General features: G+C 36.5%; 3 protein-coding genes across 3 annotated transcripts; 1 reads left to right on the top strand and 2 right to left on the bottom strand.

The window, feature by feature from the left end:
* The first annotated feature begins 7,389 nt into the window (after window positions 1-7,389).
* Window positions 7,390-8,214, top strand: LOC117318861. The gene is made up of 2 exons (XM_033873790.1): window positions 7,390-7,584; window positions 7,645-8,214. Exons 1-2 carry the CDS (start codon window positions 7,390-7,392, stop codon window positions 8,212-8,214), a joined length of 765 nt encoding a protein of 254 aa, XP_033729681.1.
* Window positions 8,215-35,865: 27,651 nt separating this feature from the next.
* LOC117318860 lies at window positions 35,866-39,731 on the bottom strand. The gene is made up of 4 exons (XM_033873789.1): window positions 38,684-39,731; window positions 38,269-38,416; window positions 35,932-36,443; window positions 35,866-35,887 (listed from the first exon to the last, which is right to left on the bottom strand). Exons 1-4 carry the CDS (start codon window positions 38,752-38,754, stop codon window positions 35,866-35,868), a joined length of 753 nt encoding a protein of 250 aa, XP_033729680.1. The 5' UTR covers window positions 38,755-39,731.
* Window positions 39,732-63,637: 23,906 nt separating this feature from the next.
* On the bottom strand, window positions 63,638-68,456 carry LOC117318872. The gene is made up of 4 exons (XM_033873802.1): window positions 68,104-68,456; window positions 66,535-66,768; window positions 65,903-66,047; window positions 63,638-64,718 (listed from the first exon to the last, which is right to left on the bottom strand). The coding sequence occupies exons 1-4, from the start codon at window positions 68,388-68,390 to the stop codon at window positions 63,951-63,953; spliced, it is 1,434 nt and encodes a 477-aa protein (XP_033729693.1). The 5' UTR covers window positions 68,391-68,456; the 3' UTR covers window positions 63,638-63,950.
* Window positions 68,457-72,089: the final 3,633 nt, after the last annotated feature.

Below are 72,089 nucleotides of genomic sequence, written 5' to 3'. Positions count from 1 at the left end.
CGGCAGTAGATGTAATGTGCCTAGGGCCCACGTGAGACAGGTACGTGTTAGTAACAGTGGACACTGTTTGTGTAACCGGCATGACTGGAGGAGGCAGTCTTGGGCCAGACAACCTAGTCGGAGCAACAAATGTACCCCCAAAAGTATTAGACATAATGAATTCAAAATATCCAAATGCTATATAGAAACGGATTACTCAGGTTGTTATCACGGCACCATTTTGTAATAGGACTGTATAACCACCTATAAGGTACAGTTATAGTTTTTCAACCCAGGTTCGGTATTTTACCTAAGGTTCCGTTGGAATATAGGCCTAGTGAGAATATAAGAACAAACACAAGGAATTTGGTACAGGGTGGTTTATTGCACCCGCAGATGCAGATATATAAATTGTAACGACGTCAGAACAATGGAAGGTACAATAATACTGAAATATATACAAAATGACAACGCTACCGCTGGTTAACGCTATATCCACATGGACAACTAAAGTTTGGGAATACAGACCCCTCAACCTCACAGACGAAGTAACATAGAAAGTAGTAGAGAGAAGGATGAGCCTACCAGCAGGTCAGTGCTATGCAGACTGCCGAACAATCGAAACCCCGGGACTTAAATACCAGTTACACAATAGAGAAGGAACAGCCAATCAGAATCCCCGTTACAGTTACTAAAATGAAAGTAAAGGAAGTGAGTCTAGAGAAATGCCCGGATGACGATGAAAACCAGCGGTAGTAAACAAAGCTTATTACAAGGTAACATTTGATGAATTAACTACATTTTAACTTAACAATGACATGAAACTATACACTCACACTCTCAGACTTATACACGACCGGTCATTCATTCAGAAACATCACTCCTTCCACAGTAGTGCACTAGACTAAACATCGTAGTTCACTACGATGTTAACTCCAGTGCACAATGTTAACTCCAGTGCACTACGATGTTAACTCCAGTGCACTATGATGTGCACTTCAGTTCTTGGGTAAATGTTGTTATGAGCTATATGATTTGATGTGTCAATGTATATTATTTGTGCAAGTCAAGTTTTGAAGGTATAGCTACCCATGTTCGTGTATGTAGCACAATTAAACCTTCTGACTCAGTACTAATTTAGACTTGCTGACAGAGAGATTTCTTATTTAGACTTAAATATAATATATTCTGTCAAAATGTCAGTCTTAACGTATAAAGGCCAGAGGAATTTAATCCATGCCAGATGCAGGAAATGTGTATTTTTAATACTATGCTAAAACAATATGAAATATTTAAGTTCCATCTTCAGACATTCTAGTGGTTTGATTTTATATTTATTTCATGTTTGTAAATGATGTATTAATGAAACCTGACTACAGGTACATTCATCTTGTGAATTATTAACTTACATATTATGAGAGGATACCTATAGTTAGATAAGGTATCGGTATAATGCCTGCTATAAATGGACCCCTTGGAGTTAATTGGGGAAACCGCCTGATCAGGTGTGACCCACACCACACAGGGTAATTAATATGTAACAGGTATGAATGGCAGTGGTCTAGGGGCCCCAAGGGCACTGGACTGGTATCAGTCTCTTGCAGTTAAGATTTTATTAGGATTTAGTGGCACTATTATATTGTGTGTAAAAGTATGTAGCTTCCCCTCAACTTATGTTGATTATTTGTTTTATATTGAATAACAGAACTGTATTAAGTTGAGTCGCATAATTATGAAAACAGTTCAAACTGAGGAACAAATTAATCTCCCTGCGGCTTCTCGGTTGTACCTTGTCGTGCCCATCTCCCCCACCAAAAAAGAAAGTCAACGTGAATAATCCAATTTTAAATGTAAGTATTAATAAATTTGTGTTCTTATTGATCAATATATGACACCCAGCGTTTACCAGGTAAGACATTCTGAACTACGATACAGGTAAAGTATTTTCTTGGTCAGGTGAGACTACAGGTGTGAGAGTAGAACAAGGGATAATTACAGATAAGGTCTAACCAACAGATCAATTTTCACACCTTGGTCTTGTATGGTCATACCTGAGTAACCACCAGGTAAATTCCGTGTAAAAGTGGTCAGTCAAATGCAACATTTTGTAATCAATCATTTCAGCAAAATAATAATAAGTAATTAACCTCCCTATAGACATTTGAAAAAAAGATAATTTGTTTATAATCTTATAAATATAATAATGTAATAAGTGATGAAAAAAGTAATCAAATTATAAACATATTTGTTTTACCTATTATTTTAAAGATCTAGTCGATGCAGACATTTGGTCTAGCATGACTGTAACTATAATTTTTGACACTTGGATTTGACCCATACTCTAATACACACAGCTTGGTGACACTTATCAAAACGACAGTTAAACTCACAAGTTTTTGTTTGGATTTTAAAAACCTTTATAATATTATCTCGAAAGTCCTATTATAAAATTATATAAACTTGCAAACCAGTATTTTTACTCTCAATAATAATCAATAATTTTAACGGGGAAACTAATTTATACACTTATTAGGTACAGACGGTAAAAATTAGATTAGGGACTGATTATATATAATTACATGAGTGTTTAGGGGAGGGGTAGCCATGCATGACTAGTACAGTACCTGTACAGGTAAACCCTTAATTAAGCTTAATGCGCTTTGGCCATGCCCAGAACAGCTGGACTCCTTGTGCCAGATTCCTTGACTGTGTTTTCACACCTTTCAACAAAATAACAATCATAATCCCATTTTGTGTGATTTACCTGGTCTGGAAAGACTACATATACCTGACGGTATACAAACTATAAAATTTATGTTGCATGTACAATATATGTTTCAATGAAGGCAGAATCAATATTGCTTGATGTTGATCGATTTAATTTTAATTTCAAAAATAGTATTTTCCATGCTTCCTTAATTATAATTAATCTTAATTTAGTGTAAATGCATGGATGTAATGGGTGGAATTAATGTAATATGATACCTGTATTTTGTCAGTTTGTGTGTATATTCTATTCACCAATACGTGACATGTATTATACTTATATGCATGTAATAAAACATATCTGAAATAAAAGTAAAATGTACACACCATCATGAACACACACAATATACACGGACTAGTCCCTGTATATATATATATATTTGAAATTTTGTTTTAATGAAACATATGTTCAAGAGATTATGCATTGTATATCAAATACTTTGTATGTATTGACTCTAGTGCACTACGATGTGAACTCTAGTGCACTACGATGTCCACTCCAGTGCACTACAGTGTTAACTCTAGTGCACGACGATGTTAACTCCAGTGCACTATGAACTCAAGTGCACTACGATGTTAACTCAGGTGCACTACGATGTTAACTAGAGTTAACTTTTGTAGTGCACTGAAGTGCACTAGACTACCAAGTTTAGTGTGCTCCCCTGCAGGTAAGGCGTAGGAATTGTACCTGCTGCCCCATTGCATGATCGTAAGAGGCGACTAAACTTGGGATCTTATCTTTTCTCTTCTTGCTGAACAACTTTCTTCTTCCTAATGTCTCCCTTGACAATGCCTCACTTTTGGCCTTTAGTTGAGCAAAATAAACCAAACCAAATTGCTCCCAACTGTACATCAAACGTTATTACTGGAATAACCAATCTGTTTTTAAATTAATTCAGCTATTCAGTTTGGTTTGGTTTATTTTTTTAACGTCCTATTAACAGCTAAGGTCATTTAAGGACGGCCTCCCGTGCGTGCGACATGTATGCGTGTGGTGAGTGCGTATGTGTGTTTTGGGAGGCTGCGGTATGTTCGTGTTAAGTCTCCTTGTGATAGGCCGGAACTTTTGCCGATTTATAGTGCTACCTCAATGAAGCATACTGCCGAAGACACCCAGCAGGACACCCCACCCGGTCACATTATACTGACAACGCGCGAACCAGTCGTCCCACTCCAAATATGCTGAGCGCTAAGCAGGAGTAGCAACTACCATTTTTAGCTCGTCTCTTCGAAGAAGAGTGAGAGCTTATGTCGTCACTCCGGCGTCGGCGTCGGCGTTGGTTTTCCAAATGTCAAAATTTTTGGTGGAAGTGTTGAAAGGCATAGTATTTTATGGTAATATGGTCCCTGTGGGGGTCAAACTATCCCCTGCCGGAGTTAAACTAAAAGATTTTTTGGGGGAAAAAAAACAGATTTTTGAACATTTTTGGACTCAGAAATTGTTTGCGTTAAGTTTTTGGTGCAAGTGTTGAAAGGTATTAATACACCACTTCATAATTGTACTAGTGTGCTGATAATTGGCAATAGAGTCCCTCTGGGGTTAGACTATCCCCTGCCAGAGTTAAACTAAAAAAAAATTTTGGGAAAAAACCAGAATTTTCAAATTATTGGACTTAGAATATTTCTGCGTTAAGTTTTTGGTGTAAGTGTTGAAAGGTATTAATACATCACTTTATAATTGTACTGGGGTGCTGATAGTTGGTAAAAGACTCCCTCTTGGGTTAAACTATTCCCTGCCGGAGTTAAACTTAAAAAATGTTTTGGGAAAAAAACAGAATTTTCAAATTTTTGGACTTAGAATATTTCTGCGTTAACTTTTTGGAACAAGTGTTAAGAGGTTTTAATACATCACTTTATAATTGTACTAGGATGCTGATATTTGGCAATAGAGTCCCTATGAAGTAAGGCAATCCCTTCCTGGAGTAAAACTTTAGAAAAAAAAAATGGATTTTTTCTTTTTAAATCTGTTTTTTTTGTTTTTAAATCTTTGGACTTTGTGTTAAGTTTATATTGTGAGTGTTGAAAGGCATAGTAATACATGGTATTAGGTTCCCTGTGGGGGTTAAAGTATCCCTTGCCGGAGTTAAACTGAAATATTTTTTGGGGGAAAAAACACATTTAAAAAAAAAAAAGGTGCAAATGTTGAAAGCTATTTAACACATCACTTTATGATTGTACTAGGGTGCTGATATTTGGTAAAAGAGTCCCTATGGAGTTAAACTATCCCTTCTTGGGGTGAAACTGAAAATAAAACAATGTGAAAATGCTCACAATAGACAATTTATACCGATCCACATTTTTCAAGGGAGACAACTCTCATCAGGATAATATTTTGTCAAAAAATTGAAGAAATATGTCAAAAAGCAATTACATTTGTATTTAATATATTCATTTAATCTACAATAGCATAGCTTGTCTCCCGAATGTTTGTCAATAAAATTTATATATATATATAAATTCGTATGGTTTTGAAAATTGCATGAATTCACAAAGCATAATCTGATCAAGTAAACAATATAAATATTATTAATGCAATTTGCGAAACCATTCCAATTAATATATTTTAATTATTTATTGACAAACATTTGCGGGACGAGCTATGCTGTTTTCCAACAACTATTGTTAAAGACTCTGGTATGTCTCGGCTAGGGGACAGAACCCAAAACCTTCCTCACAGCGGCGAACGCTCAACTAAAGGCCAAAAGTGAGGCATTGTCAAGGGAGACAATAGGAAGAAGAAAGATGTTAAGAAGGAAGAGAAAATATAAGATCCCAAATTTAGTCGCCTCTTACGATCATGCAATTGGGGCAGCAGGTACAATTCTTACGCCCTACCTGCAGGGCAGAACTATAATTTGCCCATGAACTGCAAATATTTTTTGTAAAGAATATGTATTTCTTCAAATTACCACATGGAAAATTTATTTGAAACGTACCGTCTAAGTCGTGGTGGTCAGGATTGTCCGCAGAAGATGCTACTGCGTGCGTTGGGATTATCCTTTCAACTAGCTGAAGCAATTCGTCCAACGACTGTTGTATGCTGGCCGCATGGTTTCCCGACAAAAATGATGAGATATGCCCAAAATTTGCTTTAGATCCTTGTAGTAGGTTACGGAGTTGAAGTCTGTCTGGATTTTCCTGTGTCAATTGTCTTGATACCGTGACAATATCGCGCGAAATCGCTTGCAAAACATCATCTACCTGATCTGCCGCCATTTTGTCAACATCAATGAGGCTGCACATGCGCAGACAAGGGACAACATGTGTGGTGTTTAGTGCAAAAGAGTTCCAGTATTACTGGAACAATCCATTTTGAAGAGAGGGATACGAAGAAATTTTTCGTACTTATGTGCGAAGGTACATAATGTAAAAAGATTACTACATAATGGCAAAAGACGTTTTAATATGGGGAGACTTACAAGAATATATAGAGGATACTGAATGGTGTCTCGTTTAATATATAACATTTATTTCACCAGTAGGGCAAAATGTCATACGAGTGAAATATATATGTAATACATGTATTAAACGGGAAACCATTCAATGTTCTTTTTATTGCATTTCATTTAGACAGAATTAAAAATATCGAAAAATAAATAATGTAAAAAAAAGTGCGCGAATCAGTAACATTATTCATGACGTCATTACTTTGTGACGTTACTCCACGTCAACTTGACGGCGCCATTTTGAAAGGACTGATCAACGCAATTTATGCGTTTTCTGCTGTTATCGGAGAATCTGTGCATGAATAGCAAATGTCAAGTGAGTATTAAGTCAAAAACTAGTCTGAATATTTCATGAATACAGCAAAATAGCCTATTTATCTATCTTCGCTTCGATACGAAATATAACGTTAGGCAAGTTTGAATAAGGTTAATACAAAGATTCGCTCTGATTGGTCAGAAACCCTTCCGGGAGGATTACTACCTTGCCGTGGTCCGGAAGCTTGAGCGTTTCAATGAAACTTTGGGCTTGGCTGGCCAGAGCTTCAGTAGCTCTTGTTAGGTCAAACCATGCCAGAGAGGTCAAAGTTGAGGAACCAGACCAAAAGTAATCTAATGCAGTAGCTCAATTTTGAGCCAAACCGTTTGCCATGGTTTGCGTCCCGTAAATCCGGAGAAGAAGGTCCTGGTCGTTGAGTAGTTTGGATGTTGATTCTAAATCATGCCAGTCTGCAACACACGACTTTGGCTTCAGACTCGGACTAGACGGGTGGCAATACGGTCCCTGTATTTTCAATCGGCTGGTCACGTCTCCAGACGACAGTGGCTTAGGGGCAATCGTGGGAGAACCAAACTACTGCTTTGGAGAACCAAACTGTTTCACTCTCTTGCGAGTATACTATTTGATGTAACCCTGACACTTTTGACACAGGAAACCCGTGCCAACAAAAGTGTCCCCTTGTTGGGCTCCGAGGTGGGTGGGGACAAAAGTAGTGAACATTATTTCTAAATACATATGGGTACAAACAATCAAAATGACACAAAACGCAAAGGCGAGTCATCAAGCACAACAGACACAAAGCAAACAAAAACAATACTTAACCAAACCCCTCAAACAAAAACAATACCAAACCAAATCCAAACTGCAACCAAAACTACATCTGGAACGGGAGCCTCTCCGTTGTTCCCTCATTTCCTGACCATGTCCTCCAGAGATAAGGGTAAGAAAACCTCCGAGTTATCGCCTATCCTGTTGAGGAAGGGAATTCAGGGAATAGCGGGCGAGGTAAAATCCGTCAAGCCAATGAGATCTGGTGTTCTCCTCGTTGAGGTTTACCGCCGTCAACAGGCGGTGAATCTCATGGGTACTTCCAGTTTTGCCGGTCTCAATGTCGAAGTGAAGCCTCACGCTTCACTGAATTCTTCAAAGGGATAAATCAGGTGCCCCGCATTGAAGAACGACTCCGAGGCCGACATACTGGAGTACTTCCAACATGTTGAGAACATCCATGTTTCGGAGGTTAGGCGGATCCGTTCCAGACGCAATGGCCAAACAATAAACACAAACACATTCATTCTCACGTTCGGAGGGCCACAGCTACCTCAGACGGTAACTATAGGTTACCAGAGGTACGGTGTCTCCGCCTACATCCCCAACCCTCTGCGGTGCCGGAACTGTCAAAAGTACGGACATCACGAGGACAGATGTGGACGGAACACTGTCTGCGAACACTGCGGACGTGAAGGCCACACAGACAACGACCAATGCAACATTGTTGGCAAGCGTTGCATAAACTGCCAGGGTAACCATGCGGCCTCATCTCGAGACTGTCCTGCCTGGAAGAAGGAAAGGGAAGTCCTCCGGGTGAAATATACCGAGAATATTTCCTTTCCTGAAGCCAGGAGGATTGTCGAGAGCAAGGACAGCACAAACCCAACGTTTGCCACAATTGTTAAAAAGTCGTCAGCAGGTACCGTCTCGGTGAAGGATGCTACTATCCAAGCATTTGAGGACCAGTCTGCCTGAGGTCCAGATGCTCCCGAGATGGCAAACCTACCTAAATACAAACAATTAATTAATTGGGAGAGCCTCTCGCTGGAGTGCCACCCCCAAACCTCCAGAGCCTTCAAAACCCATTAAACACACACCACCACCAATCGAACCATCACCATCGACTACAAAAACCAACACAAACGAACGTAAATCTAAGGTAGGTGCCGACCACCATAGACGACGAACTCTGTCACATCCGTCGGTCGACACCTCCCGAATTACCAAACGACCTGCCACTACACCCCCTCAAGACCAAAGAACACCAAAATCTAGGGTTCGGATCAATAGGCATCCCTCCCTAAACAACAAACCGGCCAAGGGTCCAGATGACCCTATCCTTGGCTACAACAGGTATGGCGTTCTTATGGACGACAGTGAACAGCATATCACCAACGTTGCTGTTACTAGACAGCCTACACCAGGCAGCCCTGTCAGTCCGAAGAACGACCAGCATGAACCAGGATAATGGCCAACAATAACAACAGGATCATACAATGGAATATACGCGGACTACGAGCAAATATATAAGAGTTTCAAAATATATCGAAAGAGTTTAGACCTGCCTTATTTTGCCTACAGGAGGTCATGTTAAAAAACCCAATTACCCTTAGAAATTTCTCGCTGTATAATAGCACCACAGCTATAGGAATCAAAGCAGCAGGAGGCGCAGCTGTAGTTGTCAATAAAAATATTCCTCACAGAATGATCACGTTAAACACAAATTTACAGTAGCATCTTCTGCGGACAATCCTGACCACCACGACTTAGACGGTACGTTTCAAATAAATTTTCCATGTGGTAATTTGAAGAAATACATATTCTTTACAAAGAATATTTGCAGTTCATGGGCAAATTATAGTTCTGCCCTGCAGGTAGGGCGTAAGAATTGTACCTGCTGCCCCTTTTATCAAGTCTTCACACCCAAAGACAACAGGTTCGGATATCCTGTTGCTTTAGCATCCTCCCAATGCTTTAAACAAGGATTTGCAGGCTTGCAAAATATGTAACAGGAGAAAGATAGTAGCCAGACCAGGGTTCAAACTCGAGACCCTGCAAACTCTAGACGTACAGTACTACACTCGACCACTGAGCTATGTACCTGGTCATTGATCGATGATTTATTCATTTTCATGAAATAATCCCAAATTGGCTGAGAGGATGATAAAATGTATTTCCATCAATGCCTCCACATACGGATCGAACATGCAAACTCTGGATAACTACTCTTCTGCTCAACCAACACACATATACTCAATATCAAAATAAATGTGGTTATGTATTGGTTATTGAAGATCAGAGAAATGTCAACAACAAATTTAAAAAGAATAGCATGGTTTTTTTCAGTCAGTTCTGAATGATGGCCTGTGTAAGCACGGTATGAAGATGTAAAATTAAGTTCATTTTACACAATTACCAGCTTTGATTGTCTAAATTAAGTTCATCTGTGTAAAGTTGTTGTTTTTTTTTGGTTTTTTTTTGTGGGGATTTGTTTTGTTTTTGTTTGATAAATCTTTGCAACAACTGTTTAAGTCATGTAAATATATAAAAGAATATGATTCTTCATCTTGACAACTTGACTACAGTGAGAATTTAGCTTTCAAAATACATTGCGCTCCACACCATATTGTTTGTTGACATGTTTCTGTGACATTTTCACAATTAATTAATTTCTTCATTAGAATACTACTGTGTTATATATTTCTTGAATCCACTCGAACATACAAATATTTCTTTCATTTCCCAAATCTGTAATTGAAATAATTGTATAATATACATGTATGTGTTTGCAGTAATAAGAAAATATTTTTTTTAAACATTCATATTAACATCTTTGCTGTATCAATCCAAAAATACTTGTTGACATATACTGGATTACTTTTGTTCTGATTTCAATACACAGAATGTCAGATTTTATTAATCAATAGATCTGGCAACCTCACCTTCTAACAGTTCAAAGACCTTTGGTGAGACTAATTGATGAGTATTCAGAGTTTCCTCTTGCCCTACCACCGGAAGTTAGACACTGACAAGCTCTCATACAGTTGTTGACTTTGGTTTAGGAACACATTCTCTAATGACATATGATCATAATGCTAAATTAAGGGTTGGATTTTCACTAACTTGAAGAGTTGTGTCCCTTTGTTTTCTTTCATATACATGTACATCTTATTCTAGCAGATTGCCATTCTGATTTTGTTTCCAATTGTTCATCATTATATACATCTGATGATATTTGAAAGTGGGCGTAAAATGGAATAGGTTATTTTATTGAGTCACAAGAAATCTGGAAGTTACAAAAGAGGTGTAAGAAACTTTACAAATCCATTTTAGTTTTCATGTAGGTAAGATTTCAACATTTTATTGTTATGGTTGTTTTACTTTCCATTGTTTGGGGCAGAGGACATATTCATATAAATCAGATATATAACTCCTATATAACAAAGTTTACACTTGGTTATTTGTATACTTCAAATTAATTTCTTTCTATTGATAATATCTCTGTTGTTATAGTCTCTCACATAAGTCTTTACATTTCCTTCTATTAAATATCTTCAAAAGTTTCTTCTCATTTCTTTCCAGTACTAGTATCCTTTTGGTTAACAAATTGTCATATTTAGTGGATTTTGAGAATTGGTTGATTTGCAAAATTTGCTTTTTGTTTGGCAATAGATGTACATCAATATTTTCATGTCTCTATAACATATATATAGAATCTTTGGTTTGGTTAAAACTTCCTATAATGTTGTTGGGCATTTTAAAATGATGGATCTGTCAGATCAGCACATATTCAGCACAGTAGTCCAAAATAACATCGCTGTTCAATTGTTTTTCTTCTGTATAGCTAGCTTGATGATCTTTTCAAACTTGGTCTTGCATTCTGTAGTGATGGTCCCAAATCTTGAATGCTACAAGGTTTGTTTTGATAAATGACCTTTACCTTCATTAAAGACCACTGGAGCTAGACGTGCAAAAACCTTGAAAAACTTCAACTGAATAACCTTGAGGCCAAGATACTTGGGCCTGTACTATGCTGGTGAAGTGATACAAAATTTGTTTAAAAACGAGCAACAGTGATGTACATTCAAGGTCACAGCAGCCAAACATGTTTAAATGTTTAAACCTTTTTTTTTATCAATATCAGAAAGAGGTCCAGAGAAGAAGATGACTAATGCAGGCCCATATGGCCTCTTGTTTGGTTGCTGCACAATGCCTTAAGTACTCTTTCAGACCCGGATGTCAAAGGTCAATGTCACTATTTCTGTCAAATGAAAACCAGTTGGTTGGAATACTACATGTACATGTGTTTGAAAGACAAATGTTAAGGATAATGTAACTATAGATAGAACAATACTGCACATATCAATCAAAGACCACGCTTTTCCTAGGTGAAAAACTATTAGAACCCAATGTAACTGGTCTTTTTTATATATATATATTCATTAGGTGGATGGATACGGCAATATTTTAAATACTTTAATATATAAATACTTATTACCGGTTAGCTTGTAATAATAATAATAAACATAACAGAAACAATAGGTCTTTTTACCACTTAGGTGAAAAGCCCTAATAAGAAACATAACAGAAACAATAGGTCTTTTCACCACTTGGGTGAAAAGCCCTAATAAGAGGCCATGGGCCTTAAACATCCTTTGAGTTTTGACTTATTTTGGCAGATTGGATTCCCATGACTTTGACCATGAGACCTTGAATGATGGACAAGGTCATTGATTTGAACAGTCTTAATAGCATGCTACAGTTCCAATATCAGGTCTCTGGACCCTCTTGCTTAATGAGGAAAAATTGTTTAAAGGCCTAGCATGCTTTAGTTCCAATATCACTAGGCCTTGTGGTTATTAGGAAGTATCATGAAAATGTAACTTTTTTTTATAAACGGACAAATGACAACAAACAAAAGGCAATTAGAATAGGTCATTTGAGACTTTCTCATATGAAAGTGATTTTGTTGAAATGTACCTCTGGAGCTGCTACTGGTCCTGGTGCTGGTTGCTCTCCTCCTTGGACAATGGCATTACTGTCGTCATTTGATGGCTGTAGATATATAACTAAGTCTTATAATGTGCTCAATAAAGACAAAGGACATATATAGAGTCAAATTTTGTTTGTACAGAATTTCTTCAATATCATTTGGTTATATTTCAATATAATTTTATGATTTAAATGATTAAGGAATCACCATCTCCATTCAACAGATATCATTTCAGTCACTTCATGACCCTTGCCTAATTCACAATGTTTTTATATTTTGAATGTAAATGTTGCCTTCATTAAAACCACAAAGGTGCTTGATTTCTAAATAATCAGCAATGCATAACAAACATTCACACATAAAAAAATCATTGGATTTAAATAAAAACAATTGACGAAAATGTGCCAAAGATATTGACCAATCTGGTAAGAAGCAGTTCTTTTGACAAAACATATCAATTGAATTCAGAAGAGGGCATAATTTCTAATTTTAATCTTTGTTAAAATGTTCCTCTCTGTCTGCATCAAGGAATTAATAAATACTATTATGAAATGCCACATATTGTCAAGTTCTCAAAACTAATTAATCAATCAATGTTTAAAAGTATCAAGATTTGCCTTCCATATATGTTATATTTAGTGCTGTATACTGTTGTAGATATGTCTTCTCTATATATTCATAACTTAGCAGGAAATACAGTTATAGTTGAAAGTTTAAAGATACACAATATTTGAAATTTAATACAAAATCTTCATAAAAACCTAACTGATTTTGATAGCTACGTCAAAAATTCATCAGCAATAACAAAATACTGACTAGAATTGGACTAAAAATAAATAAAATGTACATGTAACTTCAAAATTATTATAAGTGAAATCCCACTTTCTGATGAAAATTATTAAAATAAAAGAAAATGAGCTTACAACTCTTAAATTCCTCCTGGGAATGAGAAACAACTTTCCCTGGCCTATCAAGTTTCTTAACTCTACTGCAGTCGTAGGATGTAGGATTTTTAGGCGACGATATTGTCTTCAAGATCCTCTAAGCTCCCCGCTTCTATTGCAGTCTTCACTGGATATCGGTCCTGGTTACTCAACTGGACGCTGGGGTATCCTGAAAGTATTTTTTTATTGTTTTATCCAAAATTTTGTATTCACATGAAAAACATTATATGAAGCTGACAATTTTCCCTTTTAAACAAAGTAACCGTAAATCACCAACAGTTGGCAATATTCTACAATGATATATGATTTACTTGATGATTTATAATCTTCTGATTTGTATTAAATAAAATCACTTTTCTTTTACTTATATTTCCTAATAGTAAGTGTCCAGGTTTACCATACCTAAAAGTACCATTTTTTAACAAGAGGTCAATGTGCCTAATGATCACCTGAGTTTTGAAACATTCAAGTGAATTTAAATGACCATTGTTGTCCATGCCCATCTGCCCAGGTGGTCATGCAGTCAGGACACAAATGAGCATACCATCAATCTGTCATCCCATGCTGATAATTTTAACAAAGTCAGAATGAATTTCAATAGAAATCAAACAAAAGCTAGTCAAAAATGTGATTTCCCTATATAAACTATAGTAAACACTAAAACAGTTGTCCAGAGGGCCAAGGCCCTGCAGGTAGGGCGTAAGAATTGTACCTGCTGCCCCCATTGCATGATCGTAAGAGGCGACTAAACTTGGGATCTTATCTTTTCTCTTCTCTCTTAACAACTTTCTTCTTCCTAATGTCTCCCTTGACAATGCCTCACTTTTGGCCTTTAGTTGAGCGTTCGCCCCTGTGAGGAAGGCTTTGGGTTCTGTCCCCTGGCCGAGACATACCAGAGTCTTTAAAAATGGTAGTTGCTGCTCCTGCTTAGCGCTCAGCAAATTAGGAGTGGGACGACTGGTTCGCCCGTTGTCAGTATAATGTGACCGGGTGGGGTGTGCTGCTGGGTGTCTTCGGCAGTATGCTTCAGTGAGGTAGCACTCTAAATCGGCAAAAGATCTGGCCTATCACAAGGAGACTTAACATAAACATACCGCAGCCTCCCAAAACACACAACGTCCTTAAATGACCTTAGCTGTTAATAGGACGTTAAACAAAATAAACCAAACCAAACCAGAGGGCCAACTCATAACCCCCGCCCCTCCACCGACCCTCTGGTGTAGATTTTCCAACAAAAACCTGCTTTAGTGAACTGGCTACCATGTCAACCCAAAATTTGGGGGGGGGGGGGGAGGGAAACCTGCATCCATATGTACACATTATGATTCCCTAACACATTCCTGCATATTTCAAATGAAGTCGGTTGATAGCTATATAGGTGTTGTCTGAGTTGTCCTGACAAAAGTTTCGACAAGAATATACAAAACGTAGGTATCGAAACCTGGTAACCATGGCAACCAAAAATTCTGTAGAGAAACATCATGCATGTACATTTACACATGGTTCCTATCACTCCTGTGTAGTTTGACTTGAAGCAGTTCACGGGTTTATGAGGAGTTGACTGGACAAATTTTTCACTCACCTAAAAAATGAAGTATAGTGAACTGGTTACCATGGTAACAACAAAATTACAACATGATATAGATTACTCACATCCACAATGTCTAAGGGTTACTTGCAATAATGTGTATCATTGAAATTTCCTCAGTAGTTAAGGAGGAGTAGCCGGTACATCGTTGTGTCTACAGACGGACAGACGGACAATCTGATTCCAGTATACCTCCCCCCCCTTCCCCCCCCCCCCCCCCCCCCCCAAACTTCATTGCAGGGGGTATAATTACAATTCACAATTTTGGTAAAGCACCTTTAAGACTCTTCCATATATGGAGAGTATTTGATTTTACCTTAATTATTTGGGGTTTTGAGAAGTTTTCAAAATTTCAGTTAATAGTCAGGGCTAACATGTGCACACCATCAAACTGTCAACCCATGCTAATAGTATCAAAAAGTTATAATGAACAGAAATAAAACAAAAGATAGTCAAAAAATTAGATTTCTTTATATAAACTATAGTAAAAATGACTCCCTCCCCAGGGGGAATCATGAGACCCCAAGGGTCATGAAATTCACAATTTTGGTAAAGGACCTTTTCAAAGACATTTTTATCTTGAAGAGTACTGCCCTATTTGATTCTTACATTAATTGCTAGTTGCGAAGAAGATTTTGAAATTTTTGGTAAATTTTAGTACTCGGGGGCCCTAGCTGGGGCGCTGGTACCATATAATTCACAAGTTTGGTTGACCTTTGGCCATTGAAGCTTCTTGCCAAATATCATTGAATTAATGAAATTTAACAATTCAATCAATAATGTAGAGAATTCATGCCAACAAATACTAAAGGAATAAGGGAAATTTTGTCATAAGTACTTTTTATTTGTTTCTATTTTAGCAGACGTTCATATAACATTCCAAGAACATATTGTTTTGTAGTGAAACATCATATCGATTTGTCATTGGTGATATGAGGTATTTCTAAGGATATAAGTGATGTCATATGATCTTATTTGAACCGATGAGTGAGAGTGTTACATACCAATCATATAATAAAAGTTTATAATCATTTCAGGTATCACAGTTCAGTATTATGTCAATTTATCCAAAAGTGAATTTGTTTTGCAACCGCAAAATGCTTACCAAATCCACAACGCTGAAGTCTGTTTTTCTCTGCCGCTCTCGGAATAAAGTCATCGTTAGACTTTGCCATCAGGAAAATAAGGCATTTCCATGTGTTGTTTGGTTTTCGTCCACGATTTTCTAGAAAATAACAAACAATAAATTATTTTCTTTTGTAAGCTCATTTTATTTCAGTTAAGGTTGACATGACAGTTATTTCATACATACAGGACAACATAATACATATATTTGACGTGGGCTTTCCTAAAACTGACCATAGACATTGGCTACGTAGAGATGATTATTGACCGCAAATGTTTTTGTCTGGATATATGTTTTATCATATCTGTCTGAAATATAAAAAGCAATGCTGACTAAATTGTCCCTTTAAAGGAACAAATGGTTGGTGAGGTATAATAGTAGTGTCGTTTACTATCTAAGTTGCCAAGCAGACCCACTTCCGTCACAAAAGTTGAGTGATGTTGTAAAACGACACGGAAAAATTGTTTAAAACAAACAAATCATTGGTACACAAACGGTTTCTCAATACTAATAATTACATATCTAATTAGCACAATGCCTTTGATTTAACCGTTTTGATAAAATCATAATATGAAGCTACCAGTCGGTGGGGGAGCGCCCCGTGATTATATATTGATGTTTAGATTTTACTGCGCCCTGGTGTACGAATAGTTTGAAAAAATGCATCAATGGTTTTTTGGGACATAATTCTGAAACACTAACATTGTTGTTGTGAAATAAAATATACTTAAATAACCAAATAGGAAAAGAAGAAAATACAATATTAAACCACTAAATTTGAAAACCATAAAACTATCAAGCAGAAACTGAAAAAATGACATATTAAATAAAAGTTTTTGGTCACAAAATAGAAATACCCGACTAATATCTAAAAATGTCCAACACAATTTTACTTAGTTTATAACATCAGTCTGCAGCAATAGTAAAGTATAGGAATATAAAATAAAGAAACACAAACTATCTAACATTGAATAAAAGAAATTAAATATCAACACTTATCATCATGAAAAAAATAAAGAAATGAAAAAGTAAAAGACAAAGGAACAATAATCAAAATAATAAGTTAAATGGTTAAACAAACAAGAATGTTCAACACTAGAACGCTAAGCGACCAACGGCAGAGATATTTTGAATTCCCCCGCACGTGAAAGTATATCGAAGTGCGGGGGAATTCAAAATATCTCTGCCGTTGGTCGCATAGCGTTCTAGTGTTGAACATGATACAGTCACGCTAGTATCCGCCTTCGGCCCACGTTTCCTGAAGGGTTCATTGTTATTTCTCCAGTTACGAAAACATTATTCTTATTGTATTTTATTGTATTTCCAGTACTTCTTATATACTGAAACGAAAAAGAAACGCAACATGGAAAATTGTGATTAATTTTGTATTAAATATACATATCTGTATAAAAATCGCGGAAATAAACATGCACCCTGCCTAACACCCATACCAATCTTCAAAATCACCCAAGTGTGACTAGAGACCTATGCACTTCCGGCGCGGTAAAAACATCAAAAACCGTGCCTGTACAAACATATGCGTTCTTTTTTCATTCAAACCAGTATCAATTCATCACTAACATTGAGCCACATCATCGCCAATACTTTTGCAAACAATAATTCCTTTTACAATTATGCCACGGTTATCAAAGGTTGATAGAGGACGTGCTATAGCGATGCTTCTGGCAGGGAACACGCAACTTCACGTCGCTCGACAATTCAGAGTTCACAAATCGACTATTAGTCGATTAGTTTCACGTCTTAACGCAACAGGAAGAGTCGATGACCAGCCGAGATCAGGACGTCCACGCGTAACGTCGCGACGTCAAGACCGGGTTCTATGGTTGGCACACCTGCGTAACAGGAGATTAACGGCCGCTGAAACGGCAAGGAATACGATTGGTAATCATAACCGTCGAATTCATCCCAAAAACAGTGATCAACAGACTGCGTGAGGCTAATTTGCGTGCAAGGCGACAGTACGTTGGTTTACCACTAACACCGCAACGTCGAGCACGTCGTATGCAATGGGCAACGGCACATATGCCCAGACGTTTTCCTATGAGACGTTGGAGGTCTATGCTCTTCACCGATGAATCTCGATTCACGTTATTTCGAGCAGATGGCCGTCAACGTGTGTACCGGCGTCGAGGCGAACGTTTTGCTGACGCCTGTGTTTTGGAACACGACCGATTTGGGGGTGGATCAGTTATGGTTTGGGCGGGAATCTCCCATGGTTTGAAGACGCCTTTGGTGATAGTCAATGGGAATTTTACGGCCGTACGCTATCGGGATGAGATCCTTAGGCCCCATGTTGTGCCGTTTGTTAGGCAGCATCATCTAACCTTTCAGCAAGATAACGCGAGACCACACGTTGCAAGAGTCTGTAGAGACTTTCTTGCGACACAGAACATTGTTCCTATAGATTGGCCTCCATATAGCCCCGACCTGTCCCCAATCGAGCATTTGTGGGATGAATTAGACAGAAGAATTCGAAATCGCCGTAACCCCCCAAATACCCTCCCTCAGTTAGCAAATGCACTCGTCCAAGAATGGAATAACATTCCAATACGGAAAGTCAATGCCCTGATGAACTCAATGCAACAAAGAATTAGAGATGTGATAACTGTTCGAGGAGGACACACACGATATTAGGGCACGGTTTCAAAACTGCTGCCATTTCAACTTGGATTCACGTAGGGTACTACCAATCATGACCTTCTAGCAAAGTGACCTGTTCTTAAAAATCTCTAAACATTTAAAGGATGTTACATCAATATTCAATATTAACTATTACATATGAAATTTAAACATAATGCTCACAAGTATTATTTTATTAAACCTACAATTTGAAGTTGCGTTTCTTTTTCGTTTCAGTATATATATTATGTGATTGTATTTGTATTTTTTGTGTTTTGATAAAGGGGTGGATTGCCTCGAAAATTTAACAAGCCTCATTGGCCACACTGTTTGAATTACTTCTTTGCCCCATATATACATATATATACTTTAATAGCATATTAGAATACACTAGTAACTCAAAAGACAGTGCCTGTCATGTTTACAGAAGACGGGGAAAACCCTAACATTGGGAATCCTACCTTTTAACAATTGTAGTCCAATGCTATTCTATTTAAAGAAGCTGCGTTTAAGTTTCAGATAATTTAAATCTCAAGACCTCACACCTACTTCTCATACATAGAAAGTACCTATTTCTTATATTAATTACTCAAGGAAATACCTACCAACCTCAGAAACGCATTTTCTTTTAGGAATGTAGAATAAATTCCTTATTACACAAGTAATTCATATTTTTCAGATCATTAATTAAATGTTTTGCCACTTAAAGTAGACCGACCCATCGGTGACGTCACAAACATGAGTCTGGTGATCTGGGTCCAGCGATCCGAGCCCTTGATTATATCCACGAATAGTTACATCTGGTTTAATTTTCAAGATAAATGTTTAGGCCTACAATAGGATGCGGTCAAGGGGATCAGTTTTGTAAAACTAAGACTAGGTAAGGTTGATGCTTTCAATGAAGTGAGAACAAAAAGATGGTTCATTGAAAACAAGGACAGCGCCGATGTATCATTATATGCCTATGTGTGACGACCATATACATATGTAGTAACAGTCTTGGCGGAGACAATTTATATCAAGTCAGGAAGATTTTTTCCCCTTAGAATTTCTTGTATTTTTGTATTTATATAAAAAAAAATTGGGGCGGGGCCAGAAAGTGGGGGCAGGCAGGGATCAGAATGAAGGGATTGACTCAAAATAGCCTACATGAAAATCTTGCTGTTTCTATGCAAACATAAATACTGTGAAAATATAACTTAAATAATAATTATTCCGAAATCCATCTACTTAAAAAAAAAAAAATCCAACAAATGAAAATTTCACTGTAATTGAGAAGAATACTTGAACCAACCAAGGCTAGCCTATATATGACATTTTATTGTTCACCAATAAAATAATTTATTAAAGCAAAGTACATTTAATTTCTCTAAAAATTATTTCCGGAATTTTTGTAACGGTATTTTCCGGATTCTATAACTCCGGTTGAGTGGCATATTAGTCACTTCTGTCATGGCGACTTACTAAATGAGCGACATCAACGAGATCGGCAAATTCAATCCAAGTAATCGGTATTGTATACAGCGTGGTAAGGTAGTATCATTTCAATTTGTAATAGCTGATTAGCCAATATATCATTCTAGATATGTATTTTGGTTCAAAGTTAAAGGATGTGGTCGAAACGAGTAAGAACATGTGTGCATATTCGGAATGGCATTTAAATGTCGTGGGTTGATGTTATGACTAATACACCACGGTTTAAAATGTGTCCTATACGGGGTCACGCCAAATTTCCAATATGCGAAAAGTGGTTTAGGCCTATTGATTATGTCATAGGCTACATGTAGGTTTCAGCACATCGGTTTTAGATTTAATCTGGAATATTGAAATAATCTCTCAAGCTTATTTAGAAGGGAAACATTTACAACGCACTTGTACATGTGTTGTACTGTTATATGAAATTAAACTAAATAAACAAAACTGTAACTTATTCATGGTCATAATTATAACAAAAATACTAATACTGTTTCAATTTCCTGATGTTTGCTAGAAAGGTTCGGTTAGCCAAGTAGAGCACGTGCCGTAAACAATAAAAAAAAAAAAAAAAAAAACAACATCAAAACAGAATGCTCAAGTTCGAATTCATGCAGAAATCAAACACGCCAGATAAACTGATTCATCTTCTGGTCATTTAAGGGATTGTTATATTCTCTATACATATGTAGATACTAATATGTGTCAAGTAGTAATAACGACAGTACAGACAAGTAAATTGTCGAATTTTCGAGGCAATCTGCCCCTCTATCAAGACAAGTAAATTACATACGATCACATATAGACACAGAACATACTATATGCTTTATATTAGATACTAATATGGATATTATTAAATTTTAACGAGGATTTAGATTCCAGTTACCTATAACATGCCTAAGGAGCGTGGACGAAGGGCCTCGAGAGGCAATACAAGGTTGAGGAGAAGGTCAAGGCCACCTACCAGGGACGCTTTGCCTCGGGAACCGGAGGAGGTCCAACAGGAACCGGAAGACATCCAACAGGAACCAGAAGAGGTCCCAGAGGAGGACCACCAGGGGCTAGAACAGGATTCAGCTAACTTTGGTATGAACCAATTATTAGATATCCCTCCACCCCCAATGGTCCCCAGTGTCAGTGATCAGTTAGGGGATCATGTACATGCTTCTGTTAAGGAAAAAATTTGAAAAAATGAATATTTGGACCTAGGGGTATTATTAGATTTAGACCCTGAGCTAGGTATGAGACAAAATTTAGTCTTCATTAATGGATCATTACAATTGAGGGTAGCCCAGGCAAAATCCAAAGTCAATAATATTGAAAAATGGACCAATGCATTTTTGATATACACTAGTATCTATTTGGTTAAATGGCCAGAAAGGGCCCAGGAGTTGATTAAGTATATGAGCACCGTGCGATTTGCTGCCAAAAACTTCAATGGCTTTGGGTGGAAAAATTATGATGTACAATTCAGACTACGCCAGGTTCGTAACCCACCAAGAACTTGGTCCAGCATTGATCATGAGTCGTGGCAAATGTTTGTGTCGGCCGCCTCTAGCACGGCTAGGTATACTAGTAATACATCCAGTCCCGCACCTTCAAGCAAATGCTATGCTTTCAATTACGAGGGTATTTGTCATCGTACACCATGCTCTTACTCTCACACGTGCATACGTTGCTCTGGGAATCACGCAGCAGTTAGATGTTGGGCTAGTAATAAGGCAGGTCCATCCCAGAACTTCCGTCCCCGTCAGAGCCATAATCCTCAGATATTACGGGGCACCAACCAGAATAATTTTCGCTTTCGTTCCCCCGGCAGTTACCAAATGCGGCCCAGAACATTCAACCAGCAAAATATGGGAGTTAGGCAATTCCCCAATTAGGGTGTCCAATCTGGTACAGGCACTTCACAATTTTCCAGACCAAGCTATAGCTGATGAATTAGCAGCAGGTTTTCATAATGGTTTCCGCTTGAATTATCTAGGCCCCAGACAGCATATCGAAACTCAAAATATCAAGTCTGCTTTGGACAGTCCAGTTCAACTAGTACAAAAACTTGAGGAGGAAATAGAGTTAGGTAGAGTTGCGGGCCCTTACCCTAAGCTCCCCATTAGCAACCTTAGAATATCACCTTTGGGGCTAGTTCCTAAAAAAAAAAAAAAAAAAAAAGTGGTGACATGCGAATGATTACTCACTTGTCATACCCAGCAGGAAACAGTGTCAATGACTTTATAGATCAATCTAAAATATCAGTTAAATACACTTCATTTGATAAGGCTTTGGAAATGGTGCAAAAACTAGGAAAAGGGGCTTTACTGGGTAAAAAAAATATAAAATCGGCATTTCGGTTACTCCCTATTCATCCTGGTGACTATTGTTTGTTAGGATACAAAGTTAGTGGGAATTATTACATAGACAAGTGTTTGCCATTTGGTTGTAGCATATCCTGTGCACTTTTCGAAAAGTTTTCTTCTTTCCTAGAGTGGCATGTTCGTCAACAAGCTAAAACGTCAAATATTGAACATTATTTGGATAATTTTCTCCTGGGGTCGGTTGGTAATTCAGCTGAATGTGCTTGTTTAATGGATACTTTCGATAAGGTTTGTGCAAATTTGGGTGTCTTTATATCTGATGATAAAACTGAAGGTCCTACAACATGTCTAGTGTTTCTAGGTTTGGAAATAGACACAGTGGAAATGGTGGTTAGGGTTCCTTTAAAGAAAGTAGAAGAGCTGTGTTCCTTAATTACTCAAGTGCTTGGTAAGTCAAAAATTAAGTTGGCAGACCTACAGTCCTTTGCAGGTAAAGTTGCAATTTTTGCCAGGGCTATACCTAGTGCTCGTGCTTTCTGTAGACGGATATACGAATCCATGTCGGGTGTCAAAAAGGCGTACCATTACATTCGTCTTGGTGCAAACTTGAAGGAAGATCTTAGGACATTACACAAGTTTTTCCATTCTTTTAATGGTGTTTGTTATTTCCCAGATAGGGAATGGTTGTCAAACGTGAGTTGTGAGCTGTACACAGACAGTTCAGGCAACAGTGCATTAGGTTGTGGGGCACTCTTTCAGAAACAATGGTTGGTAGTGAAGTGGTCAGAATTTGACTTCTCGGCTGAGGTTGTTAGGGATATTACTTATCTTGAACTGATTCCAATATTTCTTGCTCTTCTTGTGTGGGGCCAGGAACTTCAGAACAAGAAAGTTATTTTTCATTGTGATAACATGGCCCTGGTGTAGATTTTAAACAAAAAATCTTCTCGATCTTGCAGAGTTATGTCCCTTATCAGACCCTTGCTATTAGAGTGTATGTACTATAATGTCCAGTTCAAAGCAATGCACGTACCAGGGGTTAGTAACACATGAAAAAATCATGCTTAGAATACGTTTTTCCAAGACTGATCAATCTGGCAACTCTGTGCAACTAGTTATAAGCAAGGCAAAAAACATAGCAGTATGCCCACTGCGTGCATTACAGGCTTATTTACAGGTTCGTCCCAAACTTGGAGGTCTTTTGTTTTGTCATTTGGATGCTGCACCATTAACACGATATCAATTTAGCTCTGTTTTCCGTAAGGCACTGGCTTTCAACAATGTTGATACAAACCACTACAAAACACACTCATTCAGGATAGGTGGTGCGTCACGTTGTGCTCAATTAGGAATGGATTCAGAGACTATAATGCAGGCTGGTAGATGGCGATCATCATGTTTCACTAGGTATGTAAGAACAAAAAGTATTGTGATGCCACAGTTGGCTTAAGTGTTGCACGGGTTATTCCATTCAGGGCACATAGCGGCATAAATGACAGCATATTTCAAGGGCAAATAACTCGTTAATAATCGCTATACACCATGTATTAGTTTACTGTAATTAATTACTGGCTAGCTTCTCTTGTATCAGGAATTATATAGTTGATAATATGGTCTCTTTACCCTGTTAATCTTTTGTTCGATAGGTTTTGATAACAGATTTGTATATGGCTGCAATGTGAGGATAGTAGGATCTTCATAATACGCAGAGCGGAGGAGCATGCCCTAAATAGGCCTGGGGGTACCATGTTAGCTATGGAACGAATTGGGATGAACATAGAGTGGGTAGGCATTGGCGGTTTAAAACTAGACCGTCTTATACAGGTAATAGTTGAAAATGTGCACTTGAAAGGTCAACCTGATATGCTAATCATTCACTGTGGGGGCAATAGCATTGGGCAAGGCAGTTCTGTATTGGAGCTGTGCTCCTTTGTTAAGGATATTCTAGTGGATCTGGCTAAATTTCTGCCCCATACAATATTGATTTGGTCTCAGATATTACCAAGATTTCATTGGGGGGAAGAAGCTGACATTTCTGCATCAAATCAAGTGAGAATACGGATGAACAGGGAGGCTGCTAGTTTTCTGTTACATAGGCTGGGGGTGGATATATTAAGTACCCAGACCTGAAACTGGACAACGATTTGTATCTTGAAGATGGTGTTCACCTAAGTGAAGTTGGCAATGAATTATTCTTAAATACAATACAAGGTGCATTAGAACAGTTCTATTCCTGGGGGGGGGGGGGCATATCCCTAAACAACTTTCAATACAGGCATGGCTTTTGACGTGGACCTGCCACCCCCCTTTTTGGTGTGGCGGTGGTCACTGTAGCAGTTAAAGGTTAACCGCTACAGTTCCCTTTGGCGGAACCACGTCAAATCTGGATTATTTGACACTATCGATAGTGTCTTTTTGCAGTTATCACAGCTATTGATTTCTACTGGCACTTAGTGATGGTGCATAGTACTGGAACATTATCAATTTGTGTTTAAGAAATTACTATTTGCTTAGTGGCACTTATCCATAGTGCAATTAATTATTTGCTGGTTGGCACTTATCGATAGTGCAATCAACTATTGGCTTGTCGGCACTTATCGATAGTGCAGTTTATTATTTGCTGGTTGGCACTTATCGATAGTGCAGTTTATTTTTTGCTGGTTGGCACTTGTCGATAGTGCAGTTTATTATTTGCTGGTTGGCACTTATCGATAGTGCATTTAATTGATTGAAAAATTAATAGGCATTTATAGATAATGCTGTTTTCTTGATTATCAGACATATATTTGTGACAAATACATTTCAAGTAATTATCAATTTCTGATGAATTAATTAATAATAGTATGATCAATTAACAACTTTTCTGTTTCACTTAAGTCTCTGTATGATGGTTATCCTATACACCAATTTCAAATGTTGTATTGTTTGTATTATTAATGTTGTTGATTTTGCCAAGCACTCATCGATGAGGGCAAATCGAAAATAAAGCCATGACCTGAAATGTCCATTTGGTGTTCTAGTCTTTAATATTTACATGTACAGTGTGTATATAATCCAACTGAAGGGTAAAGTTGTCCAAACCAAACCATTTTACATTTTGTTTAAAACATAAAAATATACCTACATCTAAAAAGATCTATTAAACATTTGTGTTTTGAATGAAGGTAAAATGACTGGTTATTCCAGCATAACCCCCCCCCCCCCCCCCACCCCCCCACCCCCCCCCCCCCCCCCCCCCCCCACCCCCCCCACCCCCACCCCCACCCGCTCTTACTGTCATAAATAAACAATAGGTCAATCTGTTTGTTTCATGCAATGATTTTTGCAATTGATCTTCTTGTTGGACAAAAAGAAGGAGAATACATTTTGCTTCAAAAAATCAAAATACGAGTATGGAGCAGGAGTGAAAAGTATCAAAATGTTTTGTCATACGAATGAAATATATGTTATATTCTATTGCATTTGATAAACATGTACTTGTAAACAAACTTGACGGGGGGCGGGGGCGTTTTGAAAGGACTGGTCAATGCAATTAAATTATTTTTATGCTATCATCAGAGAATCTGTGTATTAATTGCTAACGTCAAGCGAGTGTTAAAAACAATCAAAATATTTTCTTAATATTTCAAAAATACAGCACATTTACCAATTTATTTATCATAGATTTAATTGGAAAATACAAAGGTTCGTTTTGATTGCTCAAAAACTTATATTTTCACTGCAATTCTTTATTTAGTAGTTTGATAAATTTCTATATTTCACTGGCAAAAATGCAATAAAGATATCTATTTCATAGTTCACTTGCAATAAGCGAGAGAGTAGAATAATTTCTTCTTGTGTATTAATGAATTTTGAATTTCTGTAAAAAATCTGAATAAAACACGCACAAAATAGTTGACAAAAATAAAAAAGCTCTGTTTGCAGTAAATGTGTACAAGAAGATGATATGTTTCTATGGGACCTCAAGTGATTTATTTACAAAATCAGAAAACAGTTATATAGATAACATTAAGTATAACATTTATGGCCCTATTAAACTATCATAAAATGTTTAAATATCACTTTCATTTATACTGAAATAAATATTTCTCATACTTCAGCTACAGCAGTTATGATTTTTTCATTTCTAAATATTTTATTGTCAACACAACAGGTATAAGAACAAGGTAGTTTTACATAGAACAGCATCAAGATTTTGTGTTGGCTAAAGAAATTGGACAACATGGCTCAGCTTATATTGGTCCTTTCCAGTTTAATGAGCACATGATTATTACAAAATTAGTATGTAATAGGAAAATATTAGAAGTTAATAATTGATATATATATATATATAAACAAAGAAAACACATTCTCACTCTCATACTTCTATGTATTCATGATGTATTTTCAATTGATAGAACTGTTATATCAATAAATGAGTACATAGACATAATTATTACATATGAATTTGAAAGCGTGTTTTAGATTAATCAGTTGGCATATCGATGGCACCATATACAGAATGTGAAGTTTAAGGCCCTGTCACACTATAGCGTTTTGTTGTTTGAAAAATTGGAGAAACGTCGGGGAACGTCTACGTTCTTCAAATTGAGTTTCTAGGTTAACGTTGTTATAACGTTCAGGAGAGCAGCAACAGCATACTGGTGTTTCTCTTGGTCTGTCATTCTTCTGAGGGCTTTTGACTCTGTGAAAGTTCCAACAGGGCTGGCGTGGCCTCTGCAAGCCCCTTATATATGGCAAGTGCCTGTCAAACGCTCCCGAACGCTACCAGTAGGTTACAGGCGCGTTACAAGGACGTTAGATGGACGTTACACTGACGTTGGAAAAATTCAGAACGCTGACATACGTTAAAAGAGCGTTACATGAGCGTTAATAACGTTCAGTGAACGCTGAGAAACGTTGGCGACACGCTGGATAGACGTTCGACGGACGTTACACAGGCGTTACCCAAGCGCTAGCCACGCGCTGGACACTCGATCCTGATGGACCGTCGTCCGCCTAGCGTCCAGGGAACGTCCTGACGTTCGAGTTACGTTCGAGTAACGCCCGCCAAATTTCGTGTAGCGTTCCTCTAACGCGTAAGTAGCGTTTTGATAGAACGTCGTGAATTTTTGTGCACACCCAAAAATATTTTTCACCCTCAGCGTTCGTCGGCGTCCCTCAACGTTCCTAAACGTTTGTCGACGCTCGTCTATCTTTCTTATAACTTGTTTCCAACGTTCTCGACGTTCCTCTGCGTTTCGCAACACGTTACTCGAACGCTGGTGAGAACGTCGTGGTGTGACAGGCCCTTAACATATCCTAGAAGGTTATAAACTAATATGATGTGATGTCAAATATTAAGTTAAGTGGACATTTGAAGAAGAAATGAATTGCATTTTCAATATTAGCACCACATGTACAAGAACCATCATCAATCAAAAGATCCATACATTTATCATAAAAGTTTTGGGTTTTTTTCTCATGATACTGGTGGACCTATTGGAGTTAAGCCAAAAAATTACTATCACTTTCAAAACAAAATGTTGAACAAGGAAATATCTAAAGGTCGGCACTAATTAGAGTCACTTTTGTTTGGACTAATTACAGTCATATGTGTTTGTTTTGAGACTGGGTTGTGTCACCTGCCAGTGGCACATCTAACATTGACAGTTATTGGTTATATGGTTTAGTTTTCATTGATACCAATTAAAGACTTTCTCATGCATTTGCCAGCTTACAATCAGATTGATGAAAATATGTAATTCTTCAATGATCAAAAATATTTTAATGTAAACAAAAGTAAATTGTGTGGGGTTTTTTTTCTATTAAATTGACAAATTATCATTTGTATATGAAAAATAAAGATATCTTAAAATAAATGTAATTTTTATATACAAATTCAACAATGATAATAGACCTAGAAGACCGATTATTATAATAGTAATTATTAGTGCATGTATTTACAGGCTTAAATTAAAGAAATGAAACATTCTTCTGATATTTAAGAGAGAGAGATAGATCTTTATTAGCACTCAGGCACACCATTATGTGCGACAAGAGGTCAACAAAGATTACAGCAGCATAATACAAGTTATTACTACCGAATAACTTTGGTTATTTAATCGAACAACATTTGTTTATTTGTTTTTAAATAGCATAATTAAGTTTCCCAAACGAGGGGAGGACTAATTGATTTGATGGTAATTTGAATTACCTCCCTTGTACCAGTTGCTAACACCGTTGACCTTTTGTTTTGCACCGGAAGTGACCTTTCGGTTTCATATCGTCGCGGTGTAAAAGAAAGAAGATGAAGAACATTTGAGATTGGCAGATATCGACAAACATCGTCGTCCATGAGTTTCTATCTTTGCCGTTATTCGTTGTGGAGGATGGTAATTTGTATGTGACAATCAGTTTTTACGTTTTTAGGCACACACAGGGTGCTGTAAATCTAATATTTTAATATTTAAATCTCGATTCTGTTTTCACGTGTTAGCATCGTGGAAGCTATGAATCGGTTAAGTTAATTATAGCAGCTTTATTTACACGTTTGAATAGTTTGAGTGTTTGTTTATCAATAATAATTTCGATTGATATGTAGAAATTAACGAATAAATTAATTTCCTCCTTTCACTATAATTTTATCTATGATTAATTATTCAGAGATGAAAATGTTCAGCCTTTTTGAGAATATCAGTGCAATGTAAACTTGTAATTTTCCCATTGAAAAGATTGAGTAATCTAAGTTTCAGCCTTTTGCCCTTAGTCCATCTTCATGTCTGATTTATAAAAGGCTTGAGGAGCTCATAGAGGGTCTGCTGTATGATGCATATACCTGTAATAGACAGTTGCACAATAACCATATACAAACATGATATTCCTCTGTTGATTATTTATTAAATCAGCTTAACGTACCGAAAACTACATTATCGGTCATGGAGCTAAAATGCCATGTCCATAACATGTCAAAAAAAAAAAAAAAAAAAAAAAATTCCAAACGTGGCAAGCTTGATATACCTACTTTAACATTAAAAACTGTTTCAAAATGGAACCTTACCTGAAAATAAAAGACTTCAGACATAGACAGGCATTATGTAAATTTAGGATTTCGGCGCATTGCAATTGCCTAAGGGTTGAAACAGGGAGGCACACAAAGCCCTTATTGAAAAGATCAGAGCAAATTTGTATATACTGCTCTTCATATCTAGTTGAAGATGAAAGTATCGTGCAGCCATTGTTCAAAAGATATCCAAACTTAGTTGCTTTACCGGATAATTCTAAATTTATATGGCTGGTCATCAATGAAGACGAAACCATTTTAACAAATGTTGCCAATATATAATCAATGCCTTTGAAAAAGGAGTTAATTTAAAGAATAAACATTTAGCTGACACACCTGGGCACAAATATAAATTATAATTCATAACTTATTATCTTCTAATGTATGCAAGTACTGTACACACAGTTTTTAACCTTAGCAAGGCCTTACTGTAGTATAGGTTGTCACTTGTTTGTATCGCATATCTAATATGTTTGTATTGTATGAGAATATATGCATGCTTCACATCATATTGGATTTTGAACCGGACAATTTTTACGAACGAGTGGCATCGTTATAGAGCTGTGTATTGTTAACAACCGAGCCTTGCACATCTGCTGGGTATTTTGGTTTTTATCTTAATTATAAATGATTGCATGTAAAAAAAAGAAAAAAAAGAAAGAAATTCAACTGTTGCATGAAAGAGTTTAGATTTAAATGACACAAACAGTATCGATACTTGTATTTTGTTAGGCATTTCGCCACGATACATGACGTTTATAAACAATTTATATTTTACTCATTTGAGAAGCTGTCATGCCACCATCCAGGAAAAGGTCCAGGAGCCTGAGGCACCCCAGGGTACCAGTGTATACGTGACTCATTCATTGCCAGTCAGCCAGGCAGTCTCGGCTTCAGGTATGCCTTCCCCATTGATATATATATATAGTTATTTAGGCATATATTTGAACAAAGTTGTGGCTGGGGCCTTGAAGGAAGGTTTTGATAGTGCTTTCAAGCTTCATTACTAGGGTCCAAGAGAGTCGGGGGGGGGGGGGGGGGATAAATAAATGAATAGATAAATTGTGCTCAGCTGTACAAAATCATGATATTCTGGTTACAAAATTACAGCATGAGGTGGAAGCTGGTAGGATGATGCCCCCTTTAAAAGCAAACCAATTTCCAATCTTAGGATTCCACCAGTAGGTTAAGTTAATGGGGGTTGGAGGCTAATTCAAAATTTGAAAAGGTTCTGGAGTTGTCATTGATATAGATTTGTTTACAAAATCGAAGATCCAATTAAAAGACCTACAAAGTTTGTTAGGAAAGTTAGCTTTCCTGTCAAAGCAATGGCAGGCGTGAGAGCATTCTCTAGGAGATTGTATGGGTTGCTAGCTGGAGCTTCAAGTCCAATTGTTTGGCTAAAGAAAGCAAAAAGGACATTGGGGTTTAGCTAGAGTTCTTTCAGTTATTTAATGGTACATTTCATTTCTTTGATCAGGACTGGATCTCTAGCACTGAATTAGGGCTGTTCACTGATAGTGCAGGTAACATTGAATTAGGTTGTTGTGCTAATTTTGGAAAGCATTGGTTTGGCTCTAGTGGCCAAGTAGTTGGCATAGATTGCCAGTCCTCAGAGACATTAAACTTTTTTGAGTTCTTTCAGTTATTTAATGGTACATTTCATTTCTTTGATCAGGACTGGATCTCTAGCACTGAATTAGGGCTGTTCACTGATAGTGCAGGTAACATTGAGTTAGGTTGTGCTAATTTTGGAAAGCATTGGTTTGGTTCTAGTGGCCAAGTAGTTGGCATAGTTTACCAGTCCTCAGAGACATTAAACTTTTGAGTTGATATTATACAATTATTGCCCTCGTTCCGAGTTGACATGAATATTTGACCACCCGACCACCGAAAAAAACATAAGTGAATCAATTTTGGTATCAATAAGTTTATTTATTACTAGACTATCAACAGTTTTTAAGAAAATTTATTTCATTAATTCATCAATTATTCAACAAATGCTCAGTTGTAATCAACCTATAGCCATAGGATTCTAACCTGACCACTGGTGTCTATACTCATTTTGTTCAATGTGTATTTCTTCAAACCATATTTTAGACTGTTCAACGAAGATCGTTTAAGAGGTACCCCATCGTCTTTCTGGGCCCCGGCATAAAATTCTCCCAGTCGAACGTTCAATGTATGGACGTCGAAGTTTTCAAAATCCTTTAGTCTACCTGTTGCAGATAGGAAATGTATAAAGGAATCCACGGCCCCATTGATGACCCTTTTGGTGTTTTTAGAATCCTTTTCTTGCAATAATTTCGCCATTTCCTCCACTGTTGGCAGACGATAGCGTCCGCCGGCAGCCATTGTTGTTATCGAGCAGAATACTCGGAACTCCTCTAATTCGACTACTTTTGAAGACGTTACGGAAGAGAGTTCCGAGTTGGGGCTCACGAGAGGGTGACATAACGATTTTGGAGGGCTCACGAGAGGGTGACATTATGATATTCAGAGGGTGACATGATGTTTCGAAAGCGACAGCAAGTAAATAATGAATTATTTGGAAATTTGTGGTTGACATAACGAATGTTTTTAATCACGTGACATGGTTTTCACTAATCAGAAGCTGTGATACAAGTCTGAGGTATAATAACAGTAGTTATAGCACTCTATACATGACAGGGGGAGTTTTGTAATAAAAGATCAACACCCCACAGATATCCCTCATTCCCTTTTGGAGGAGTTTCGGAACAAGTTTGTTGAATTAATCTCTGCATCTATTTCTCAAATGCAGCCCAAGCCTATCAAACAGGATTATATATATATGTTTAAAGCCTTTGTAACAGAGAGTGACCTTCCAAGGATGTGGCCCCCTACTTTTGAGTCAGATTCTGAATTTTGTGGTGTGTGTGGCAGATGATGGGAAGTCTCCTGCATCTGTTAATATTTTTTTTAGCTGGTGCGGTTCTTTTCATGCTAAATGTTCAGGGCATTCAGATTTGATTTCTTGGGGAATTTTCTGGTTATATATATATAAAAAAAATATATATATATATATATATATATATATATATCTGGCAGGAGAAGGCAAAGGAAAGCTAAGGATAGGAGGGCCCTTATCACCACTGAGATACTGTCGAGGCTCTTAAGGGCATTGCCTTTGTTATGTAGCTCAATATATGAGGGGGCGTTGGAGTTCAGACTCGTTTAAATGTTGAAAACATTAGAATACAAAAAAAAAAAAAAAAAAAAAAATTTGAAATTGAGTTTTAGACTACCAATATTAGCCTGGAACACTGGATTCTCCTTGCTCCCCATCGCAACGCATTTTCACACTCCAAAGTGTTTATTAGATCTTGTCCCTGGGCATTGGTTTATCCTTGTTCTCATTATTATCAGCTCGTGACCATTTACTCCAATACATGGGCTTACTTCACCCTGAAGTTTTCATGGAATCACAGTCGCTCTGTATATATATAGGTGGCTAGTCTATTATTGAGCGTGCCTCATTCCATGTCTCAACTTGGCCAGGTGGTCCGAATCTAGGTTTGCAATGGAGGAATTGTAGCTTATGGTGGCGAGGACAAAGTGGGATGAAATTGGACTCTGTGATTTCACAAGGGCAGGATATGGTAAATGCAAGAGGTGACCAGGCCATGTTAATTTTACACTGTGGAGCAAATGATCTGGTCGGATGCTACCATGTTTAAGTTGGAGAGGTTCCGGGAATGTATCTGCTGCCAATTAATCCCCCATCAGGGTTAATTTGGAGGTTGCTAAGCAGGTCCTTGAATGGGGGGGGGGGGGGGGGGGGTGCTACATTAAAAACTCAGATATCCAGGCGAATAGGGTTAGTTTATTCGAGAAGACATTGTGCACCTCAACTATGTAGGTAATAATATATATATACTTCTTAATTGTATGCTGGGTGCGATTGAGCGTTTGATATTACCTCAATAATTAAGTTAAAGTCCTGTTTCAGAGTTCTTATGTTTGTTGGCCACGGTGAATTGAGTTGTTAGCTGCGTTCCCCACTACGTCTCCCTAACTTGTGGCGGTGGCCCATGTAAATTGTTTATTTCCATGGGCCATGTGGCAGGACTTCGCTAACATCGGTGCAGTGAATAATCATATATTATATTTCATTCACATATAAGTTTAAATAAATTGGCATAATATGGGATGATCATTGGATTCTCCTTGTTCACCAAATGTCTTAATTTTCAGTCAACTTGCATTGTCATTATATTTGTTTCTTGTACTGGTATTTATGCATATTGGGCCGTTATTGACGCCTTTGATTTATGTACTGTATGGGCCGTTATTGACGCCCTTTCTTGTGTAGGCTGTTATTGACGCCTCTTGACTTGTGGGCCGTTATTGACGCCCTTTCTTGTGCAGGCCGTTATTGACGCCTCTTGAATTGTGGGCCGTTATTGACGCCCTTTCTTGTGCAGGCCGTTATTGACGCCTCTTGAATTGTGGGCCGTTATTGTGGGATCGCCAGATTTTGATTGACAGATCAGTTCGACCAATCGCGTGACGCGTTACAAATAACTTCGGCGACACATGAAACCGCCGCCATTTTGCCCGTCACTGTCGGACTTTTCTGAAGTGTCACAACAATGGTGAAAAGATGCTGCTGGGGTACCTGTAACACGGACAGCAGGTTCCCCGACCGTCTGGAAGGTGGGGTGACATTTATACCCTTTCCTAAACCCGGCAGGAGTTTGGAAAAATGCAAAGAATGGATAAGACTGTGTGGCAGACCACAATCACAACTGAACGAAGAAATCTTGCGTGAGCGTAGTAAAGCCAAACACCTGTTTGTCTGTTCTAAGGTAATATTGATATTTCAATGTCATATCCTCTTTATATAAATGATAATGTAGTAACTACTTTAGATGACTGCCATGCTCACAGAAATAGGTCGTATGTAGCGTATGCGTACACGTGTGTGTGGGGGGGGGGGGGGGGGGGGTGTACGATACCATACGAATTGTAAAGTATTTCTACCGAGTGTTTGAACATGTTTAGCACAGTGCATGTTTCTATAAGAAAAAATCAGCCACAGGGACATGCGTACGCTTGAATCACAAGGACATGTCTAGTCCTTATATACAGCATAGGTAATTCTGACTATTTTTTAATATTAGCTGTTGTTTACATTTTATGACTGTATATATATCCTATTTAAAGATTTATTTTAAAGGCTAAAGCAGTTCAGCTCTATGATTTAATAACAACTAACTCTGGCATGAATTCATTTCAATAACAGAAATATTTGTCAGACATACCGGCACTTGTCCAATCTATAGATCTATCAAAATGAATTACTTTTAGATGGATATGACACCTGAGACAGCATACATGTATTTAAAAAAAAAAAAACCCAGTAAATGAAATAAAATCCCTCTCTGCATGCACCTTACACATATAGTACCACAAAAATATAACTATTTATTATAATATATTATACTATTTTAATAAAATGACTTTTACCCGTGCCTTTACTGGGAATCAAATTATGTATTTTTTTTTCATTTACAGTATCTTCATTTTCTTATTGCAGCATTTTGTTGATAGGAAGCCATCCGATTTGTATCCAAATCCAAGGTCTGCACTTCCCTATGACAGGATAACACCAAGCAGAAAGAGACCAATGCCAAGACCTGATTTGACAAAAAGTACCAAACGAAAAATTCTGGATATCGTGGACGAAAACGATAAGTTAGTAATGTTGATTATTTCTATTTAAAAAAAAAATAAAACACATACATTTATAAACATAGTTATTTCTACATTCTTTTGTATCAAAACAATTATACAGATCAGGCCTTAATTGAAAAATTGTTTGTTTTGTTTTTTTTCAAACCTGAGCTATGTTTTTTCAATGGGTAGGTAAAAAAAAAATTGTATATGGTTCAGGGCCCACATGAGGCATTTTGGCAGGTAGTGTTAAAACACAATATTTGAATTTCACCTTAGTCTGGGTGGGAAAATGGAACAAACCTGGCACATCCTCAAATGAACCTAGCTGTTAGTTAATAGGACATGGTACATATATAACAAAATCAAAATATTGACACTTCCACACACTTTGGAGACACTCTGGACAAGGTGATTCATTTTAATATGTTGCTATGAATTCAACACAATATGTAACTCCAAATAAAAACAAATACTTGTATTTAATATCTTTATTTTGATTACAGCATCGAAATGGAGAGCATTGTGGTGCCATCTGAAGTGCAATTAGACATGCAGAAAGATGACAATTTGCTCATGAAAGGTAACTGTTTACAATACCCCATATTTTACTTTGCAAAATAGGGTTTGAAATGGTCAACATAAAAAATGGGTCAGTTTTTCCACCAGAGTTTTCATGGTTTCCTTATGTGGAAGGATTCTGTCAATGTTGAAGTCCTGTTTTGTGTAAGTTACAAAGTCACAAAATTGGGCACCTGTGCCCAAAAGCTGCCCTTGCACTTGGAACCAGTGTATATGCATATTAGATAATTCATATTTCCCTCCATTTTTTTCTAAGAAGAATTTGTTGCTGTTGGTACATGCATCTTCAATTGACATGTCTCTCACAGAATATGGGCACTTGATTTCAACTAATCCAGTAACCATTTTGTCACAGACAATTGCATCTGGGGTAGCTCCTATAAAGGGTAGCTTGGGGTTTATCACAAGGCCAATATCATGGATATGGATGCCACTTTGTTTGATGTACATTTGTTTGGCTATTAGTTCATTTGCCTTTCCATAAGATGTTGGAGCTGATGTAAAACTTCGCTCCTGAAAAGTGCTCATGAAAGCATCATTTATAAATTTTTTTCGAAGCATTATCCTACCAAAGTTTGATGCAGTGATTCTTTTCTTTCTCTCTGTGAACCACAGTTGTGTATCTGACTGAGAGCGAGTTGACTTTTCAATATCCTGTGCCTCTGTTTGGGTTAATGATACATCCCCCCATTCTGGTGTTGGTGCTGGTACATCAATACAGCTGGGTAGCTCCTTAGGAAATGCTATATCTCCACATTTGTCAGAATTTACCTCCCTTGGTTGAGTGACAGGTTGTATAAGGGGAGCCTGAAATTATAAGGTAAGTCTGCCTGATATTATACAAACTAAAATTAATGTGATCATCACAACACAAATATGTTAAATTGAATAATAAATTAATAATATTATGGATGATACAAGTATTTCATTGAAATAAGAGAAGATACACTGTAATTAAATCAATAATTTAAAGAAAATACTTTTAATTTTTGTCGTTTGATGTATATTATCCTCTCTTATCTTTGATTGAACAGTTGTTATCTGTGTAATATTTGCTATATGTACATAGCAAAAATTGCTATTAGTTTGTGTTTGTATTTTAAACAGATATTTCCTATTTTTCAGAAACACAACCTTTAGACCTACTGGCTCTGGCTGCTGAAAACAGAAGATTAGACCAGGAGCATGCCAAACTTATATCAAACAACGCACGTTTAAGTGAAGGTTATTCCAAAATGATACTTCAATATGAACAGTTATGTCGAAAGACAACTTCCCATGAGGTACAGGGGGATTCCAAGGCCATGTTCAGCTGTAATAATTTGAAACCATCAGATTACCAGTACTACACCGGATTTTCTAGTGACAGATTTCACAATTTGGTCAAGTTTTTTATCCCATCAGAAGAAGAGCCATTTACATTTACAAAAACAGTGAGTGGAACAAAAAATATTTCTTTGGAAGACCAGCTTCTTCTTGTGCTGATGAAGTTACGACAAAATTTTGATTTTGTACATTTAAGTAACCTATTCATGTTTTCTTCTCAGGCTTGCAGCACAATATTTTCCAATTGGATTAATTACATGTTTTTCAAACTTGGTTCACTTGTGATTTGGCCCAAAAGAGAGGAGATAGTGAGGAATATGCCATCGAAGTACAAAGAGGATTTCCCTGACACGATTGTTATCATCGATGGAACAGAACTCAAAATTCAAAAACCAAGTGCATTAAATCGACAGAGTCAGTGCTACTCGGACTATAAATCCTGTACTACCTTGAAAGCTCTAGTTGGTGTTGATCCCAGAGGATCGGTTATCTTTGCCTCAATGCTTTTTTCTGGATCTATTTCGGATAAAGTTTTAACCAAAGAAAGTGGTTTTCTTAACCTTCTGACAGACCTCATTGAGCAACAGAAAATAAACAGAGGGGATGGTATCATGGCTGACAAGGGTTTCCTTATTGAGGATGAACTGAAGGAACTTGGACTCAAGTTAAATATTCCACCATTTGCTTCAAGTGGAGCACAGATGAAGCCAGGGGATGTTTCAAAAACTATAAAAATTGCAAAACACAGAGTTCATGTGGAAAGAGCTATTGCACGTATCAAGCAATTTAAAATTTTGTCTGACAAAATAAGCCTATCTTTATTTGGCTGTATAAACCAAGTTTGGTTAGTTTGTAGTTTGTTGACAAACTTCATGCCATATTTAATACAAGACTGATCTTTTTTGTATTGTGCCTTGTTCCATTGATACCTCTTTTAGTATACAGTCTAAGATATTTCATGTATTTTATGTTATGCATGGGATATATTGGTTTGGTTTATTTTATTTTACCTAATACAGCCAGGGTCATTTAAGAATGAGCTGGAGTACCCAGAGGAAAACGACCGACCTTCCATCCTAAGTCACTTCCAGGCAGTTGCCACAGGGTTTCGAACTTGCAACCCAGAGGTGAAGGGCCAGTGATAAAATGTTATGATCAGGACACCTTAACCCCTTGGCTTCCACGGCCCATTATGCATGTGAAAGATATTTGGTATGATGTTTAAAATCCCTAGAAAATCAAGTGTTTAACCTTATAAATAATACTTATAAAACAATTACATTTGAATATCATGCAGCATACATACATGATAGCTTAGAGCTGAACCGATGAACTGGGGGCCTAATGGGGTATTAACTGTACTTGTGTCACTTCCATTTTCCACCAAGTATGAAATGGGGCTGTTGCTGAGACTCTTTAAATGAGCAATATCGGATGTCGTCAGGGGCATTTTCCTGCAATGTTAATATATGTGATAAATGATATTTAGGTTGAATTCTCTCAACTGTATATTCACATGTTAAACTTCTGCAGTTTAATTGATGAAATTGAAATATGTACATGAATGTATAAACAACAAAATTAACCAATTTGTCAATCAAAACCTCAAAGGAAGTTCCACTACACTCTGTGTGTTACAAATAAATTAAACGATATATTGAATGGTACGACTCATCCTACCAAAGGAATATGTATCTCAAAGAGTATCATACTATGTATACCTATTGTCAACAAAAGAGGCAATAACTGGTTTCCTTTTCCGATTCATATTGAGTGGTCTGGATATGACCATCTGCGACACAGGCTCTGGCTTTATTTTATGTCCTCTCGGCTTATCCCACTGCTGTGGTAAACTTGTTGATGAAGGCTGAGAGGGAACTTCTTTCAATCCAGCGATTTTCCACTCCTCAATTATAACTATCACAGCAAGAATGTGTGCACACTGTCCAGATATTCTGTAAATTTTGGTTTTCAATTATTGATCTCTTGCAAACATATCGATGGCAATTGCAGTTGATTGTATTAATATTGACTTTTAAATACATTCCGGTATATACAATAAGGACTGCAAATAAAGAAGGTAAGATCTAAACAAAGATTTAAATGCTGTTATAAAAATGTACAGTAATTAAATTAGTTTAAAAAAAAAACCAAGATTGATCAGATAAATCGATTTGTAATTTGAATCAAATTTTTATTTTAAAATGTCCTTTAATTCAGTGCCATAATTATTGAGTTACTGAAGTATGTCCACACATATATATATATACATACCCATTGTTTAATGTTTAAAAATCTGTTTAACAGCTGCATGCATGTTAATATCAGGAACATCAAAATCCGTAAAAAAATCAACTGCTGGAAATGAAAATTTTACTTGTAGAAAATGTAATGTTGTTTCTGATAGGTAAAAGGAATAATCTTGGTTGTGTAGATGGACTGGACTGGGATGATCAGGATTAATTACCAGGTAGCTCAGTCATTAGTGTGTCTGGTAATTATAAGAGTACCGGCTGTCCCAGGTTTGAATCCTTTTTTCATTTGATATCTAATTAGGCTGTCGTAGGATGTTAAAAACCTGATAGCCATACATATTGTAGTCGCTATCATGATATGTGTAATGTAGCCTATTTAGGGCCTATACATCGGTACAATATGTTTTGACATATTCCATCATTGCTTTTAAATCATTTCATTTTAAACGATATGCATGCACCATTGCAACACGAATTTAATTTTATGATTTAAAAAGAAATATTTTGTGCAAGGACCCCAAAACTTGTTTTAATAGCTTTGGCTTCCATTGGATATTGTAGTGAAAATCCAGGGAGAGCGAGCTGTTTTCTCAACAATATTTTGAAATTTTTTTTCTACTTTGATAGATCTACTGATAGGCCTAATTTGGTTACATTGTTACAGTACTAGTCATCACATCAACTCTACTGTCAATAAGGCAAACAGAACATTCCCTTCTGGAATCAATTTATCTGCTTTGTTGATATCGATCTGTGATATATATTAATATGCTATGTGTACTAAACTGTAGGCCTAATTATTCTGAATTTTAATGTCTGTATTCATGTTGTTTTCACAATTTTTAATTAAAATGATTTTTTCTTAATTTACACTTAATATTGTTCTATTTTCACTGGATCAGAATGGGAGATGCAGTGCCATTTCTATTGCATTTGTGACTCCACTAACGTCATGCATATTTCTTTTTGCCTTTCGTATTCATTCAACGTAACCTTGCACACATAGGCTAACATGTTAGGCCTAATTGATCACACACTGTACATGCACTCAAACAAAATACAAAAAGAAATAAAAACAAACAATCAACAAACAAATCAGAACATCTTAACTAGTTTATTATTCCTACCCAGCTTTACAGCTGCAATGCGCATCTGTGATCTTCCGTTGATCGAGGTCTATATTGATGACAGTTGAGTGAGGGTCCTCCGACTTCCTCTGGCTGCGGTAAACCCGGGCCGATATACACGCATTTCTGCTGCTTTCGCCGCTAATTGTTACACATTTGATGTAGCTACCTCTTGCAAAAGAAATGGCCTTTTGTTTCTGTCGCAAGGTAGGAGTATAAGGAAGGTATGCCGCAGAAACGTCGTCGGGTATGTCGCCGAAAGCGGTCTTGCCCGCCATATTTGTTTACGTTTGATGACGGGCCTTTCCTACTTGACAACCGTCGTTAAGGTGGGCGATCCCACAATTGACGCCCGTTTAAATTGGCAATACAAAAAATAAACACCGTGGCCATTACTATCAGTATTGTGTTGTTTGTTTTGTTTAATAATACAAGGTATAATATTCTGTACAGAATAGTGAAACACATACATTGAGACAAAGTTTGTAGTATACACTGCATAAAACGTTCCCTCAATACAGCATAGTATATTTAACCATACAATAGTACTTATTATAACATGTTTGTTTTAAAACATATCATTTCAATATTTTTATAATATACATTATATATATTTTACAATTTGATGTTTGAAGTTCACATATTATTTTTTAGATGTCTTTCTAGTAATTGGATGAACATAGATAGTTTTGATAATACTCTAATATTGCATAATGATAATAATCCTTTCATTTTATGAATAGATGGGTTACATGTATAATAACAAGGTACATACTCTCTACGAATGTGATTTACATATATATTTGAACTAAAAAATCAATAATGATACTCGCATCCAACTCCAGTAAAACATAGCGGACAAATTCTATTTTCACGAGACGTTTCGGTTCTAGAAGACCAATTAATATTATAGTAATTATTAGTACTTGTATTTACAGGCTTAAATTACAGAAATGAAACATTCTTCTGATCTGGTTTAATTCATCAGAAGTAAAATCAACTGATATACTGCATATTTTTCGTCATTACACAGTTTGTGATAATGAAATAATTTCTGTTTAGTGTTTACTTTTATCAAAAAGATAACTTCTTATCATTGCCAATTGATTAGGTCGTTGAAAAGTTACCATATTGTATAGTTACAAAAAACTGGGTACAGAAATGTTAGTTTGATACTTTGGTACTTTACAGCACACTCTCATCTGGGCAATAGATTTATCCACACATGCCTCTCTTATCTTGTTCAATATATTCCAATGAAATAGAATAAATGCAGTCTAGTAATTAATAAAATGTCGCAATGGTGTTATGGCAGTTAAAAATTATAGACCATGATAAACAATAAAAAGCTACATTTAATCATTTGATTTGTCTGGCATATAAACCAAACAGGAAGGGTGGATACATATATTCTAGCAAATATTGGAATCAAAAAATTGATCGACAGGTAAAAAAAGTTTATATTATAGTTAGGTGAGATGTCTTGAAAGGATGGTGTAAAACTATTTATGGAAGTTACATTAAATATATATTTATAATCCTGGTAAATACAAGCAGCAATGTACTGCTCGGTTAGAGATCTCTCTGTTACATTGTAATTAAGTCTAATATTGAAATCAAAATTGAACAAAAACTATTTATGATAAAGCATAGTACCAGAAGGGGTACAATTTATCTAAAATATTGTTTGAAACTCAAATACTGCTTCAGAAAAAAAACACAACTTTGTATTACCTAGTCTTAAATTATTTCTTATGACAACCAACATTATACACAACGCTACAGTATCACACACCAACATTATACAAAACACTACAGTATCACACAACAACATTATACAGAACACTACAGTATCACACACCAACATTATACACAACACTACAGTATCACACACCAACATTATACACAACACTACAGTATCACACATCAACATTATACACAACACTACAGTATCACACACCAACATTATACACAACACTACAGTATCACACACCAACATTATAAATGACACTACAGTATCACACACTGACATTATACACAACACTACAGTATCACACACCGACATTATACACAACACTACAGTATCACAAACCAACATTATAAACAACACTACAGTATCACACACCAACATTATACACAACACTACAGTATCACACACCGACATTATACACAACACTACAGTATCACACACCGACATTATACACAACACTACAGTATCACACACCAACATTATACAAAACACTACAGTATCACACACCAACATAATAAACAACACTACAGTATGACCACCAACATCATAAACAACGTTTTAGTCTGTCTAATCAGCATTGTACACAACACTACAGTATGACTTACCAACAACATACAAATCACTACAGTATGACCCTCCAACTTCATAAATATTTCGGTATGTCTCACCAACCTTATAAACATTTCAGTATTTCCCATCAATCTTATAAATATTTCAGTATGTCCACCAACCTTAGTAACATTTCAGTATGTCCCACCAACCTTATCAACATTTCATTATGTCCCACCAACCTTATAATCATTATATTAAGTCTCACCAACCTTATAAACATTTCAGTATGTCCCACCAACCTTATAAACATTTCAGTATGTCTTACCAAACTTATAAACATTTCAATATGTCTTACCAAACTTATAAACATGTCAGTATGTCTTACCAACTTCATAAACATTTCGGTATGTCTCACTAAACATTTAAACATTTCAGTATGTCCCATCAACCTTATAAACATTTCAGTGTGTCCCATCAACTTAACAAACATTCCAGTATGTCCCACCAACCTTATAAACATTTCAGTATGTCTCATCAACCTTATAAACATTTCAGCATGTCCCACCAACCTTATAAACACTTCATTATGTCTCACCAAACTTATAAACGTTTCAGTATGTCCCACCAACCTTATTTACATTTCAGTATGTCCCACCAACCTTATTTACATTTCAGTATGTCTTACCAACCTTACAATATTTCAGTATGTCCCACCAACCTTATAAATATTTCATTATGTCCCACCAACCTTATAAATATTTCATTATGTCCACCAACCTTATTAACACTTCATTATGTCTCACCAACCTTATACACTTTTCAGTATGTCTCACCAGCCTTATAAACATTTCAGTATGTCCCACCAACCTTAAAAACATTTCATTAAGTCTCACAGACCCTATAAACAGTTCAGTATGTCCCACCAACCTTATAAATATTTCAGTATGTCCCACCAACCGTATAAATATTTCAGTATGTTCACCAACCTTATAAATATTTCAGTATGTCCCACCAACTTTATATATATTTCATTATGTCCTCCAACCTTAGTAACATTTCATTATTTCCCACCAACCTTATAAACATTTTAGTATGTCCCACCAACTGTATAAATATTTCAGCATGTCTCACCAACCTTATAAACATTTCAACATGTCCCACTAACCTTATAAACATTTCAGTATGTCTCACCAACCTTATAAACATTTCAGCATGTCCCACTAACCTTATCAACATTTCAGTATGTTTCACCAACCTTATAAACATTTTAGTATGTCCCACCCACTGTATAAACATTTCAGTATGTCTCACCAACCTTATAAACATTTCAGTATGTCTCACCAACCTTATAAACATTTCATTACGTCTCACCAACCTTATAAACATTTCAGTATGTCTCACCAACCTTATAAACGTTCAGTATGTCCCACCAACCTTAAAAACATTTCATTAAGTCTCACAGACCCTATAAACAGTTCAGTATGTCCCACCAACCTTAAAAACATTTCAGTATGTCCCACCAACCTTATAAATATTTCAGTATGTCCCACCAACCTTATAAACATTTCAGTATGTCCCACCAACCTTATAAATATTTCAGTATGTCCCACCAACCTTATAAACATTTCAGTATGTCCCGCCAACCTTATAAACATTTCAGTATGTCTCACCAACCTTATAAATATTTCAGTATGTCCCACCAACCTTATAAACATTTCAGTATGTCCACCAACCTTATAAATATTTCATTGTCCACCAACCTTAGTAACATTTCATTATTTCCCACCAACATTATAAACATTTTAGTATGTCCCACCAACATTAGTAACATTTTGTATGACTCACCAACTGTATAAACATTTCAGTATGTCCCACCAACTGTATAAATATTTCAGTATGTCCCACCAACATTAGTAACATTTCAGTATGTCCCACCAACATTAGTAACATTTCAGAATGTCTCACCAATCTTATAAATATTTCAGTATGTTCCACCATCCTTATAAACATTTTAGTATGTCCCATCAACCTTATAAACATTTCGGTATGTCTCCCAAACTTATAAACATTTCAGTAAATCTTACCAACTTTATAAACATTTCGGTATGTCTCACTTAACCTGTAAACTTTTCAGTCTGTCCCGCCAACCTTATAAACATTTCAGTATGTCTCACCAACCTTATAAACATTTCAGTATGTCTCACCAACTTTATAAACATTTCAGTATGTTCCACCAAACTTATAAACATTTCGGTATGTCTCACTAAACCTGTAAACTTTTCAGTCTGTCCCGCCAACCTTAGATACAACACTACAGTATGTCCCACCAACCTTATAAACATTTCAGTATGTTCCACCAACCTTATAAACATTTCGGTATGTCTCACTAAACCTGTAAACTTTTCAGTCTGTCCCACCAACCTTATAAACACATCAGCATGTCTTAGACACCAAGCTTAGACACAATAGCTAAGTGTGACTTACCAATCTTAAAAACAACGTTTAGATGTGGCTCACTAAAGTTCTGATCTTATGAAGGTATTTCAAATTAAAGTATATGCGTTTTGGTGCATGCGCTATTCCCGATACTTTGTTCAAGTTAGAAATATCTGAATCACCGGAAAAACATATTTGAGAAGAAATAAAAATCATAATTGAAAATCTATGATCTCTTGAAACGGCACCGACAGAGCCGCGCGAGTCTATCCCTAAATTCTTTACCTGTCAAACCGTACATTACAAAGTTAAGAGCGTGATTAAGTAGTGACGGGAATTCTAGCATATAAACGCATCCAATTCTACATCAGCAGCTATGGTGTATAACGATATGCATATCAGAGGAAGTGACGTCACGAAGAATACTAGCACGACAACCATCAACAGTAACATTGTTTTCAATGTTGAAGGATTTATCTTTATTCTGCCTGATAGCAAGTTGTTTGATAGTTGATGTCTACGTTTACTAGCAATACAGAGACTTCTAATAATGAAGAGACTAAATACCGAGATAGCAGAAAGGGGAACAATTGCGTAGGTAGGTATGTCAGTTTTCTTAATATATTCAAAACAAAAAGTGTAATCGTCACTTCATTCAAAACAGAACGCGGGGAAGATTAGAGCAATGGTGGCCAGGAATATACACATCATCGTGATAATCGCTCTTTTCCTGGTGCAGTATGTGGTCACTTTTAAGGGATGACAAACAGCAAAATAACGATCTACACTTAGGGCCACCGTAATCCAGGAGGAAAACTGGATAAATATTATATTAAATATAGATAAAGAATTGCAATAAGACAATGTTTTATTGACCAATACATTCACAAGTCCTATGCTGTCAATCCAACGTATGACCCCTCCAGAAATCAACACTGCACAATCAGACAGAGCTAGGACCGCCAGATAGAGATAGAAAGACGAGGCACTAGAAAGCTGTGTCATCAAGACAAAAGAAAGACCGTTCCCGACAAGGCCAGATGCTAATATAAACGGCATGAGGTAGAGGTAGACCCAGGATGGTTCGTATGCAAACGTCGTTAGGTTGGCTGCTGATGAAGAGTTCCACAAGGAAGTGTTGCCAATAGTTACGGTTTGGATGAATGGCGAAGAAGAGTTCAACATGGAAGTGTTGTCAGTAGTTACGGTTTGGTTGAATGGCGATGAAGAGTTCCACAAAGAAGTGTTGCCAATAGTTACGATTTGGTCGGTAAATGGAAATGTAATGTTTTCCATGATTAAAGCTGACTCTGAAAAAGAGAAAATTATTTGTCTCACTTTTTAATATCAGTCAGGACTCCGTGATTAACTCGTTTAACACTGATATCGAAATGTATATTTTCAAATTGTTGATTAATGTTACGTTGATATTTTAAAAAGAAAGTCCCCTCTTAATATGTCTACCTATAGACATAACCTAACCTATAGTTTGGTTATGATGACTGACGTAATAATTAAATAAGTATTTATATAATAATCCGAATTTTTATGTTAATGACCGTAGCGACTTAACAACAACTGTTCTGAATGCATAATGACAAAATTAGATGATCTGACCACACTGGAACATTGTACGATGTTTACTTGCCGAAATATACGCAATTTAATTCCAATCCAAACCGCCTCGCAGCTTCAGGTCGCCATCTTTGTTCAAATCAAAGCATCTGTGCGTTTGAAAGTCAGTACTGCAAAGCTTCTAAACGATCTTGTGATGCAAACTTTAAGATTGTAATAGAAACGAAATATGAATTTTAAAATAATTTGATTTCAATTACTTATGCTTTAGGTTAGCGAATCGTAGCATTTAATTACGATGAAACTTTAATGTTGCACTCAATACTGATCACAATGATTTTATTGAGACATTTTTTATTTCTTACGCTTCATTTCATTTTAAGTGTTGATCCATGCGCATGCGCAATATAAAACAGGCCAGCGAGGTTGGTATTTAGTGCCTTCCTAATAGAATGTGACCAGGAAAACATGACGATAATAAAACAGAAGATCATTGAACATTACCGGATTATTCTCGCATTTTTTGAGACACCAATAATATGCTAAAATGCAAAGGAAGGTAACACTGATTTTGTTCATAGCTATTGTATCAAGTAAAACGAACAGTTATTGCGAAAATATCAGTATTTGCTTCACCTAGTTGGGCTAGACCTACTTTCGTTTAACAGTTTTCAGATATATGGTCATATAAATAATTCATCTTCTCAACCATAGTCGATCTAGTTACTTATCCGCGGAATTGGTCAATCAAGAATATTTGTACTTCTCATGTACAGTGCATCTTTGTTTAAATTTGACTGGTCTGCAGGTCTGATCTGACTACCCTCAGCTGACCCTGACACGGCCACGTTACTATCGTATCATTTTGTAAACACTGCATAATAAATGTCTGTATCCACGGCAGATTTGTCTGGATGACTACAATTTTTTACCTTCTGGCAGAGACGTGCATATGATATACACGTCTCTGCTTCTGGGACGTTGTGTCTCCACCCCCTGTATTGACTTCATACTTATGTTTACCATATGACTCGAGCTCATAACCTGTCTTTCTACTCTATGACTCACAACCTGTCACAGGTTTACTGGTCATGAGTTACAGGGTAAACGGCATACATGCCATACTTTCAGGAGACCAATATCGGAGATTGATGATTATTTTAAGGGGGATTACCTAAAATAAGGGACATTTTTACTCAATTTTAAAGCAATAAACTAATTTTGAAAGTGTAAAGAATATTTATATTTATTTTGGATATTAATCATACTGTTTATGCAAACAACAAAAACATAGATGTGCATGTATCAAATGTGTCACAGATTTAAATAAGTCATAGGTAAACAGACATATAACAGGAGAAAGAGAAAATGTAGTAGCGAGACCGGGGTTCGAACCCAGGACCCTCCAAATTCTAGACGAACACTCTACCACTGAGCTATCTGTTCGCCGATGATCAACCCAGTCCAGTTCCGCAACATTCCTCCCTCCTTTTATCAAGTCTTCACCCCCATAGACAACAGGTTCGGATATCCCGTTGCTTTAGGATCCTCCCAATGCTTTAAACAAGGATTTGCAGGCTCGCAAAATATGTAACAGGAGAAAGATAGTAGCCAGACCAGGGTTCAAACTCGAGACCCTGCAAACTCTTGACGTACAGTACTACACTCGACCACTGAGCTACGTACCTGGTCATTGATCGATTATTTATTCATTTTCATGAAATAATCCCAAATTGGCTGAGAGGATGATCAAATTTATTTCCATCAATGCCTCCACTACGGATCGAACATGCGAACTCTGGATAACTACTCTTCTGCTCAACCAACACACATGTACTCAATATCAAAATAAATGTTTGGTTATGTATTGTTCATTTATAATTATGGACGGCCTTCCCCGATAGTGACATACATGTGTGTGATGAATGTGTGCATTAATACATGTTTCAGGAGTCTGCGGTATGTTCGTGTTTGTCTCCATGTGGTATTAATGTGAAAAACTTTTAAATTTTTTTAAGATTGTTCCAGCACTGGCAACCTAAGTATGTCTTTCCCTTTAGGTTAAGAAGTTAGTTATCAATTAAATCTCTTTCATTTGATCATATAAAAACAGAGAATATTTCCCGAAATATTATGTATATGTACCTTGTATTACTGACCCGGATGTTTAAACAGGAATGGACTACACATTCTTATCAAGTATTTGCATAACAATAAAAACACTGAATTTTTTGGGGAAAAAAAGTATTCAAGTGTCAGTCGGGTTAGTAGAGACAAAGTTTTTACTGTATTTGGCCTATTAGTCTAAGTCATAAAAATGTGAAATTAAAAAAGAATTTGGTTATTGAAGATCAGAGAAATGTCAACAACAAATTTAAAAAGAATAGCATGGGTTTTTTTTCAGTCAGTTCTGAATGATGGCCTGTGTAAGCACGGTATGAAGATGTAAAATTAAGTTCATTTTACACAATTACCAGCTTTGATTGTAAATAAATGTTTGGTTATGTATTGTTCATTTATAATTATGGACGGCCTTCCCCGATAGTGACATACATGTGTGTGATGAATGTGTGCATTAATACATGTTTCAGGAGTCTGCGGTATGTTCGTGTTTGTCTCCATGTGGTATTAATGTGAAAAACTTTTAAATTTTTTTAAGATTGTTCCAGCACTGGCAACCTAAGTATGTCTTTCCCTTTAGGTTAAGAAGTTAGTTATCAATTAAATCTCTTTCATTTGATCATATAAAAACAGAGAATATTTCCCGAAATATTATGTATATGTACCTTGTATTACTGACCCGGATGTTTAAACAGGAATGGACTACACATTCTTATCAAGTATTTGCATAACAATAAAAACACTGAATTTTTTGGGGAAAAAAAGTATTCAAGTGTCAGTCGGGTTAGTAGAGACAAAGTTTTTACTGTATTTGGCCTATTAGTCTAAGTCATAAAAATGTGAAATTAAAAAAGAATTTGGTTATTGAAGATCAGAGAAATGTCAACAACAAATTTAAAAAGAATAGCATGGGTTTTTTTTCAGTCAGTTCTGAATGATGGCCTGTGTAAGCACGGTATGAAGATGTAAAATTAAGTTCATTTTACACAATTACCAGCTTTGATTGTCTAAATTAAGTTCATCTGTGTAAACTTTTTTTTTTGTGGGGATTTGTTTTGTTTTTGTTTGATAAATCTTTGCAACAACTTTTTAAGTCATGTAAATATATAAAAGAATATGATTCTTTATCTTGACAACTTGACTACAGTAAGAATTTAGCTTTCAAAATACATTGCGCTCCACACCATATTGTTGACATGGTTCTGTACGTGACATTTTCACAATTAATTCATTTCTTCATTAGAATACTACTGTGTTATATATTTCTTGAATCCACTCGAACATACAAATATTTCTTTCATTTCCCAAATCTGTAATTGAAATAATTGTATAATATACATGTATGTGTTTGCAGTAATAAGAATTTTTTTTTTTAAACATTCATATTAACATATTTGGTGTATCAATCCAAAAATACTTGTTGACATATACTGCATTACTTTTGTTCTGATTTCAATACACAGAATGTCAGATTTTATTAATCAATAGATCTGGCAACCTCACCTTCTAACAGGTCAAAGACCTTTGATGAGACTAATTAATGAGTATTCAGAGTTTCCTCTTGCCCAACCATCGGAAGTTAGACACTGACAAGCTCTCATACAGTTGTTGACTTTGGTTAAGGAACACATTCTCTAATGACATATGATCATATGCTTAATTAAGGGTTGGATTTTCACTAACTTGAAGAGTTGTGTCCCTTTGTTTTCTTTCATATACATCTTATTCTAGCAGATTGCTATTCATATTTGTTTCCAATTGTTCTACACATCATTATATACATCTGATGACATTTGAAAGTGGGCGAAAAATGGAATAGGTTATTTTATTGAGTCACAAGAAATCTGGAAGTTACAAAAGAGGTGAAAGAAACTTTACAAATCCATTTTAGTTTTCATGTAGGTAAGATTTTAACATTTTATTGTTATGGTTGTTTTACTTTCCATTGTTTGGGGCAGAGGACATATTCATATAAATCAGATATAGAACTCCTATATAACAAGGTTTACACTTGGTTATTTGTATACTTAAAATTAATTTCTTTCTTTTGATAATATCTCTGTGGTTATAGTCTCTCACATAAGTCTTTACATTTCCTTCTATTAAATATCTTCACAAGTTTCTTCTCATTTCTTTCTATTTCCAGTTTCCTTTTGGTTAAAAAAATTGTCATATTTCGTGGCTTTTGAGAATTGGTTGATTTTCACAATTTGCTTTTTGTTTTGCAATATATGTACATCAATATTTTGCATGTCTCAATAACATGAAAATAGAAATACTCTGCTTCTTCTTTTTTAACAATAATTTTGATGAAATTTTTAGTTTGTTTAAAATTACCTATAATGTTGTTGGGCATTTTGAATTGGCGGATCTGTCAGATCAGCACATATTCAACACACTAGTCCAAGATAACATCCCTGTTCAATTGTTTTTCTTCTGTATGGCTAACTTGATGATCACAATCTTTTCAAACTTGGTCTGGGGCATTATTTGGCTGGTCTAATTTTGTTTAAGAATCTTGAGGCACTATGCTGGCTCCCAAGGAGGAGGGGTGGGACACAAAAGGACGATTCTGCAATTCAAATGCACATGCATTCTGTTGTGATGGTCCCAAATCTTGAATGCTTGCAGGTTTGGTTTAATGAATGACCTTTACCTTCATTAAAGACCACTGGAGCCAGACATGCAATAACCTTGAAAATCTTCAACTGAATAACCTTGAGGTCAAGATACCTGGTATTGGGCCTGTAGTATGCTGATGAAGTGATGGAAAATTTGTTTAAAAACGAGCAACATTGACGTACAACAATGTCACAGCCGTCAAACATGTTTAAATGTTTAAACCCTTTTTTTCTCAATATCAAAAAGAGGTCTAGAGAAGAAGGCGGCTAGGTGATTAATGCAGGCCAATGTGGCCTCTTGTTTGCTTGCTGCACAATGCCTTAAGTACACTTTCATACTCGGATGTCAAAGGTCAATGTCACTATTTCTCTCACATGAAAACCAGTTGCTTGGAATACTACACGTAGCTTAAGATTTGAAAGACAAATGTTAAAGATAATGTAACTATAGATATAAAAATACTGCACATATCAATGAAAGACCATGATTTCCCTAGATGAAAAAGTATTAGAACCCAATGCTACTGGTCACACAATATATTCATAATTCACATATAAATCCACGACCATCTAGCAATTGCTCAGTTTACAAACATAAACATATGACATTATATAATCAACAAGGCTATGACGACATAAGTTCAAATGCAAAAATATGTCCACCGTAAATATTTCATTAGAAAGAAATAGATAAACAATGTGTACAATATATAATCAAAGTACTGTAAGTACTGTAGCGCTAAAACGCTTGTGCAATTTTATCAATTGACAATATATTACACGTTTTTTTCTGTTGGAATTGTATCACAAACAGAATTTCCCTTATTTTTGAGCAAGTCGATATTCAGTTCTTCAATTTGTTCATTACCGTAATTTGACAGATAACACGTTTGGACCTGACCAAACTCACATGTCCATTGTATTTATTTTAGTTAGCCAAAAACCGTTTGAAAGTGTTAACACATGTGTTTCCTTGAATATGGTTGATGTTAACTTATTCCAACACATGTTGTTGACTTCTATTACATGAACGCACCAGTCAATTGTAACTAATTTCAGGTAAAATGAATGTCAGACGGACACTGCAACATTTTGAAGCTTTTACCCTGGTCATTGTATTGAGAAGATTTAGTGAAAAGACTATTCCGACTCTCAACGCTATCAGATTAAATAAATCTTAAAGAATGAAGAATTTGGCCGGACTCTACTAAGTTTAAAGAAACCCGCCATATTCTGATTCAGTCATCCCCCGATTGCAAAAGTGGCAATCGAACATGGCCGAACTGTTAAGGCATGTCAACCTGTTACTAAGTTTGATGGAAATCTCTCGGACTACACATACTCCCAAACAACCTAAAATTCTACTTGCACACATGTATTTATGGCAACCCAAGATGCTCATTCACGCTCTCCTAACATTATAATGGCCGCTGGCCTGGGCGCATAACCGGGGGAGTCCTTGAGACATCAGTGTATAAAAATAATTCGCCGCATTTATTTTTATCGCGAGATTTGTCACATAGCCGAGAACGAGGCTATAACAACGTGCAGTGCACTTAAACTACACACCTGGCCGTTGTTTACATATCGAGCATACGTGAACTTTGCTTAATAATGTTTTCATTTTAACATATTAACAGAATAGTAGCGTAATAACTGAATAAAACAAACAGACATAGTTTACATTTAAATACCTAATTTTAAAATGTAGCAATATGCATACAACAAAACATCGATAAAATTCTAGATCGTTTAAGTTGACAATGATCAAAAAGCTAACCAGCAATCCAATAGACGTCATGCAAAATCGGAATTCGAGTCTATTCCTTTTCTTCTCTCGCTAAGTTCCAATGAATCATTTCCTTTGGGACTATTTCACATAGAAACTTGGTCTGTCGGACCCAGTCAATATTTTTGGGAATTTCCCGTATACTTTCATAAATACACATTTTTCTCTAGATTTTGATTCGCGATAATTTGTTATGTATATATTAAGACTGAAAACTGTCAAGAGCCCGAAATCTAAATATTTCATTAGGGGTATGTGGCTTAACGCAAAGGATATGGGAAACGTCAATACTTTGCATGTTTGAATTTAAAAATTGATTCAGGGAGAAGTATTTTATATGTTTTGTGATATTTATAGCTATGATTACAATTTTTCAATACCATAATTACTTGAAAACAAAGCAATATTTTAGACTTTGTGATTTGTCTGAAATTATACTTTCTGAATACATCATTTTGATGAATAATTGTATGTATGTAATGACAGTTTATTAGAAACATGCATTTAGTCTAAAATTGCATGAACAGGAATACGAACAAAGGTAATGGCAAAAAATATGTTAAAGCTGTTAAAGATGTATTTATTGATCATCATCGTAACTGACATAGTACACGTTACTTTGGCACACATTACTTCGGTACACCGACAACTAATACAACTGGCATTATAATACAGGTTTTATCCTTACATGAACAGCTGATGTAACTGACGAAGTACATGTTACTTTGTTTTTGTTTCATCACCAGAAAGGCCCGAGTGGTTTTCGGATTGTATGTTCACAAAATACGTGCGTACAGGCTTGCATAGTTTCAATACATGGCATCCAGTAGGATTAAAATCTCAAGAGTCAGTGTCATTTGTAATTTTATTTATCCTTTTTTTATTTATACTGAAACAGTATAATAAAGATAATCAATTAAAACTCAAGGATTTTTTTTATCTCGCTTGGCGCGGCGACGCACTTGGAGGGAGCGCGAAGCGTGATATGGCGAGAGATACGAGCATGAACTTTTTCGATCCGATCACAGAGAGATATCGATAGCTAATTTAATTTCAATCAATTTTTTTTTGCACTTCAGCAATAACAAATCTATATCTAATAGATTATGCAAGTGCATAAATACTGATAAAAGTAAAATTGTGGTTTTTTAGAAATGGGGGTCGGTTAAGAAATGAGGAAAGTTGGCTTTTTGATGGAAAGCAACTTGAAATTGTTGAACATTTTACAGGCGCGTAGCTAGGCCTGTTTGGAAGTGTACGCCGACGTGATGCCGAAGGCATCACTCGAGGCGCGTAGCGCGAGGAGGGGGTGGGCACGGGCGGGTGATACTTCCCCCTCCCGCTATGGGGTCTGAAAAATTTGATTTATAGAAGGCCTTAGGAGTAATCTTCAGTATTCTGGTGGCAGTTTCATTAGTCCAACTAAACAAGAAATACGTCTATTTTGTGAGTGATAATCGGTTTTTATTCAACTTTCAATTTCCATGAGATATTGTGTCAATTCATTCATTCATTCATTCATTGAAATATGAAACCCAGTCGGCGGGCTTTGGTTTCAGCAAACCTGGACACTACCAAGTCAAGGTCTACATCAAAATCTCGATATGCTTGCAACAATGCAAGCGACGACATCCGGTCACATCGCATGGTAGACCTCAGATAGGTTTTTACACTGCGCATGATGCTGAACGATCGTTCGGCCGAGGCTGAAGTGACGGGCATACAAAGGACTATCTCCAGACATCGATATACATTTGGGTATAAGCGAGGCTCGTGAATTGATTTTAACGTGTCGCACAGACCGGTTGGTTTGTCTCCAGTAGCATTGGCCCACCGAACTTTCCATGTCTGTAGTTCTGTATTCAGTTGCATGTTGTCTGTAGCGGGTATGTCGTCACCGAAAGAAGCATACAGGTATGCTTGCTTCTCTTGTGTCAAAGCCGGTAGTTTTGTCGGGATGAGGTATTGCGCGACGAATCTGTGCTGGTTCAGAACAAGTCTGTCTATCAGTTCCATGATAAGGTGGTCTAAAAATGGGAGATACATTGCACGCTTCCAGTATTCCGAAGGTGTTGTGGCCGGAACATTGGGTCGGTGTCTCTGACGTTGTAATGCGACCCCTCTTGGCATGCTTGGCGGAATGCCATGCGTCTCAGCAATCTCTGGCATGAGTGAAAAGAGCCTCCCAGACCTCATCATCATTCCGTTCCTCCCGGAGAACATTAATGACCACTTGGCATTCATGGACGGCTTCTAGAAGATCCAGTGATTTGTCCTGCAGTAAAGCAGAGAGTGGGTTGAGCGGACTAAGTATGTGTTCTGCTGATACAAGGGTGATGATAAAATCGAATTGCTTGATGGCCAATGCATATCCTCTAGCTTTGGAGTCGCCGTCACTTCCTAATTCCTCTAATGACTCAACAACAACTGCGAAACATTTCAAAATGTGTTAACTCGGCTGAACCAGCGTGTTTCACAAAGTGTTTTCAGTTTGGTCTTCCTGTTCATGGCCATCCTTGCTTCATCATCATTTGCCAGGCATTCTTCGAAGTTCAGGAGACGCTTTGCTGAATAGTCAAAGGCAAAAGCAACAGTCTGAACAGTGTCCATCATGTTCCTGACAATGGTCTCTTTGCATGAATGTACAATGGACAAATTTAATAAATGTGCTCTGCGATGTGTGTATAGAGCCAACTGAACGCGTTCTCGAATCCGTGCCTGCACACCACGATGGACCCCTGCCATATTGGCGGCACCATCATACCTTGACCTCGCATTTGGTTGATATTGATACCATATTCGCCCAATGCTTCTAAAAATGTTTCTGCTAGTGCTTGTCCGGTTGTACTTGACGCCTCTCTGTAACCAAGGAACTCTTCACTCACCTCTCCCTGCTGACGGTTGAAGTAGCGGACACACAACGCGTTCTGCTCCTTTGTCGAACAATCGGTTGCTTCGTCTGCCATAAATCCAAAACACCCCGCGTTGTTGCAGGCATCGACTAACGATTTCCTAATCTGATCCGCGCACAACTCAATCAACTCGTTTTGTATATGTGGCGATGTATATTTCGCTCTTGGGTCAGAGTTGGCCAAATGCTCAGTCAGGATATGGTCGTTCTCTGCACTAAATCGTAAAAGAGCATGGGAATTTCCTCTTTGGTCTTCATGACCACGGAGGGCAATATTTTGTTTGCCACAAAATAAGATCACTTTTAAAATGGCTTTCAGAATATGCTTATTTTTTTCAACGTTGTCACGATGATGAGATAAGACATGGCTGATGATGTCCTGTTTCCCCTCCTTTACAATACGCACAAACTCCTCGCCGACAGAGACATTGTCGTGGTGGACGGAATTGCCAGAAGTGTGCCGAGCCACAAACTTACTGATGTTACTCCAATCGGTAACTGGCGATGTCTTAACAAACGTTGTGCGTTCTTTTGCATCCTCTCGTTGACTTCCAAAAAATACACAGTTTGCACACTATACTGAATCCTGTGACAGAGAATACCGCATCCATGGATATTTTTTTAGCCAAATTTCTTGGAATTGCCTTTTTTTCCCATGAATGTCCCTACAAAAAAATATCGGTAACTAATGATCTATCAGATTATCCCTTTCCCGAGGGAACTTATTCTGTATTATAATAGTTCTTGTCTGATACTACCCGAGCCGTTATACCTCCCCAGACAACACAATAAGATAATTGTTTCTTCGGGAAAAGGGACAAAATTAATTTAGTACATCATATGACTGTCGTTTGACAATAAAAAGACAACAAACTTATATGTTGTGTTGCTGATTTAGAGAATCTAGCACCAGATCTAGCAATATTGAATTTATTGAACGAGTTTATCAAAGGGACATTCTTTCGTTTTAATAGAGTTTATGTCGTCAAAATGAAACAAATAAAAAAATGCGTATTTTTCCCTTGGGGTACATTAATACGGCAGTTAATTCTCAAGGTAAACCGGAGTTTTTTAAGTAGCAAGTCTCGAAAATTTATAATTCGCCCCGAAGTATCACAAATACCGCAAAGACAGACGATATTTGTGAATGACTTATCATTTTTCGGTACATTTCGGCGTTAATTCCATTACTATTGGACACAAACACTCATATAATCCTAATTCGTACATACATATATGTATGTTTATTTCATCAATAGAAATTTTGCATGTTTCTGATGTCCGAACGAAGGAATGTCCCTTTAATGCTTTGACCTTATTATAAATGTAACTCGAGAAACATGCTTACTAAAGGTTTTTCAATGATACTAACTCCTCTATATACCGACGTTTAAGGAAGCCATAGTTTTTACTACAGCGAAGTCCACTAAAAAAAATGTTCAATAGATGTAAAATATGATAACCCCCACCCCACCCCTCGAAAAAAAAAATCCCCCCCCCCCCCCCCCCCCCCCTATTCCTGGCCGCCATTTATCATATAATAATGTAGTACATGTAATAACTTTATATATGCCTATAGCTACGTAAAGCCTACCTGACGGGAAACTCAAACACACGTGAATCGGTCGTCCATGCAGTGCTGGTCGGGATAATGATCGAGAGACGAACACGGTCCTTCCTGAATTCCGCATCGGAAAGTTCGAACACATCGGGATATGGTGGCGTCCATTTAACAGCTTCATTTTGACGAACATAATGTATTTGTTTGACTTCTGTAGTTTTTTCTATGACTTGACTGTCATTTACAAAATCAGTGATCTTTTTTTGCTTCGATATTTCGTTATAACCATGTGGACTGACGTCACGTACGCCTGGCTACGCGCCTGTTTTACTTACCTGGGGGTTATCTTTAAAGATAATAATAAATTCAATATTGTACAAAAACAACTTTCAGTGCAAGGTCGAAAGGCTGTGTTTGCATTACTTAAAAAGTGTAAAAACATGAATTTAAATTGTCATACATTAATTAAACTTTTCGATACCTATGTGTCCAGTATATGGTGTTATGCATCCGAAGTTTGGGGTTCATGCAAGGGTCATGATATTGAAAAAGTACACTTGGAGTTTCGTAAAAAGATTTTATGTGTTAAAAAATCCACATGTAATGTAATGATTTATTTTGAATTGGGTAGATTTCCAATTGTGTATACCCAGTGTTATAATGTAATTAAGTACTGGTTCAAGCTATTAAGTTCTAAGAATTGTATCCTTAGAGCTACATACGATGAATTAATGTATATGCCAAAGCGAAAAAGTATATTCAATTGGTTAACTTTTGTAAAAGATAAACTTTTTTCACTCGGTCTTGGCGATATGTGGACAAATCAAAATAATTTAAATATTTCTGTAGACTTGCCATATATTAAGCAAAGAATTTTTGACGCTGCACGACAAGACATGTTCGCAATATTAGAGAATTCCTCAAAATGTAATTTGTATAGACTTGTAGTAGATGATATATCACTACAACATTATTTAAGTAAATATATAACAAAACGCAATAGAATTGCTTTTAGTAGATTACGTCTCTCAGCACATACTCTGTACATTGAAACTGGTCGATATCAGAATATTGGAAGAAGTGAACGTTTGTGTAAAGTTTGTCAATCTGGTGACATAGAAGATGAATATCACTTCCTCTTCATTTGTCCAAACTTTCAAGCCTTAAGATCAAGATGCATTAAGACGTATTATTGGAAAAAACCATCAGTATTTAAGATGATACAATTAATTAGTACAACTAACTTCAAAGATTTAACAATGTTATGTTAATATGTATATGATGCCACACAATTAAGGAAAAACTTGATATAATTGAAAACAATTTCACAGATGTCCATTCTCTACAGGTATTGTTATGTCACTGCGATATCGCTGTGACCGCCAATTTATTGTATTGTATATACGATTTTGTATGTGACATGTACTGATGAGCTGTAAAGCTTAAAGTCAATAAAATGAATTGAATTGAATATTGTATAAAAATCGTATGTGATATATATGGCTTGGTCGATGCCTCCATAATATTTATATATGTTTGTCTATGTCAATGCCATGAAAATGAGTTGTGAGGAAGAGTACCGGGAGCTGGCAACGGTGTTTGGTGGATTTGAGATATTTGCCGAAACGGAGGGATCTTGGCGTCCAGAGGGATCTTGGCGTCCACAATTGAATGATCTTTATAGATTCCATGTTAGATTGATCTTCTCTCTATTTTCTCTTCCTCTTACTAATCTGTGTAAATTGAGAAACATCCATCCAGCACTTTTCAAACAAATTGGTTTGGTTTAGTTTGTTTGACGTCCTATTACAGCCAGGGTGATTTAAGGACGTGCCAGGTTTTGGGGGTGGAGGAAAGCCGGAGTACCCGGAGAAAACACCACCGACCTACGGTCAGTACAAAGGGAACCTATATATGAATTTTTGAGATTTAGCGATAATGGCTGTCTGTTGGCCATGTTGTTTTCAGATTGGTCCCAAAAATGCAATACGAGGGACCAAGAGGAACCTACATATGAAATTTCAGGAGGATCCCTTCTGTACTCTCTGAGAAATAGCGATAACAAACTTCAATTGTCAAAATCTAAAATGTCTGCTTGTCGGTCATGTTGTTTTCTGATTGGCCCTAACATGAAATATGCATAACCAGGGACCAAGGACAACCTACATATGAAACTTCAGAAAGATCCCTTTGGTACTTTCTGAGAAATAGCGATAACAAACTTCAATTGTCAAAATCCAAGATGGCTGCCTGTCGGCCATGTTGTTTTCTGACTGGTCCCAAAATGAAATTTGCATAACTAGGGACCTAGGGCAACCTACATATGAGATGGTGCGCTAAAAATCAGATGGTGGGCTAAAAATGAGGTCTTAATTGGTATTAGTTCCAGAGAATGGACTCAAATATATGTTCTTCATCGCACAACTGTATCATATGTAAAATTTTAGGAGTGTATTTTTTAATCATTCGTGATTCACAGCCCGATTTCCGTCTGAGTTAAATATTAATTCAATAGTTCTATATGTTGTTGAAATAGCATAATTATTAAGACATAAATTGAAATATTAAAGACACTTGAATAAACTGTATATTTAAGAAATAATTAACGATGATTCGTGTATTATTGCAGGATATACAACGAGGACGAGGATATTTTGCAATTAAATTAATAACGAAGGCCGCAGGCCTGAGTAATTAATTAAAATTGCAAAATATCCGAGTCCGAGTTGTATATCCTGCAACAATACACGAGTCAAAGTTGATTATTTCTATTCTACCATGTACTGTTTAGTTCTTAGATCGGCCTCTTTCTAATAGAAAAACAGCAAAGAAACCCCGAGAAAACCTTGTGATTTATTTCTTGAGTATTACATTATTTGTTGATGAAATATACAGGCAATACAGTACTACGATCAAGAGCATCTTTCATATGGCATTGATTTTGAAAATAAAAAAAGGGATAAATTTTTTTTTTTTAAAGTGGGCCTCCGTAGGATTCGAACTTGCGTCGTGATAAAAATTAATTAAAGACTAACCCATTAGCCCACTAGGCTATGTTGACCTTAAATAAAACGGGTGAATATTAGATATATAAAATTGTTACAGCCGTGACTCCCGACCGTGTATTATTGGCACGAGCGTGGGTTATTGGAAAATAATACATGGTTTTAAACCAATCAAAACTGGCGTTGCATAGCAAACATGGTAGAATATTCAATAATCAACACAAATGTTGCTGTATTGAAATCATTTAAGAATATCTTATTTTGATATACTTGTACATATATTACACCGTAACTTTTTTACACGTTTTATAATTCCAACATCCTCATTATGCAATTTCCACATGAACTTGTATAATACAAAATAAGAATAAAAAATAATGATTTAATATATTATCCATGGTTATACATTTACATAATATGCAAGAAATAGTGAGTGCATGGCACAGTAGAATGGTGATTTGCAGTTTTATGTGGTATTTTATATTAATTATACAAAGGCAACGCAATTACCAGTTTGTATTATTACTTTACCTTGATAAGTAAGATTTTGAACTATATATGATTGACTACTTAGATTCAATTTCTGTATGAAATATTTATTTCATTTTTGTTGCTATTATAGCGTGTGTTATATAGATTTACTGGGCGATACGACTTTCAACATAATTCAAATATACAAATTACTCCATCCTACTCTTTAAGTCACATAATACATTCACCGTTATGGAAATAATTTCTACCAGATATGAAGATTAATTTCTCACACCTGGGAAGATTTATAAGTTGACACACCTGTGTATCTCTAACCGGCCAGTGTATTGAAAGATTTCCTGAGGCTATACCTGAACTGTCGTGGTAATCAAAGGGTGTCACACCTGTATCAGCAGGGGTGAGGAGGGGAGGGGGGAGGGAGGTGGGGTGTTGGGTGTAAACCTATAGACCTCCATTTTTCACCTGCGAGATATACCCAGAATTTCCTAAGACTGTCTTTATATTAACTTTAACTAGATGTAAATCATCTTTGATTGAAGGTTTAAAGATACAGTATAATTTATCGTTTTGTATCGGATTTGAAAACTGAGCTAGATCTAGTTACACTTCTTTTGCATTAAAACATATGTACTTGTGCAATAGTGCATAGTAACGATCTATATCTTGAACAGATGGATCTTTATCTGGTAGCTTGATACAATCCAGTAAGCGTTTAACACAACATTTATAATTATGTATTGAACCATTTTCTAAAGCTCTTTTCCATTTGTATTTATTACAACGTGGAGAACTATTCACAGATATGAATTTAGGTAAACGTATTGAACAGACTACAGGACAATGTTCTGACAAGTTTTTGTAGTCATCTAAAACTTTACAATTTTGATCAAGGTCTATACAGTTCGATTCGATCAATATATGATCAATTGCAGTGGAATTACCCGTTTCAGGATGAAACGTACATACAGGACCAATGCATTCAGATCCAACGTTTACTGAAACCATATTTATCCTTTCTAAAAATATCTGAAAGGACCGTGAACTGTTTGTATCTGTAAAATTATATCGATCACCTCGTATTTTCACATTTAAATCACTTATTATAAACACTTTGCCTTTCTCCGAATATATATTATACAAAGATTCTAAAATATCAATTTGTTCATGAAAAGCTTCAATAGGTCGTGAAGACGCAGGCATGTATACAGAAAACCAGTACGAATATTCTCCATTGTGTGACTGTAACTCAAGTCCAACAATTCTAGGACTATCTATGATAATTTCCTGTACGTTTAGACAAGACTTGTATAGTAGGCATACACCGCCTCTAATACTACACCTGTATCGGTAGGGGTCTAATTCATGAACAGGTTTTACAATACATTTATAACCCGAATCATGGAAGCTATCAAAAAATGACAAATGAAATTCTCGCACCCAATGTTCTGACAATCCGCATATATCAATGTCATAGGTACTGAGACAGTCTAAAAGATAAGGCGTGCCGTCCATTATACCCTCACAGTTCCAACACATGGTATTGACAAATTCATTTTTGGTCATTATGCTCATTCCAGAATACATATCGTGGCAACCAGGGACGTGCATATATACCTGTCGGCCAAAAGTTGGGATTGTCAATAATGTCAGTACCGTCATCTAACACATTCAGCTGAGCAGAGGCTGTGTTTTTATACCATTTCTCGAAATAACGAAGAAATGTGATTTTGACACCATTGTCTTCCAGGAAATCCCTCATTGCATTTTCCGAAGCTGTATATTTGTTTATTCCATGTATATAATACCTTTTTACACGTTTTTGTTTAACCGGTATAAATCCTACAAACTGATCGCTCAGTTTCTGTAATGACTGGGGAGTAGGATGACAAACCGACGATGGACAATGGACATATATCATTATTGACAGACCATCAAGCTCATGTGTCTGATTATACACAATTTTAGAAACACTGTGCATGTTCCAAATTCAAATCACAGGTACTTGTGGACATGATTATTTTTTTTTTTTTAGAATTAAGCATGCGATTGTAATACAATTATTTACTCATCTATAATGAAACATTTGAATTAGAAACATCATAATCATGTCCACAAGTACCTGTGATTCAAATGAACTGAAATCATTGATATATATATATATATGTGTGTGTGTGTGTGTGTGTGTGTGTGTGTGTGTGGGTACAGAATAATTGCAATCAGGACTACCAATTTGGGATTAAGATTAGGCTGTTAGACTTTAAACTTTAATAAACATTAGTATTAACTTTCTTCACAGCATTTCGAAGGAGGCAAAGGACCATCAACTCTCTTTCCTGATCCATTACCAGCTGATGGCTCAAGAACAACTCCAGCAAGGCCATTGCCAAAGAGAAGATTGCAATACTCTGACAAAGATTCTTCAGAATTGGATGTTAAAAAGAGGAAGAAATTGCCACTGAATGAAAACACAGAGATGTGAGTAGAACATTCATATATATCTTTATTACAGGTAACACATTAACCATGTAATATCGGTCTCTGATTTAGATATGTACATGTGTCACAGAAACATAAACAGTCATAGTGTTTCCCCTCATCAATATGAAGGTATATGCTTATTTTGTTATTGTTCATGCATCATTTAATTCATTTTCCTTTCTTTTTCAGCATAAATTGTGATGACGACAAAAACACACAGGAGCAAATACCTTCAACTTCTGATTCCACGACACAGACAGAAGAGAAATGTAAGCTATTTATCAAATTAGATAACTAGATAAATAAACATACAGTTCATAAACGAGGAGCATATTCCTTGTAAAAAGTTGACAGCTTATACAACATGTCAGTCATATATGGAATGTCTGGCAGTATTCTTTGTACAAACAAGTCACAATGCGTGTAGACAATGAACTCGCAGAAGTCGCATCCAGTGATCATGAGCTGACCTTGAACTTGAGCATAGTACTCGTGGCTTTTTTTCAAGTTCATCTTCCCATTCACTTTCTCTAAACAGAAACGTTGAGCCTGGTCACATGCATTCGTAATTGTCATGTTCCGTGCAGAGAATGGGCACTTTATCTCGGCTATCCCACTTTGGCCATCACAACACAACTTCCCATCAGGGGACGCACCGAGAAATGAAAATTCAGGGTTCACAACAAGTCCACATTCATGAAAATGCCTGGAAGGGAATTGTTTTAGATATTTTCTCTTTCCGCTACTCTCCGTTCGTTTTCCATATTCTAATGGTGCTGAATGAATTTGTTTAGTATCAAATATTGTGTCCAAAAATGACGAAGAAGGTTTTGCTTTTCTTTTTAATATCTTGCCAAAATTTGATGATGTTACTCTGTTTTTTCTGGAGTCAAGCCATAGTTGAGAACTTGCCTGGGCTCTAGTTTCTATTTCAATTTGAGTAGCTTGGTCCTGGTCAATGTGGTGTTGCTGGTTTAAGTCCTTAAACTCTATGGGTAATGTTATTGGTGGTGGTTTGGTCACACATGTATCTCCACATCCATCTGATGATACTTGGACTTGTGGCTTCTTTAAGTTCCTTGTCTGTAATTATTACACATAATAATATTAATATAACATGGCGAGTGATTATATATATATGTATGTAATAATGTATGTCATTATAAAGTGTACTCATTGTCAATTATTAATTTTCAGGGATTTCACCTCTAGATCTACTGGCAGTGACCACAGAGCTTCATGAACTACAGGAAGTTGTGAAAAGTCAAGAACAGCAAATAGAGGAATTGCAGCAATCCAGCAAAAGTGTGCAAGGTTTTGGCGTTAAACAAGTTCTTCAGAAGGAAGGGAAGATAAAGGACGTATTCAAATTCTACACTGGAATAATGCATGTGCGTTTTCTTGCCCTGCTCAGCTTTCTTGTTCCCCCTGGATACAAGGTACCTTACGAAAAAGGGCGAAGAGACATAAAACTGTTGTCGGACCAAGATGCCCTGTTTTTAACTTTGTGTCGGTTACGTCATAATTTTGGCCTCAAAGATCTAGCAATGAGATTTGGACTAAGTGCACAATCTGCTGGGGTAATATTCAATACATGGATAGCCCATATGTATTTCAAGTTGGGACAGTTATCAATATGGCCTCATAGAGACACCATCATCAGCAACATGCCGAAAGAATTTAAGAGAGACTATCCAACAACATTAGTGATGATTGACGGAACAGAACTTAGAACACAAACTCCTTCAGCACTTGGACTTCAGAGTCAAATGTACAGTGACTACAAGTCAAGTAACACTTTCAAAGGTTTAATAGGATGTGACCCAAATGGAAATGTTACATTTGTTTCTGAGCTACATTCCGGTGCCATTTCAGACTAATCAATAACCGAGGAAAGTGGATTTTATGAAACATTGAAGGAGATGAAAAAGGTTGGATTCATTGAAAATGGTGACTCGATCATGGCAGACAAGGGATTTAAAATTCAGGAGGAACTAAATAACCTAGGACTTAACCTGAACATCCCACCTTTTGCCAAGTCTGGCACTCAAATGACTACTGCAGAAATTAAAGAAACGCAAAAAATTGCAAAACACCGTGTTCATATCGAGAGACTCATAGCAAAAGTGAAGACATTCAAAATAGTTTCAAATAGAGTGCCAACAAATTTGTTTCCAAAAATTAATGAAATTTGGTCAGTTTGTTGCCTTTTGACTCTTTTTCAAGATGTCTTTGTAAAAGACAAACAGTGAAATACTTATAATTACCTGGTATGACAGAATTGATCCCAGAGGGAGTTGTCCAAAGACTTCTGTTGTTAATTCTGGTGCAGAATTAAACATGAGATGCTGAAGTGGTGTCCCATTCAATGCAGCCAGCTTTAATTTATCTGCTGTAGTGACTTCTGGCAATCTGCAGGAGAAATATGATATTAACAGATGATTTTTATGTCACACAATTTCCAAACATTTTGCTATTTAAAAAATAGATCAAATTAAAAAAAAGATGTTATGTTTCATAAAGAATTGCTTTGTTTCATTTGTTTATAGAAGAGCTATTTTTGGATTATCATTGCATTCTGAAATCTGAAATCTGAAAAATATGTTTTCTGTATGGACATATTGAGTTGATCAACTCACTGAAAAACGGTGATTTTTTTAGAGTTTCTTTAGATACCTGTAGTAGCTGGTGATTACCTCGCTGCTCTACGTCATGCACATACATATATACGGCATCACTTATTTGGTGCCATTGATTCTCAATTCAATTTATTTAAAACTTTATCTTTGTAGTAGCTGGTGATTACCTCACTGATCAACGGGAAAAGATAAATTCGTTTGGCTCTTATAGGTCAATGAGTTAAATGATAATTAATTGTCAATTTGTGTAGTACTATTACCTGTAGTTTTCATCTACTCCACATGTCAGTGGTTTTCGTTTCCTGTCTTCCTTTGGCCTAGCCACCACAACCTGATTCAGAGGAACAGGTTGTATTTTTGCTCCTCGAGGAACATGCCACTGTTGAGGTACACTGGTGCAACTCTGTTGGTCCGGTACACAGGAGAAGTTGTGTAATTTAAATCCTTGCAGACTTTTCAAAAGACCAACTATGTGTGAACAATGGCCATTCAATCTGAAAATTCAGAAGAATCAATTATTAATTAATATAATGAATTACTTAACAATATTCATTTATTATGAAACCAATAAAATGTTATGAAAAAATGGTCTATATGAGAAATGGGGTAGCTAGTATTGCCTCTCGAGTTATTTTAATCTAATTGAAAAAATATATATGCTTGCAATATCCAGTTAATTAATTTCAATGAAATTGTCATGATAGACAACATGAAACCGAATATAATAATACCAAAACTAGTACTTAGTAAAAGATCTTTAAAAATATTAAGGCACATGTACAGTAAAGAAAAAAAAATACATCAAGTGTAAGTACAGTTATACGTAAGATAATTATTGTTAACATATATTTAAGAGTATTGAGGAATTATATTGTTAATTACATGTAATATTTTATTAGGATAAATTACAAATGCAGGCTGTTAGCCCCTATCAATATCAATAAATTGAAAATAAATAAATAAATAAATAAATAAATCATATCCTTCCGGTGCAATGTACATGTAGCATTTCAATCCTTTTTGTATATTTCAAAGTTAGTTTACTTTAAATTAAGTCAGTAAATCATAAAATTAACTATTCTCAAATAGAACAAAAAATGCCACAGCCAGTATTCAGTTTTTGGTTGTATTAATAAAAAAGGAATGTTGAATAATTCTTTACTAGCTATAGTGGGTATCAGGTCAATAATGATTGGATATTGTCTACAAAATGATGAAATTTTATGCATAATATACATTTTCTTTAGATTCCATAACAGCCCCATCTCATGTTAAATCGCAGGGAATTAGCCTATTTCTATTATCAATACCAATGAACTTTTATAATAAGAACAATTTATGTTCATGATAAATGTGTATAAATTTATAATGATATTATATAGGTTATATCTCAGTAATTTAATGCTTAGTTTATTGTTTCTTACAAAATGATAGTAAATGATTTTATAACATTGTGTGGGATGTGACACCTGTACGATAATTATTTCATCCGCTGTCGTAAACACCTAATTACACAAGGACATCGCACACCCGCTGACATTTGTCATACCTGGCTGATTTTCTCGACCAGGTAACGCGTGACACTTGTGTATAAGTGGTGATCTTAGGTTGGCACAAAGGCCCGAAATGGTCATCACAGGTAAACTGACGGCGTGAAGTTAAAACAAAGGTTCAATAACCAGAAATTGCTTACGACGCCATCTTTAAAAATCGTTACTGCATAGATTCAATAAATTCCAAGAACTTTTAAAATAATTAATACCTTCCGTAGAGTACTCTTGAAATAGCATCAGACTACATTATATCATATTTGTAAAATGTGTACTTACCCAACTTTACAAGAACAAAATGACTGCGAAATCGTTTCTGTCCCGATGTCAACATGAAGCCGATGTGGTTCCTCAGATTTTCGCATTGAACGCCAGCATCTTGCATCAACTCTTACGTCATTCTCAGTCTCTTTGATTTTTATATTGTGGATATAGCCTTGACTAAAATAGTTTAAACCCTTCTGCAGCACTTTATCTGATAAAGATTTACTATCGGGTAGAAAGGAAGGCGATATGTTGTCTGGAATTTTTTTCAGCGAGTCTGTTGCTGCTGGAGCGGCCGCCATCTTTGATAAAGCTTGGGGCGCACAGCAACAGTATCTAAGGGGGCGGGGCTTATCTACAGATCTCGGATCTATGTATTTGGGCAGTTTCGGAGTTTAAATGTTCATTTCCGGTTCTGCCTGGCGGACGGCTGGTTCCTCCTCCCGTTGAGGCTACTGTTGATAGCTTGTGACTAGGATGTCGAGCGGGTTGCGTGACCAATGCTGCATAGGCTGTGCGTTGATTTTGCTCGGTATCTTTAGGCACTGTATGCGGTTGATCAGTGTCTCGTCGAATCGCACTAGCATATGTATGCGTTTGCTCAGAAGATTCCGTGGACGGCTCATGGTCTTCACTACTCAATGGATCAAATCGATTAGATGTTGAAACTGAGTGCGGTTTTCCCTCTTTGAATGTATTTGTGTCGATTCTCGCTTTCTCAGTGCCATTTGTGGGTTTAGTTTTCTGTTTACTTTCTATTTGCAAGCTTGGTTAATTGTTGTTGGATATAGAGAGTGCGGTTTTGTGTCTCTTGTAACGCGCCATTTGTCCTTTGTATTTCTTCTTCTACTGACTTAACTTTCTGAGTCGCCAGTTTAACTGAAGTTTTGCAACTTGCCACACCATTTAGCTGGCAGTTGTCGATTCTCTTCGAAATCGTTAGGAAATCCTTTATGTTTTCTGCTACTGTTTTCACTTCTTTGCTGAGATTGCACATTCTGTTACCAATATTATTCTTGAAATCGATTATCTCATCATTTATTGTATTCACACGCACATCAATACACTTTTTGTTTTGTGTCCATGCTTCTTCATGTTTTTTGGTTTTATCGCGTGATTCGCCAAGTTCATTTTCAAGTTTTGCGAGACGGGTTTTGCAAGAAATGAGATCCTCTAGCGTTCTTTTACCACGTGTTTTCGCTTCTTCTTTTTCTTTCCCTAATTTCTGTAGAGACGTCTTTAGTGCTTTTATTTCATTTTCGTTTTTTGTAATTTCACTTTTCATTGAGTTTATTACGTGTCTGTGTTCACATTTCATGTCGTTAATGTCCACCTGGACCTTTACAAGAATTTCTCTCAAACTTTGGAGGCTTCCAATCTCATTTCCCGAATAGTTACATCTAACCTGGGTATTTTCCGGTCGTTTCCGTGACGGAATTACGTCGCCGAGATCTTCGGTGTATTCACCAAAAGTAGCTCTAAATAGAACGAAGATGTCTCTGGTTAACTTCAGTTCTACAGATTTCGCTGCTGATGAGCGAGGTTCGAGACGTTTACGCAAGTATCTTTCTTTGAGAGGAAAGTCGTCGCGTGCTTTAGCAGTATTGAACAATTCATGTCGGAGGTGCTCTAGATCTGGCGTGCTGCGATTGGTCATGTACAAAATGTGGTCAATCAGAAGACTTTTAGGCCTATCACAGCAGTTCTCGAGTTCTTTTATATAAGCCAACACATCATGGGTCTGAGAGGGGGTTTCATAGGTTGATATCTGGGAATCATCACACGTAACACTGTAGGTTTCAGAATGGTTACCAGTTACTTGTCCATTAGGTCACGAATAACTAGTATCCATGTTTTCTAGTGGGACAGGTAACAGTTCTGTATACTCGACAGTTTCAGACATTTTGTTAGAATGATGATGAATGATTTTAAGTATATCAACTTTATACTGATATAATCAGTACGGGTATAGAGCACGTTGTTTACAGTCTGTATAACTTGGCCGTGTGGTCGCCTGAGGCGCAATTATGTAAATACGCGTACAGGTAAGACAGGTAACACACAGGTGAATGACATCTATTTATAGCTCGATAAGAGTTCAATAATGTAATGTGTTGTAAAATAAAATCTCCGAAAATGCAGAAAGTTGAAAATGTATTGAAGATTTGGGTAAACGACTATTTACAGACAACCTTTACCAATCGATGTGCCAATTTTCGGTAGAAGATACATCGTACTTCTGTCTGTATGACACAGACGAACTTGTAGCTCGTGCAGCTCGTATGAACACGTCCGCCATCGTCACTCACCCTGACCGGGTGAATAATGTAAATAACATAATTTCACTTCAGGTAAAGTTGTTAATTGGAGAATTCACCTGTGACCCAATTTGGCGACAGTCGGAATGTTTCACGGTTGGCTGACTCTTGCAATATTAACCCCTTTGGGTCAAATTGGGGCGGTACTTGGCCACCGACATTGGTGTACATTTAGCTATATATAACTCTTATGCTATAAGCAAAATTGTGATATTGACTTTTAGGTGATAAACTTTTATTATAACATACGTTTTAAGTGTCTCATAAGTCAACCATACTGGCTGGGTGTTGATCATTATACTATGTATATTTTATATTGTATAATGTATTTTATGTTGATCAATGCGTGACACTTTAATAAACTAATTAAAAAAAAAAAAAAAAAAAATTGTGTCACTGACCATAGCTAACTTACACTTTGGTGAGTCTGTATATAGGGCAACACAAGAGAACTTACATGCAGCACTAATGTTAGTCAAAATTTGAAGCGTCAAATTGACGAGCGGCTCAAATTATTTTCTGCGTCAATGCACTGTTTTAAGATATTGAAATTATTATAAAATTATATTTGCAAATGAGCTACGAAAAGATAGTACTAAATCTATCTTAGCCTACTGTACTACAGCTTAGCCTTACTGTCGTTTGTGTTAAAAGACCATTTACATTTCGAGCAAATATGAATTAAAACAACTATAAACACACATGCGAATACATATCTTTTTCTTAAAATATAGATAGATATAATTATAATAAATATATGTATGGGGTTAAAAACGCGTTGCGTGCTCATCTCTCAAAAGCGTTGACAATAGCTGGTTTTAGCGCTAAAAATCGATCATCTTTCGTCAGTGTTCTAGCTCACCTGGTCAGTGGCGACCGTCATGCGTCCGTCCGTCTTCCTAAAACTCCATAATACTTAGTAGTCATGAACAACTCGCTGAGTTTTGACGAAAACTTAGTCTGAAGCATCTATCGAGGAAGATGAATATTGTAGCAATGGCCAGTCTAACCCTCAGGAGTATGAGGGGCGGGGTACAATAGGAGAAATGTTGCAAATTCTTTAAAATCATTCTTCTCCAGTAGAAATAAAAGAATTTGGTCTGAAGCATCATTAGGTGAGATGAAAACATTTTGTATGGGCAGAGAGGCGGTGTCCAAGAAGGGGAAACGTTGCAAATTCTTCAAAATCCTTACTTTTGCCATATTTTTTGTAAAACAGCCTTGGGTAAATAGAAATTGATTTGTATAAACAGTTCCTCCGAACCCCATGGGTATAACGGGCAGTGATAATAGCGGAATTATAGGAAATCCATTAAAATCCTTCATCTTCTGTAAGAATGACTGGATTTTGTTTTCTAAATCATCATCTGGGTTAAGGGAATATATTCACAGTTGCAAAAATTCGGGCCGGCCAACCTGTGGCCAAAGGACGCGCCTACTTACGGAAGCATAGCAAATTCTTTGAAATCCTTCTCCTCCAACATAAATAACATAATTTTATCTAAAATCAGTGCGAGTCATACTTGAACGAAGGCAAACATTTTGTGTTCATTACTTGGTTCGTGGTTCGGTTCGTTCTGTGCAGTCATTGGTTCAAGTTCTTGAAGCAGAGGTATACGTAAACGCTTACTGTGTAATTCCTAGGGATCGTCTCATTCATAGCAACAGAGTTAGGTCTACACA

The sequence above is a fragment of the Pecten maximus genome, unplaced genomic scaffold, assembly GCF_902652985.1.
Source record: "Pecten maximus unplaced genomic scaffold, xPecMax1.1, whole genome shotgun sequence".
Classification (NCBI taxonomy): Eukaryota; Metazoa; Mollusca; class Bivalvia; order Pectinida; family Pectinidae; genus Pecten; species Pecten maximus.
This window is presented reverse-complemented; position numbering and strand designations above follow the sequence as displayed.

Excerpts from the sequence above, each read along its gene's own strand:
- LOC117318861 (XM_033873790.1), top strand. The coding sequence starts at position 7,390 with ATGTCCTCCAGAGATAAGGGTAAGAAAACCTCCGAGTTATCGCCTATC. Across the intron at positions 7,585-7,644 it reads TTGCCGGTCTCAATGTCGAA|AACGACTCCGAGGCCGACAT; the intron begins GTGAAGCCTCAC and ends CCCGCATTGAAG.
- LOC117318860 (XM_033873789.1), bottom strand. The coding sequence starts at position 38,754 with ATGGTCATATCCAGACCACTCAATATGAATCGGAAAAGGAAACCAGTT. Across the intron at positions 38,417-38,683 it reads GCCTCTTTTGTTGACAATAG|GAAAATGCCCCTGACGACAT; the intron begins GTATACATAGTA and ends TTAACATTGCAG. Across the intron at positions 35,888-35,931 it reads CCATATTCTGTGAGAGACAT|AAAAAAATGGAGGGAAATAT; the intron begins GTCAATTGAAGA and ends AATTCTTCTTAG.
- LOC117318872 (XM_033873802.1), bottom strand. The coding sequence starts at position 68,390 with ATGGCGGCCGCTCCAGCAGCAACAGACTCGCTGAAAAAAATTCCAGAC. Across the intron at positions 66,048-66,534 it reads GGAGTAGATGAAAACTACAG|ATTGCCAGAAGTCACTACAG; the intron begins GTAATAGTACTA and ends TTTCTCCTGCAG. Across the intron at positions 64,719-65,902 it reads GATCAATTCTGTCATACCAG|ACAAGGAACTTAAAGAAGCC; the intron begins GTAATTATAAGT and ends TAATAATTACAG.